The 72,089-nt window shown below is 35.7% G+C and overlaps 2 protein-coding genes, 2 non-coding genes and 2 pseudogenes across 4 annotated transcripts; 4 read left to right on the top strand and 2 right to left on the bottom strand.

The window, feature by feature from the left end:
* Positions 1–18,965: 18,965 nt before the first annotated feature.
* On the top strand, positions 18,966–22,577 carry LOC113275122. Its single transcript, XM_026524567.1, has 5 exons — positions 18,966–20,561; positions 20,647–20,720; positions 21,489–21,600; positions 21,941–21,993; positions 22,198–22,577. The coding sequence occupies exons 1-5, from the start codon at positions 19,760–19,762 to the stop codon at positions 22,339–22,341; spliced, it is 1,185 nt and encodes a 394-aa protein (XP_026380352.1). The 5' UTR covers positions 18,966–19,759; the 3' UTR covers positions 22,342–22,577.
* Positions 22,497–29,281, top strand: LOC113275123 (annotated as a pseudogene).
* On the top strand, positions 25,971–31,474 carry LOC113275124 (annotated as a pseudogene).
* Positions 31,475–31,980: 506 nt separating this feature from the next.
* On the bottom strand, positions 31,981–32,054 carry TRNAN-GUU. Its single transcript has one exon. It is a non-coding gene; the product is annotated as a tRNA-Asn (tRNA).
* Positions 32,055–48,804: 16,750 nt separating this feature from the next.
* On the bottom strand, positions 48,805–51,609 carry LOC113272322. The gene is made up of 6 exons (XM_026522173.1): positions 51,412–51,609; positions 51,197–51,329; positions 51,011–51,114; positions 50,746–50,917; positions 50,511–50,645; positions 48,805–50,361 (listed from the first exon to the last, which is right to left on the bottom strand). Exons 1-6 carry the CDS (start codon positions 51,456–51,458, stop codon positions 48,805–48,807), a joined length of 2,148 nt encoding a protein of 715 aa, XP_026377958.1. The 5' UTR covers positions 51,459–51,609.
* A 693-nt stretch (positions 51,610–52,302) lies between these two features.
* On the top strand, positions 52,303–52,374 carry TRNAP-AGG. The gene has a single exon. It is a non-coding gene; the product is annotated as a tRNA-Pro (tRNA).
* Positions 52,375–72,089: the final 19,715 nt, after the last annotated feature.

Genomic DNA, 72,089 nt, shown 5'->3' on the forward strand with positions numbered 1-72,089 from the left:
AGACCCAAAAAAAAAAGGCGATTTTATAATCAAAATTGAAAAAGAGAACAAAAGGGGCTCAAGCCCTCCACAAAAAGAAATAAGGAATATAAAAAATCAAAAATAGGGAGGATATCTGTATCGCTCCTTATTACGGAACCAATCATAATAGGATCATATCACCGTTGAGCAATGAAAATGAAGGCAGTAGCACCCCACTTCTCCAAATATCAGCATAGCCATTTCCTTCTCTTCAAGTACACATATAGCATGAGTTGAAACAACAGATTCCTAACTTTTTTTTTATAACAGCTTACAACAGATTCCTAACTTGAAACAACAGATTTCTACAGATAACAGACTAAAACCTGTAACAATTTTGTCCGTTTTTTTTTTTGTTGTTGTCATGCCCACTCTTCTAACAGAAAGAATAAGAGTCACAGTAAATCAATAGCAGCGCCACCAGGCCTACCATGAGAGTAAAGGGACATAAAGGGTTGGTTTTCGACCTAAGTAGGTAAAGATTCATCATTTCTTTACTACTATCATCATATGATGTACAATATTTATGTTTTTGGGCGGTGTGTGCCACAACGAAACAAGGGAAAAATAAATTATACATGTACAGAAGAAGAAAAAACAACTTTTCCTTTAACTTGGGATTCTTTACCCATGTAAGTCTAATCCATCTCTCTTTCACTCTCCGTTTCTATATTAATTCCATAAATTTGCCTTCTTCGGGAAAAAACTAATGTATTTAGTTTCAAGATCGAATATTATTACTAAATTATATTCTCAAAAACGGGTAGCTGACTTCAAAGATGAAAGGGATGGTCAGTTGTCTACATAGGCATATTTGATTTTCTTTTTTATGAAAACATGAGTAGCATATATGAAGTTTGTTGTATTTATTCCTTATTTATCATTCACTAATCTCAAATTAAGACAACATTTTGACACAAGTATCTACTATTTGGTTACCCGTAGAAATTAAGAATGTCTCTTCAAGCTTGAACTTTACGGTTTCATGTTTTTTCTTTGTCTCTCATGGGTGATGCTCTACACAACATGTAGAGGAAGGCGAGGTTGTTAATCGAATCGCGTCAGTTTCATGTTTCTTTTTTGTCTCTCATGGGTGATACTCTACACAACATGTAGAGGAAGGCCTGTTAATCAAATCGGGTTGGTGTTTGTACATCTAATCTGCACTGCATTTGGAAGCGCTGATAAATTAAATGTATAAATACTTTCCCAATATCAGTTAAAAAAACCCAATAATCTCTTTGTTGTTAGTTGTGTAGGTTGGCGTACTTGATACTAATATAAGTTATGTATTTCGAGAAAATTTGGTTACATGGTCTCTTACATTGGCCATTTATTTTATCGATTGTTTGAGAATTAAGAAGCAATTATTCGTGGACAGGATGATTGAAAATCTCCCGAAGGAGGAAGGAATTATTGCATAGTTCGGTGCTTAATGATTACTTGCAGTCATGCACTAGGAAGACCCTCAAATGCTCGAGTCTGAATATAGTATTACGAGGGTCTTTTATTTAAAGCTTATTTCAGCAAAGTCATCCTTTGTTGGATACTTGCACTTAAGTACTGATTAAAAATCAGGGACTCACTTGAACTCTTCAAACTGGAATATAAAGCTTCATCTAAGGTGTCCGAAATCCCGGATATTAAAAAAAAACTTCACAAAGTCCCCATGATGTTCCCAGTGAGCCCTTCAATGATCCGAATAATACTCATCTGATTCATCTAATTTAATTCCTTCGTTCATATCATGCCTTTGGAATCTTCACTTATCTTGCAATTGTACATCTTCAAAATATGGTTAGACCGAGTTATGGTTGGAAGGAATAGCACGTCCTAACTGATTTCTTTTCAGAGAAAAGAAGTTTCATATGAGTGTCCCAGTTAAGAAGGTAAGATTACAGAGTAAAAAGAAGGTAGGTTTTGAGCATCTGCATGCCTTAACAGTTTCTTGATCAGATGCAGCCACTATTGTTAACCCAACATCGGGTAAAAAAATCTTGAAAATTCTGAAATTTTGGGGAAAAAACTGACCCAATTCTTTTTCAAAGGTTGAGAATTTAAACAAAGGTGGTTTTATATTTTCGGACGAACCTGGATATCCTATTTATCGTCGGCAGAATTAATGATATAAAAGGCATAATAATACGTAATTGACGTAAGACATACCACGCAAATGTTTTTTCCTTCCAACTGAATCCGACACAAATGTTTAGTTGCCACATCAACGTGTATGTTTGTTCTTATTAATGTCACATGTTGATGAATATTATGCATCCAGTTGTACTTACGATGTGTCAAGTCTTCACTCAAGAGTTGTACAATGTTTGAAAGAAAAATGGGATGAGGGGATCTTGGTCTTCGTGATATGCCGAGTGTCAAGAGCTGTCAAGAAAACAAATTATCAAGAACCAACTGTCAATAATTAGGTCATAGAACGAGTAAATGTAATGTTAATGAACACACGTGAGACATAGTTGTTGTGTAGGAATCCAACATCGTTCTCAGTTACTTAGGATATATTTGGGCATTGTAAGCTTGTACTTTTACTAGGTCCCTTGCATGTTTTAATTTGTTAGATAAAAAATGCCCATCACGATCCACGTAAGTTACATTGTACTTTGACTCTCACCTAATGGGATGGTGATGTTCACATTTAATCAATGGTCGTCATTCAGTTATCCTAGAATCGACGAATAAAAAAGACAAGAAGAGTTTTTTTTCCTTTTCTGGTATGTGTGCGTGGGGTGCGGTTGCAGGGAATGTTAAACTTCATCAAACTGCAAATAAATAAATAATAATAATACAAGAAGAAGTTGTCCCTAAGCATATTTAGAGAAAAGAAAAAGCCAACACCTAATATAAGAAAAAATCAAAAGAAGGGCAGGAGCCTAAAATCCCATAACAATAACAACTCCCATACACGAAGAGTAATCAATAGCTTATGATACCTAGGCAACAAAAACTGGACGATATCGATGGGATAATATACCTGGATAACATAGGCATGTTAATGATATTTTAAAGTGTTTTCATGTGACATACTAAATTAAAAACGATCGTATGGATTACATTAACATCAGTTGTACCTAGAAAATAAGTAAAAACGGTTGATGATGGTATGTTGTATAAATATTTAAATGGAGCCATCTTAATCGCAAAGCAGTTTGTAGTGTTATATAACATCGTTCAACCCATGATAACCAACTGCAACAACCAAAATGAGATGACCCAACGAAAATAAAAAGACCATATATACAGGAAGCAACTGACATGATATATTACAGTAAGAATATGGTTAGCTTATATTTGGTTGATTTTATCTATCTTCTATAACAAAACATAAACATAACTAAATATTTGGACCATATTCTTCCAGAAAAATCACTGTTTATATACGAAACTCTTTTTCTTTACATGGTTCAGGTTGCGAAAGCAGTGTTACACATGCTAGCAAAGATAAGGACAATGAGACATCTAATTAGACGGGTAGAATCGATACATTAAACCACCACAAAGAAGCAAAGCACCCAAAACCACCCGTCGCAGACTAAAAAGAAAAAGTGGACTCCGTTGATGAAGAGAGCGCGGTTAATGATTTTTTGAAAACTAATCTGCATAAATGATGGATTAGTTTAGATATATCAATTTCTTAAAAACTGGATTCTTAGAAGATTTTATTTTCGTTACTAACTTCTACATACTTTAAGGTCCAGTTACACTGTTTTAGATTTTTTTTAGAATGTTTTGGGTTATTATTCTATATGAATTTATGTGGCATATTTATAATAATAATTTTTTTGGATTATTGATGCTCTTCCCTGGAATCCTGATGTGCAGTATTTATAATAATAATGCTTATGAAAGATCAAGTAATTTTTTTTTTTTTGGTTTTTCGGCTGGTGCTTATTAGATACTGAACCAATCAGTTTATTGACAATTTAGCTTAGGGCAATATTTTATTGTTTACCATAGTTTCCGGAGTTCGTTGGCAGATTTGACCATATTGTGGTAAAGTTTTTTGCTTAACAACTATGTCACATAGGTTCGGGTGTTATCCCAATAGCTTAAAGCACCAGTCTTCCCAGTTCAGTCAAGCTCCAACTGCTCGCTGCAACAAGCACTTACAACATTTTAATACAAGTTGGGGTAGTCAAGTGAATATCTCCAGGTGTTAGTGAACTGGGGATATGACAAGGTATCATCTCTGAGAAAATGTTTATCAAGTTATATGGTCAGTAATTCTGACAACAGATCGTACTTACTGAGTTGGAAAAATAATATTTATAATAATCGGGTATAGTTTATCAAGATGCTTGGATATTTAATTTAGCAATGCAATTGACGATAGGTGGTTACATTAACTTAACTCAAGCATGAACATGTGAAGAATCAATGATAAAATAGATAATAGATAGTTGCAGTTCCAGTATCCATCACAATACATGTCTTTTCTTTTTAAATTTCCACACTCCCGAGGCACAATAACAAGACTAGGTGGGAACATAGAAAACATAATTACATCTTTTTTTAAATGTTATAGCGTCGCAACCCGCTGTAGACCCCCTACACACAGTATACTACTAAGACTAAGTGAGAACATAGATAAAAAGAAACAATTACAGATCATCACATATTCCTCATTTAGTTACCTCTTCTATCGTCTAACAGCAACAACGAGCTAGAGTTAGTTAGGTTCCCCTTGAGTTTTTTTTTTTTGTATGTGGAATGGAAACTTAAATTTTTCGTTTAAACTAATTAGTTCCCAATGGTTGAGTCCTTTTAAAAATTTTGTGTATAAAAGCAGATGTCACATTTATAATCTTAGTTTAGTTTTGAGTATTTTCGAATTTGGTCATTTTTAACTTTTTCGGGTATGATTTGTTCTTTTTTGATTTCTTTAATGGAAGCTCAAGAATCATTTTGGCTCCTACGTTTTTGTCCCTGTTGGAAAGTAAGCATGATATAACTATAACAGTTCATCCTCTTTTGGCTAAATAAATTATCTGGACAACCCAGTGGGATTACTGAAGTGTCTGGAAATGCAGCTGAGAAAGACAACTGGAGTTTATGGCGAATTGTTTCACCAATATAGAAAACAAAAACGAGTAAATGCATTTTAGATCTTTTTTCTACCAAATTCGCAGGTAGTCCCGAGCCTTCATCATATTATTCAGTGTTTTAAGACCTGGACCGGACTGGCCGGTTCGCCCAGTAAACCGGTGAACCAGTAGGAAAAACGGTTTGGGTCACTATTGACCCACCAGTCTGTTCAAAAACCCAGTTAACCAGATGAACCGTCCGGTCCGACCAGCAAACCAACTAACCCAGCTGGGTTTTCCCGGTTCACCCAGTTTCTTCTTCATCAAAATTTTGAGTTTTTTTTTTCCTTTCTGTTAACAGAAGGGATCCCTCTTTGTCAATGAATCACCCGAAAATTGGTTTATAGAAAGAAAATAAGTATAACGAGAACTTGGATCTATTTATCTCATTAAATCAATAATGGAAAATGGAAAAAATATGTAATTGGGATGAGTCCTGGCGGTGGAGAAGCATATTAAAGAAAATTAAAGAAAGAATAAATAAAACTCCATTGATTCGATTTCATGCTCGCCAGAAGATGTTGGTACCGTTTGTTGAAGCTCGCCAGAAGATGTCGGTACCGTCTGTTGAGAGAAGATTATTGTTATTGAAAAAAAAGAAAAACATGTAAAGGGATGTAAATAGTTTGTTAGGGCTCAATGGCATAAAACGTAAATAGGAAATTATGTTAGGGGCAACTATGAGGAACTAACGTGAATCGAAACACTTGGCTGTCGCATCTCAGATTAATGACATCTATGTCTCACGATTCTTATCCTTTTTTGGTACATATATTATATATTATCTTCCAATTAGGTCTTTCCATGAAAGTACCGTGTAATTTATTTGACCCAGTGACCCTGGTTGAACCACTGGTTAAACCAGTTGACCCTGACCCAGTTAATTTATTGGGTCAACGTCCGGTCTGGGTTTTAAAACATTGATATTATTATGTTGTATTGGTATCAGAAAATGAGGTTGTTCTTTTGTCCGGATATATTAAGAAAAAACATACAAAAGAACCAAATCTTGACCTTCATTAATAGATGCTACAATAATTAATAAGAAAAAAAAATCCTTAGAAAGGAATATTTTTCAACAAGAGAAAATTTAGATCCAAAAGCAGAAAGAACATGAAATTGTTGTTGAAAATTCAAAAACATGTCCAAAAGAATCAGAGATATGGATTAACGTTGATGGAAAAATTGTAATCCATGCTACAAATTTACAACGAAAATTTAAGGGAAATAAGACTTTCATTTAACAAGTCACGAGTGCAAGTTTTTCGGGATGTTTATGATTAGTTATTTGGTAATCCTACATGTCATGTGATGTTCATTTTTCATCGTAGCACCGAAATGTAACACTATTACTAACAATAGTAATGCAGATGGTAGTGAGACTGCTGATGGTAGTAGTGAATGTGGTTCTAATACCCATGTACCTGCACACAGCCGACCGACAACTACCCTTGATTTCATCATCTTCTTATATACATGGAAGGTTGAATGAACAAGAGTATAAGCACCAATTCTCTGCAATTATTGTCATTAAAGATAAAAATTCTCACGACTTAAATGAACCTATGATATACAGTTATCTCTTGAATAATAGATTTAAGATAAGGAGCTAATTCACAGCCAACACAACTAGATCAATCTATGGCTTTTTTGAACCCCAGGAAAAACAAAGCCAATTATTGTATCAAATATTGACATTTATTGTAATCACAAATTTGCATGATAAAGTCTAGGTAAACAAAATAGAAAATGGATTGACATTATTCAACGGTGTGATGAGAAAGGCATATATTTTTATAGTGTAATTGCAGTACATGAGGAGTAACTGTATTTCAAGAATTAAGTTCTTAAATATGTCTGATTTATTCCGTTCATATCAACTACAATCATTGGATTTTACTTAGATCCATGGCTTTGTATAACAACTTTTGAAAATCATAGTATATTTATATACATGCAACATATGTTGTATATTTATAGGAGGGGTGGTACTCGAGTTGAAGTAACATGGACTATAAAATGTTGAAGAATTTCGTAGGAGGTATCATATTTTGTACCTTCTTGAACTCCAAAGTGTGTTAGATATATGCTTTCTTTAGTTCATTCGTTTGAGTAGTTAGACATTTTTTTAGAGCATTATAGATTTTCAGTGTTTTACCATGCAAAAATATGATATCTATCACTAAGGATTTCACTGAGCAAAGTAGCATTATTTGTACCATAATAAGGTCTGGAACCAAGGATCTTAGTAAGCACACCTCTGTCGCATCACCACTTAGTTATATATAGGTGATGTTCATTGACATGTCTTACCCTGAAAAAGATAAGGTGACTCGTCTAGATATATGCACTACCAACCTTGAAATACAAGCACACCTGATAGTATTTCAAACCCTACGAACAATGCGAAACAAGAATGACTACAATTCGTACAAGAGTGCACATTTCTAGCTATTGAATAATGTACCTTTAACAATATAATGATTCATTTCAAGAAAATATAAATTTCAATAACCTAGATAATATAACGATAATATTCAATTTTGATAACCCAAAAATTGTGATACCTTTGTAATACTCAATTTAAGATTTTACAACAGTAGTTTTTAAATTTAATGGATAAATCTAATCTACAGGTCCTACTAATTCCAGAATACCTAAAAATTTACAAAAATTTGTGAAACAATCTACACAGTTTCCTGAAACTAGACAATTTTCGAAGTCACTTACAATATAAATTCAATTTTAACTTAGTTGTGACAAAGAACAACAAATTAGATTCAGCAGTTTAAGTTCTCTTAGGAAATCGATTTCCTCAATGGGGAAACTACTACTGTTTGAATCATATGGAAATATTGATTTCCTTAACCATGCTTCTATAAAACCTATAAATAGGACAATAACAAACAACGTTTGAGATCATTCTTTTGCATTATAATTATAACATATTTTATAAATGTTTACTTATTACATCTCTGTATGCGATATTATGTGCAGATATATAAGAGAGTAGAAAACATGGCATGTAATTAAGCATACAAATCACAAGTTGTTATCAACAGAATAACAGGGTCTGCTACTATATAAACTCGAAAATAACAAAGTTTTCGTATTACAACTGCTTAAGTTTAAGAACAATAAAAGATATGGACTATTGAACAGTAGAAAGAGAAAAATATCTCTCCTTGACTAGATATAATTAAAACTTTAGATCAAAATATATAGTTCAATATATGAAGAAAAAATCATTATCAAACAATCAGTGTTAGGTACGACACTATAAAAGAAAGCATACACACGACGCCCTTTTCCCTTGATATAAAACTAATGGATTACGATGACAAATATGAGTTCACACGGTATATAAATGGAGAACAATATTGGTAAGAGACCATGTTTTCGTAGTATTATCCAATTGAGTTTTTGAAATCTAGAAAAGATCAGATTAAAGATCATTACAATTGGATCATATATATGTGCAATGAAAAGAGAAGACAAAACATGAGCCGACAAAGTTTGGACAATATCAAAAGTTAGAAAAAGACTGAATAGCTTCACGTTTAGCCAATTTTTAGAATTGGATGACATGACGAAATCAACAATGCAGAAAACAAATTCTACAACCCATCTATTTTCGCGTGAGAGTAATATGCTTGAAGCTTATTACTGGGAAAACTTTCAGAGAAGATTCAGAGTCTAATGGAGGGTTGGATGCAAAAGAAATACAAAAATTCTTTGTAGCATTAAAAACAATAGGTAGTTTTTGTTTTGCAGATATTGTTTTGAAGAAGAAAATAATGAAATAAATAGACGGTTAACTGTTTCATTTCCAGGAGAACAAGTAATTGAATAAATATACAAAGAGCGTGATAATAAGATTCTTTTCCAGAATCATGGATATGAAAAGCAAATTGAAATTTTTGGGAAATACTATACAAAGATGAACGAAATGTTTAAAAAACGTATGATGTTAAGGTTCAAAGAACATCTGCATCAAAAATACAATGTTAACATGGATAACTGAAGAAAGAATGTGGGAAGACGAGTGCAATTTGACAACATAGGTTTGGTTTCGGATTAAATGACTAGCATAATTACATGTGAAGATCATAAGGGTCCAAATAATTACATTGACTACGTTGTAGTCTTTTAAAATATTTGGATACATTAACTAAGTTGTAGTCTGTTTTAATGTATATACACTTAAAACTGTAATGAGAGGTTGAGCCGGGGCCGTAAGGCCCCGGCGATACCTAGTTAGAATACAAATTAACAAAAAACAGAATCATTGTAGAACTCCGTCATGATTATTAACACGACAAAATAATGCGTGCGAAGCTGTAATACCTATACACCTCGTAATCGTATGCACCACCTACACCCCTTGTATGTCCAAACCACACTCATATATCTGTTGTGCCATTTCCTATGCCTGTCAGACACCCATTCGAGTACGACTCATAGAACCATCCACTTCTCAATAAGCTGCTGAAACATTGCCAGGGGAAAAGGTATAATATATACTGACCACCACAACTGACAACAAAATAAATTGATCTTCGGTGACATTAAAAATTGTGCAGAACCACCTTGAAACCAAACTTAAATTGCGCACCAGCAGATCGTGATTGTGAATCAATGACAATGTTAAGTCGGGAAAACTACGGTTAAGTCGGGTCTACGGTTTTGCTTTACTATGGTATTTAAAAAGTATTTTAAATATTTTGTTATTTTGTTATTTTTGTTGTTGAAGAAACTTGCTTACCATTGAAGTATCTCAAGTTCATCTCATAAGGAAGATACCATTGAAGTATCTCAAGTTCATCTTATAAGGAAGATCTTTAAAGGATATGTGAAAAAAATATAAATTCACAGATCAATAGATCATTTTTTTTTTTTTGGTAACTCTACATTACCAAGATCATCAAGATTACTCCTAACTAAAACTAAAAAGTAGTAGACTTATCCGAGGAGTGTTGCTAAGAGGGTACATTTGAATAATACTTACAATAAATGCAGCAATAGCAGGATCATCGAAGGCTTGTTCCTTTTTTCCTCCGAAAATAACTTTGGGATAAATCCAACCCATACATGCGCCAAACAGGAAGGTCGATGCTGGCTCTTCTATAAAGAAGCTCAAGAGTATGCAAAGAAGTATGGAAACCACTGATAGATGTTAGATGTTAATTAGTTCATTTTTCACTTAAATTTAACAAATATCAATTTAACTCGCTTATATTTCAGTATGCAAGTATATATTCATTAGCACGCCAACAAAATCATAGTCATATTTGTTTATAAGCGCACTATGCTTTCGATTAATCATAATCATGGAGTTTACAAAAGGGAAATTAATGCTAGATTTTGTAGCGCTATATAATTTGTCATACGTGTTTAGATTGAGAGTCAATACTATTTTGAAAATCTTAATAAATTTGATTATTAACCATGTTTTACATGAATCGCCATTTCTTCAACTAAGTAAGGAAAAAGTTATCCCCACTTCACCCTGATGCACTATTATGAATTTAGCACAAAGTCTCTCTTTTCTATTCCCGCATACCATGTAAGCACGGTGTAATAATTTGGTTAAAATTTCAACCAATCAGGATCAAGGGTTTTGTCGACTCACCACAAAAAAGAGGGTGAACGCTATCGCTTAATTTGGAGCATAAGATCAAATCAATTTAATTAGAAATTGATGGCCACGAAATGTAAGGGGCTAACTTGTATTTCGGCCAATCAGGAGCGAGGGTTTTGTTCACTGGCCAATGGGAGGGAAGGTAAGCGCAACTCTCGATGTGGTGTAAGAGATGTGGTTGGGTGTTTAGGTTGTTGATTATTATATAATTTTTTTTGTACTAAATCTACTTATAAGCAATTATAAGTAATTGAATCAATTGTTGATTATCAATATGCCATAATGTCAACCAGTGCTTCTGTTCCTGAGAATTAACAGTGCATTGAGTCTGAATCAATTGCTTATAAGTAGATTTAGTAGAAAACTTACCTGTGGGTGTCAGGGACCACCTTAATTGATCCTTACCGTTAATTGGCAATCTGATTTGCAGAATGCGAGAAATCTGAAAATCACTAAAAAGTTCTGCCAAAGCAGATTCTTCCCATTCATATGTGTAAGGATTAATTAACTGAGAAACTTCATTGTAATCCTGTAAATGATGTTATGTAGGCTTGTCGAAAGTTTGCTTATTTTGATAAATCCAATTATCTCTCCAGATGCTAATGTCCTCACCGTTTTCCACTTCCCATACATGATATTTTTGGACTATATCCAACCCTTTTTTATACCTTTCCATATCCAGCTACTTTGTTTTCTAAAAGTGTTATGTAAAGGTGAATGCTTAGGAAAATATTTGGATTTCAAAACCCTAAAATAAAGGTCATTTGGTTTAGTTACTAACTTCGTGGCCATTTTAGTAAGAAGTGCTAAATTAAACTTCCTAAGATTCTTAAAACCAAGAGCGCCATACCTTTTTGGCAAACATAGACTTCGCCACGCTTTAGGATTCAACCCCTTCTTCTTAGGATGATGTCCCCACCAATATTTTCTCTGTAGAGTTTCTAGCTGTTTGATTATGGAAACAAGCAACGGGAAACAGGTCATTTGATACAGCGCAACAGAATTTAAAACAACTTGAATTTGAATGGCCCTCCCTGGTTGAGGAATTAACTTCTCTTTCCACCCATCTAGTTTTCGTTGCAGCTGTTCAACTAATGATTGGAAACTTAAAGCTTTAGACTTGTTATTAAGAAATAAAGGAACCCTAAATATTTATCCGAAAGTTTCATAGGCTTCATCTGCAGCAAATTAGCAATTTCAGATTGCTTATGTCGAGTTATTTTCCTACTAAAAGCTATACCACTTTTAATAGGATTGATAACTTGACCTGAAGCACGAGTAAAACGAAGCATAATTTCTTGAGCATAATTCAATTCAGAGGTTTTAGCCTTAAGAAACAAATGACATCATCAACAAAAAATAAATGAGATATAGCTGGACCATTTCTTGCCGGCTTAACGCCATGGATTTTTTTCTGAGATTCAACATTAAGAAGAAGACGAGAAAGAGAATCCATACATATTATAAACAGATAGGGAGATAGACTATCTCCCCGATGAAGACCTCTTGAGGGAACAAATTTTTTACAAGGAGCACCATTTAAAAGCAAAGAAATAGAAGATGATGAAATACAGTAGTAAATCATATTACACCATTGCTCAGCAAAACCTAATTGTTTAAGGATATCATAGAAAAATTACCATTCAATTCGGTCAAAAGCCTTAGACATATCGATCTTTATAGCAATATCTCTAACTCTATCTTTTTTCTTTTTCACAGTGTCGAGTAATTCATGTGCTATTACGATGTTATCTTGGATACATCTCCCCGACACGAAAGCTGACTGAAATGGAGAAATTATCTTAGATATGATTGGCTTCATCCTAGTGACTAACAACTTGGAAATGATCTTATAAGTAGCATTACACAAGCTAATTGGTCTAAAATCACTAGGCGAGGTAGGGCATTCTACTTTTGGGATTAATGTCTGATATGTGAAATTCAATCTAGGATTGAAAGATTGAGTTCTAAAGAAGTCTTGAACTAAGTTGACGATATCAGTTTCCACTATATCCCAACTAAACTTGTAGAATCCTATTTGAAACCCATCCGGCCCCGGGGCTCTCCAAGAAGGCATTTGAGCAATAATACTTTTGATTTCATCAACATTAGGCATTTTCAAGAGACTGATATTATCTTCATCGGTAATACAAGGAGATATTAATTTTAGCAATTCAGTATCCTTACCTGGATTAGACGAAGATGTAATATGAACAAAATGATTATCCAAATCTCCTCAATCTCCTCTCTTTTCGTACACCACATGCCTAATTTATAAAGATGCTATATGATTTCTTCTACGGCGAAAGTTAGCTCCGGAATGGAAATATTTTGTATTTCGATCACCATAAGCAAAATATTGATCCCTAGAGATTTGTCTAGCATGTTGATCAAGTATATCATACCATTTAGACAGTTCAATCTTAGCATGATTATATTGAGGTGTCAATTCAGCCTGAGAATTATGACTGGTCAAATATTGAAGCTGAGATTTCAAACTTTTGATTTTATTTTGAATACTACCAAAAGTATTGCGACTCCAAGTAGATAAAGCATGTTGAGTAGCCTCAAGTTTTTGCTGCAAACTATCTGTTTCAGAACTCTGAATTGGAGTATGCCAAGCATTAGCAATAACATTCCTGCTTTCAGCATGCCCAAGCCAGTACTCAAACACTCTAAAAGGTTTATCATATTTTCGTGCAGCAGGACTAGTTTCAATCAAAACAGGCGCATGATCTGAACCAACATGCAATAAATCGAATAGTTTAGCTTCAGAATAATGCTGGTGCCAAGAAATATTACCTATAGCTCTATCTAGTCTAACACGAACTAATGAATTTCCTTTCCTATGATTTGACCAAGTATACGGGTCTCCTGACCAGACAACATATGTGAAACCCATATGTTTAATTCATTGGGCTACATATAGAGCTGGCAAACAAGCCAAAACCCGCGGATTTACCCGGCCCGACCCGTGAAAAACCCGCACCCGGCTCGGCTGGTGTCCAAACAAGCCGGGTTAGGGTTGGAGAAATGCCGGCTTGTGAGTAAACAGGTTAACCCGTCCCGGCCCGTAAATCCGCGGGTTCAACTTGTTAACCTGTTTAGAGAGTTTCACAAACATGTATCAGCGTCATCTAGTGACACCCGTCATCTAATGTCACCATCTAATGACACGAAACCAGAAAGAGAAAAAGAATGACACGGTTTTATTGTTTTCTCCTCCACTTTATCTCTCTTTTTTTGAGTTATTTTACCAACTTCTTTTTCTTCTTTTCTCCATCGAAGTCTTTCAGAGAAAGAAGAAATTTCAATGGCGGAGAGAGATAGCAAAAGGAGGGGAATTCGAGAAAAAAACGGAGTAAAGGATTAACGGGTGGGCTGTATTTGGTTATAACAATGATTGAATCAGGGTTTATGTTTCTCCAAAATAGAATTAGGGTTTTTTTTGTGATTGAATTAATCACATGAATTCGAAGAATTAAGCTTGTGTGAATTTGTTTCTATGAGTAGATTTCATGTTAATTTGATTTCAGGTAGAGGAAGTTGATTAAAAAGATTAAGATTGAAAAGGGTCTTGCGGTAAATAAGTTTGAAACAGGTGAAGGGGAAATTTCCTGTTACTGTGAGAAGGTTTAAGAGAAATCGTGTTCTTGCTTGTTTTTCTAAGTTTTTATTGAATTATTTCCCGATTAGATTATACTGAATCTAGGTATTGATTAACGTTTAAGAGAAATCGATTAGTTTAGATCTTCAGTGATTCTGTAGAGTTGATTTATGTGTGTTTTTGGTTGATTTGAATCTTCGTTTAGAATCTTCGTGTTAAAATTGATTGGAATTTGATTAATTTCTATGTGTTTTTGGTTGTTTTAGAATTGAGTATTGGAGATAAGACTAAGAAATTTTGTTTCACGTAACATAAAGTTCTTTTTTCATTTATCTGACTCTAAATCATATCTACTATCACTAGTTGAATTTGGATTATTGAGTGTTGGTGATGCAGTGTTCTTGGTGTCACTGGTCGAATTGAAGGTGTTGCACAGTTGCAAGTTATGGAATTGAAGTGTTGGTGATTGACTGATTGTCATGGGCTGATTTGCATGAGTCTGAGTTTAAGAAAAGAACGCAACTGTGTATAGAGTTCTTGCTGCGGTTGAAGCAATAATGGGTTGAGCTGAAATGGAGTGATTAGAATCATTAGATGTATTTTAGGTGTTACAGTTGCAGGGAAGGATTTGAAAGGGATTTGTGTTTGATCCTTGTAATAATTGTGTTTGATCCTCTTAATTTGTCATAAATTAACTTAATTAAATTTTAATTTGATTTTTAATTAAACAAGTCGGGTTACCCGTAAGCCCGCAAGCTTTACCCGCTACGGGCGCGGGTTGAAGAAATGACGACCCGTGAAGAATACCAACCCGCAAGCTTTGGCCCGTGTTAACCCGTAACCCGCGGGTTGGTAACAAGCCAGCCCGACCCGCCCGTTTGCCAGCTCTAGCTACATAAGCACGTTTATGAGAGGTACTACAAGACCCTCCTATTTTTTCGTCACTTGAAAGAGTGGTAAGCCACGGTAACTTATAGTTATTTTCAATTTCCTGAATGGCTTGCCCATTGATCTAATTTTTCAGAGTTATGTAAAGCTCCATACATGCAAGATAATATCCATTTACCGAAAGCAACATCTGTTAAAAGCACAGAAGAAACAAGATTTTTTCATTCTTGAATAACCTCGATATGAAAACCATCTTTATACAAAACACACATACCTCCAGATAGGCCTATGGAACTTTGTATTCAAAAATTAGGATAACCGAATTCCTTTTGAATAATTTTCACTTTAGGATATGCATGTTTAGTTTCAGACAAAAATATGATATCGGGAAAATGAGCATTTATTTCACTTTTCAAATGATTCCTAGTCAGAGGTTTGCCAATTCCCAGGACGTTCCAGGCTTGAATCTTCATAATGTAAAAAGATATAACCTAATCCCCTCAAGAGCACACAAAAAGGATACATACCAATTGTAAAGAGAAGTAGGAAAGCAATACTTAACTCAAAACAATGATGCAAAAAAGACAAGTAGACCCACACAACTAATTTACCAGTAAATATCAGACTAACCATGTAACACTCCGAGTTCCGGACCAGGGTCAAACCCGTTTGGAGATCCGAACTCAAAGCGTTACGGGTCGGAAAGAGACTTATGCATGTATTTCTCTATTTAAACATTGATATCTTAAATTGAAACCTTATGAAACAATAATTCACTATTTAAATATCTTAAGTTATATTCTCAACAAACATTGATATCAAATTACATGTCAAGCAATTACAAATAAACAATTCAATCACTAAACTACTCATTCCTAGTTTTCGCTGCGCCACTCTGATAAATCTGCAAGGATGTCAATTGGGGTGAGATGACAACTCAATAGAATGCATTCCCAACTCTCCAAAGATGCACAAATATAATCATTTTATCAAGCAAATACATATACTAAGAAACACATCACGACTTCCGCGAATCAATGTTATATTCGACAATCACATTGCCAATAATGTTTCTAATAAATTATCTTGTTTAGATTCCAATCATGAATTCACAACGCCAATAATATTTCAAACAAATAATCTAATTTACGATTCATCACATCATTGATAATAACACAATTCATCCATTTAAATTTCACACCTGTGTTCATAACACCAATTATGTTTCCAACAAGTCATTTAATCTAGATTTCAACACATGATTCACAAATTAATATTGTAATCACAACAAGTAACCATGAGTTCACGGTACGAAAACCTTGATTCGTACACCACCTATCGTTTATCGGCACGGACAACCTCCATCAATGGTCAGGAACAAAAGTTCATATGGGGATCATACCCATCTGCTTTCGGGGGTCATTACCCGTTTCATTCACCGTACGAAAACCTTGGTTCGTACACCACCTATCGTTTATCGGCACGGACAGCCGCCATCGATGGTCGGGAAACACAAGTTCCCATGGGGATCATTACCCATTTAACTCTCGGGGATTATTATCCGCCGTTAGCTTGAAACAATATTTCATCTAACGGTAAAACATGAACTCATTTCAATATTTGAAATCATTTTTACAAACAATACAAGCAACCATGGTTTAATAACATGAATTTCAATCAAGCATTTATGCAAACAAGTTAATTGCAAGCATTTTACATCATACACGTCAAGGTGAATAATTCATCCGATCTTTATAAAATTTCATTAGAACCTACATAAATCAATAAAAAACCACTTATCCAAATTTCACATAAAACTAACGGTGCAAACAAAACTTATTGAATTTACAACGACATTTTAAAAACTTGGTAGATTACATGTCATTACCAAATAATTCATGATAACCTGAAATTGAGCAAACCCAAAGCACAATGAAAGATATCACAAATATCTACGACTTTTGTCAAGACTATAAATCATTATAAAATCGTTAAGATTTCCTAAACACACCAAAACCACAACAAAGAGAAACTGGCCAGAAATTCAGAAATCCTTATCGAAACTAAAAGAAATATTCAACGGTGAATTTACGGTGGATTATTCTCAAATTTTAACCAGTAAAACCCAATCATATTATATATCATTAGAACCAACCTGATCATCAATCAGATGCATAAAATTACGCAGATAAATTTCAGAAGCCTAACTATACAAAATCATACAAGGAAACACACAAGGACAAACACCAAAAGATAAAGGGATTAAACATTCTACCTTTTATTAGCTATAATCTCCTCTAAGTTCTCCATAGCCTTATTCTCTAAAACCTAGCTCCATCGTCTTCTCTTTCTTTCTAGTTCTTTTGGTTTTCTAATCTATTTTTTTTTTATATTTAACTACCCTTTCAATTTTCTCAAATTTATTAACTTATAAAATTATAATTAGGTGATTATTTTTACGCCCTAACTAGTAGCTTTCTAATTAAATAAACCCAAATAGACTAAAGCAAAGGAAAGAAAAATAACAGTAACAAAAAGGTTACCTGACTCGTATACAACCCGACCCGAATAGGTAAATAAAAATACTTGGTATTACATTCTACCACCCTTAAAAAAAATTTCGTCACGAATTTAGAATATGCTTATCATCTCAAAATTCTAAAAACATTTCAATCTATCACATAATTCATAGTCGCATGAATTACACCAAAACTAGAATACAACTAATACGATGAAGCAAGCAATACACCAATCAAGTCAAACAAGCACGCTTAGCATCACATAAACATATCAAATAATTTATTTATGGTCCAATTCAAGATCTAAAGCCTAGAGATCTGATACCAACTTGTAACACCCCGAGTTCCGGAGCAGGGTCAAACCCGTATGGAGATCCGAACTCAAAGCGTTACGGGTCGGAAAGAGACTTATGCATATATTTCTCTATTTAAACATTGATATCTTAAATTGAAACCTTATGAAATAATAATTCACTATTTAAATATCTTAAGTTATATTCTCAACAAACATTGATATCAAATTACATGTCAAGCAATTACAAATAAATAATTAAATCACTAAGCTACTCATTCCTAACTTTCGCTACGCCACTCTGATAAATCTGCAAGGATGTCAATTGGGGTGAGATGACAGCTCAATAGAATGCATTCCCAACTCTCCAAAGATGCGCAAACATAATCATTTTATCAAGCAAATACATATACCAAGAAACACATCACGACTTCGGCGAATCAATGTTATATTCGACAATCACATTACCAATAATGTTTCTAATAAAATCTTGTTTAGATTCCAATCATGAATTCACAACGCCAATAATATCTCAAACAAATAATCTAATTTACGATTCATTACATCATTGATAATAGCACAATTCATCCATTTGAATTTCACATAGCCTTCTTCTCTAAAACCTAGCTCCATCTTCTTCTTTTTCTTTCTAGTTCTTTTGGTTTTCTAATCTAATTTATTTATTTTTATATATATTAACTACCCTTTCAATTTCCTCAAATTTATTAACTTATAAAATTATAATTAGGTGATTATTTTTACACCCTAACTAGTAGCTTTCTAATTAAATAAACCAAAATAGACTAAGACAAAGAAAAGAAAAATAATCATAACAAAAGAGTTACCTAACTCGTATACAACCCAACCTGAATAGGTAAATAAAAATATCCGGTATTACAAACCACACATTGAGATACAATCGAGCAACAAACAAGCAGAGAACAAACTGAAAGCCAAAAACAGAAACGAAGGAAACGAAACAATTGAAACTAACTCGGAGAAATTAAGACACCAAGAAGATTGAAATTAACGCAGAGAAATTAAGGGATACTTATCTGTGTGATTTATGGGCGAGAGATTGTTGACTCTTTGTATTGAAATTGAACAGCAGAAAGTGATAGAATTGAATTTGATTTTGGTGAAATTGGGCTCTAGGGTTTTTCGTTGTTTATCCACTTTTATCGATGGATAAGCAGAATCGGAATTAATGACACATATCAATTCAAAACACGGCACTGATCTCTTATAATTAACTGAAATTGTGCGAATTATTTTATATATCATGGAGTATATTATTATCAACTGTTGTACAAGTAGTAGTAATGGATGTTAAAGAAGAATATGGGTCATTTTAATTTGAAATGGGTCGGGATTGGATGAATTTTGGTTTCATATATGGGCGTCTTTCATGATGATGATGATGATATGCAGAAGAAATTGAACTTCTTCAACTTGAAAGAAGAAGAAGCCGTGATTCAGATATCCTCCTCCTTTCTTCTACTACTTATGTCTGGAAAGTTGTTAAGGAGCACTTGTGTCTGGATATGGGGCGGGTTATGTTCAGATAATGATGGGCCTCCACCCGATAATCAAATTTCAACCCGACGGGTCTCGATTAAAAGTGAAGAAAGAGGATGGAACTAGGGTTTTAGATTTAGATTTGATTCATCCATTTCTTCTCCCGTTCCTTGAATGGCTCTGCAACTAAGATCAAGATTTCGACCCATCCAAAACCCAAATCTAATCAAGTTATTCTCATCGGAGTCTAATAATAATGGTGACAAGGTTCCATCATCATCATCTTCCTCTCTTTTCAGTGATGTTAAAGAAAGTCTACAACAACCATCATCATCACCGCCTCGAAGAAATACTTTAAATGATTCTCCTCCTCCTCCTCCTTCTTCTGCTCCTAAATTAGACGAAATTAGAAAAAATCTCTCTGAATTTCGTCGTAGATCTTCTGTTCCTCCTCAACCAACGGCTTCATTTCAAGATCTTTACAAGAGAAACGTCCCTGAGAAAACTGATGAAAATAAACAGGGGAACGTTTCGATTAATTCAATTCGTGAAAGCTTAAGAAATATTCGGAAAATCAGTGAGAAACCAAATGCTCGACCTAATAATTCCTTTAAATCATTCGTGAACCAAGAGACTAATCAATCTAATGCAGCGTTAGGAGGAGGATCGGAATTACCCAGTGATATTTTTGGTGGTAAGGAAATCAAGGAAAAATCAGAAGCTGAGATGGAAGCAATGAAAACTGAGTTTTTGAATCCATACTCTCATGAAGAATTAGGTCGAAAACTTCGACAGCTTAGACCAGATGAGACTACTAAAAAGGAGTTCACAGTACATGGATTGAATGAGAGGCTTAAGAAATTGAGAGTAATGGAAGAACAAGTTGTTGATAAGGTTGGAGGGTTGCCACTTAAGAGTCTTAAAGAGAGTTTATTGAAATTGAAGCTTGATTCTGATGAAAAATCTAGGATGCAGAGTAAGTCTCTGTATATATGAGATTGTTTATGTTTTTCAATTCACTCATTGTTTTGGTTATTAACATTTTTCTTTCCTTTTAATAGTGGATAATATTTCTATATTCGGTGGATACTGGAATCAATATACTGGACCTGCAAAGGAGCTTTTAGTTGAAAAGGCAAGTAACTGCATTTCATTTATACTATATTGTATGTTCAGCAGATAAGATTTTGTGCATACATGGCTCTGTGGAATTGCAAAGAATCCATTGGCCACTCTAGTAGAAATGTGTTAGATGTTTTGTAGAGTTCATACATAACTCGAAATATATTGAGTGGGAATTGCTTTCAGAAATCTAGAATTGTATTTGTAGGTGTGTTCTAAATTTTTTGGGTAGGTTGGGTCTTTCACGGAATGAAATAATTGTATACTGTTCAATACCGAATTCTATGTAGGTTTGGCTTTCACAGAATGAAAGAATTGGGTACAATTCAGTACTTAGCTCATGAAGTTTTTCTTCAAACAATTTGTGATGCTGGAGATATGTTAACTTTGTAATAGAGATTCGAAGAATGAATCTGACAGCAAATGGTCTTGATTAACTTACTGATAAGAGTTCTGTTGACATGATAAACACACTAGTGTCTGACACAGCCATAAAGCATCAAAAAAAATACCAGTTAACAATCTTCAGACGAGAGGTAAGTTGTTGCCTGAGTAGGACTCAAAGTCTAGTAAATAAATCCACTAATTACTCCTACTTGACATTGTTAATATATCGTGTTTCAACAGTGTCTTCAGAATGTGATTGTAATACTCAAATGGTGGTTACAGTTACTTCAGAAGTTATGTGCATGCTTGAGCTCGTAATATTGAATTACTTCGGTTTATTCTCCATTTTAGATTAGATTACCTGAATCCACAATCTTTTGGCATATGAATGCAGTATTTCCATCCAGATAACATGTCTTCAGAAGAGAAGATGAAGTTGGAGCTCAAGAAAGTTCGGGACGAGTTTAAAATATCAGAGTCGGACTGTGGATCTTCCCATGTTCAAGGTCTTTATCTCTGTGGCTCTTGTGACTCATATAGTTTTATATAAAGTAGTGATTCTGAAGTCCTAGAAACTGTAACACATTCCTGAAATATTGGTCCAAGATGACAAATGATAGGTAGAGTAAGTTTAGCTACATGTTTTTCTTGGTGTTCATGATAAGTAAAAAGTTAAACTTAGATTTATGCTGTTCTGTGAACCAAGTTTCTGGAAATGCATTTGCTGGACTTCCTTGAAGTACTTGTTTGTACCTTACTAAAAGTCTGCAAAAACAGTTATTCATGAAGCTTTATCAATGTACTTATTAATTTATAAATTATGGATTGTTTCTCTATCTGTTGCAGTTGCTCAACTGACAACAAAAATCAAGCATCTATCATCTGTTTTACATAAAAAGGTAACTTCCTGTTTACGGCTATATTTACGTTGTCCCATTGATGTGTCATTCCTTCATTATTCTATTCCTCTTGGCAATATAGATGATCTCGCCAGTCGTCAACTTCATTTCATAGTCTATTTTTCACTGTACTGCTGGCTTTCAGTTCAAAAACCTGATGTAGCAGAAATGTAATACAAGGTATTTACGTTGTCTAATATGTAGGATAAGCATTCTAGAAAGGGGCTGGTAGCAATGGTGCAAAGGAGGAAGAAGATTCTTAGATATCTCCGAAGAACAGACTGGGATTCTTATTGCCAAGTTCTCTCACAACTTGGGCTGAGGGACAATCCAGACTACAAACACTAAGCCTCAAAATCTCTCTACTTCACATTATTATGCGCTGACAATTTTCTTGATTTTGTAGTTTTGTTACATTCTTTGGTTATTTTTATACTCACTGTTGTCTAAACAGTGATATATTATGTAACTGGGTTTAGAAATGAGATTTTTCTGGTTTTTGTATTTCAAGCAAACAGAGCTGGTAACAAGCACCATTATTTAGTGTTAAAGCTCAGTCTTTAGTAGACTCTTTAGACGAACAATTCGGGGTTCATAACAATGTTAAATGTTTACCGACTTATTAGCACTTCATCTATAACAGAATACTACATTGACAGTTCTTAGAATCCCCTTCTTAAGTTAATATGAAAAACAATCCCAATACTAGAGTTAGCTTACTGAAAAAGAAGAGAGGGTTATCGAAGCAAACAACTGACTTGCTGCCATGACTTACTGAAAAAGCAGTAAATGTTGTATCTCGTCTAACTTTTCTGTTTTGTTTGATGTGTTCAAAAGAGAAAAAATCATGGTCGATATATCTGCTTTTCCTTCCTGGTGCCATCACATTTGGTCTTGGAACTTGGCAAATTTTTCGAAGACAAGACAGGGTAATAATGCATATTTTGTGATTTATCTTTCATTTGCTACCATACTTGTTTGGGAAAATGTGAGCTTGGAAAGTTCATTTTCCTGTAAAATCATCAAAGCTTAAGTGGTCAATTCTAAATTATGTGTTTAAGTACTGGGGGTTGTTTGAATTTCACGGAGTTACTCTATAAGTATAATTTATGAAGGAAATACTTCTAGAATCACCTGATTTTACTTTTTAATTTTTTATGTACGTTCCTAGACGTGTTTTGGTTGATTGGTTGAAGTGATGACATGAAAGTTGTTTGGGCTTACTGAATAGCTGAATTTGATCTGGTTTTCTTATTTTGTTTGTAATTTCCCGTAATACTCAAATGTTTCTTTTTGTAGGTTGAGATGCTCGACTATAGGAGGAATAGGTTGGGACTGGATCCTGTTGTGTGGAACAACATTTCCTCTTTTTCTTCAAGGGAAGATTCAGGGTCTCTGGAATTTAGGAGAGTGATGTGCGAAGGTATTTTTGATGAGAGTAAGTCAATTTATGTTGGACCTCGTTCCAGGAGTATTTCAGAAGTGACAGAAAATGGCTACTACGTCATTACACCTCTAGTGCCAAACTCAAGTGACCCTAAGAGGTAACTCTGCTGCGGGTAGTCAAAGATGTTCTGGTTTATGGATTATTAGCGTGTCTCTCCTTGAATGTTTGACTATGTTTAGATTACTAGTTTTTGGCTCAGGAACATCTATATCATATGTGCTTTATTTTACATGAAACTAGGAATACTAATAATTAGGTTCATCATGTCTTTAATGTGAACTAACCTGAACCAAAGGAACAAGATCTACCGAATGAACTTAGTCAATCAATCCTCTGTATATTACAAAAAAAAAAGTGATTAAAAAACACGAAGAAAGATTGGATAAAGGCTTCGGAAAATGCCTTTTTTTTGTCATTGGGCACTGTTAGTATGTAGCATGTACAAGAATTCTGGGATCACCTTAGTACTGTCACAGAAATCTGGTGTTATTCCTACATGCATCTGATATCTAAAGGATAGCATTCATCTTTCATCATTATTATGTTCATCTTCTAGTAAAGTAATATCACATACATATATCCTTAGTACTTCTGGGTCTCACAATTGAGTTATCATAAAACAAAAACATAAGATAGGTCGATCATATGGTGGAGGGAATTGTGCATTTTATGTAGAACTTTTCAAATTTCATGCTCTATACAAGACTGGTTGTCAGTTAACCAAACTTTGGGTTTTAGCATGTCGGTGGTAACAAATTCTGACTGAAAGGTTACTTGACTCACATAACCAAATCTTAAAATTGCTTCTTCATGATGCTTCTTCATATATTGCCTCACTGCTCGGCATCTTTTACAACTGAGTTGTCAATTTATTGAGAAATCTATTGTCAGTGTGCAGTCACCAGTTCTGGTTAACAGAGGATGGGATCCACGCAGCTGGAGAGAGAAGCATCAAAAGGATTCTCAAAATGTTGAAACAGTTTCGAATATAAAAATTGTCGATGATGGAGAAACTGAAGGAAGCTCTCGATGGAAGTTTTGGTCTAAGAAGCCTATAGCTAAAACCTTTGAGGTAGATACTATATCTTCTCTAATTAGGCACATATGGCTATATTAGTTGCAAGATTCTAACCTTTCGATGAAATAATCAGGATCCAGTAATATCTTCTACTCTTTCTGTGAAAGTTATTGGTGTGATTCGCGGAAGTGAGAAACCTAGTATTTTTGTCCCTGCAAATGATCCTAGTTCCGGTCAGTGGTTCTACGTTGACGTACCTGCACGTGCAGCGGATTGCCTGAGGATACTCTTTATCTTGAAGATATCAATGACAATGTTGATCATGGTAATCCATACCCTCTCCCGAAGGATGGCAATACTTTGATCCGCAGTTCAACCATGCACAGGACCATCTCAATTATACACTGACGTGGTATTGCTGATAACTAAAATTTAGCATCTTCAAATGCTATTTACTTTTAGAATACTGATGTTGTCCAATTATACGTTAAGTAAAGTGATTGCCCCAATTAGTCGCATCTAGGAAATCTTATTAGTTAGAAACTGGAAGCTGACACTTAGATCATCTATGTGAACTGTGAAGAATAATTTGGAGGTCTCGAAAAGCTATCTCCATCATTTTGTGCCTGGAAGGGGGTGATGTAGGCCTGTAACCTCAATTTACTCAGATATTAGAAATGCATCAATTTTGGAACCTCACTTGAGAAATGTCATGGTTACTTTTCTTGCATCTAACTAAAGGTTAAAAAAATTATTGAAATATTTGAAACCGAATCAACCTAAAAAGCAAGTGATAAATGTTCAACTAGCATTTTGTAATTTAAAGTTAAGCGTTGTCTAGTGCATTTCTGTTTAGCTGAAATGTTATTTGTTCACAGGTATTCTTTATCAGCTGCTGTAACGTTCATGGCAGTGAAGAGGCTAAAGCCTAAAAAGATTCGGAGATGAAAACCTCCTCAATGTAATTGTAGAGTGAATATTTTGTCTTCAAATTTATTTTTAGTTGCCGGTGACGGAATACTGTGACTCAGAATAAGAGAACGGTTAAAATCAAATCATACACATCTTGAACATATCTTACTGTTTTGGGCAAAAAAGCAGGTAACCGGCTTCTCTACCGAAGCTTTATAGGCCTACTATGCATTACTATAGTCAGTCTATCCATTTACAGTGCTTTGTTTTTGAATCGTGTCATTGCTCATATGTCGTCGTATTTAAATAAGCTAGTGTCTTGGGACGCACTGTCAGGAGTGAATTCTCCTTGTCATTAATAAAGTTTCCCGTTCGTGCAGATTTAAATACACCCGATTATAGAATTAAGTACCGATTATGGGTTTCGTAGCCGATTGTAGAGATAAAACTACAATCGAAAAATCGGAGATAAGGAGTAGTTTAGATATACGTTTGGGTAATTTTTTTTGTCTTTTTGGATCGCCCTCTAATTCTTTAAGGGTAGCCCCTGATGACTGAATCCAGGATTTCAAACTCCACCCCCAGTACAAAATTTCCTTCCTTCCCTCTCTCTTTCCTTTCCATTTTTTTCTCTTCTTCCCGAAAGCTCCGCCGTACAGAGAAAACTCCCGAGCCTGAATCTAGGTAACTCTCGTCATTTTTCCCATGCTTGCATCATGAACTATTGTTAAATTTCAGCTGTTTTTTTCTCTCATGTAGTGTTCTCTTCATCTTTTTGATGATATATCAAACCCTAGATTTTATTTGAACCCAAAAATTAGGATCAGTAAATAGATGTACCTTTTGGGTTTCTACATATAGGGTAAAGAAGTTTTCATGATCGATTTCATGTTTCTGAACCAAAAAATTAGGATCAGTAAACATACATGTACCTTCTAGATACAGGGGTACCAAACTAGTCAAAACTGTATCTAGCTTAAGTCTGGAATTGCATGCTTAAATTATTATGAGTGCTCAACAACTATGTGAATGATTTTGCCACTTTAGTAGATTATAGTATGATCACTTGCTGATTAGAATTCTATCTAACCACTTACTAAATGCTTTAGACTAGAATCCTTAAGTAACGAAATGGGTGAGCTTATTTCTAGTAAAATTGTGTCTGTTAAGGTCTTTTGTTTTGATAATTGTCTCTTTTGTATTATCCAATGAGACTGACCATATTAAACTTTTCGGTACTCATTTATTCCATGGGATTTTAGTTAGCTTATATATCGTTGCAACTTGCAAGCTTCTGAGAAAGTAATACTATCGCTATGTAGTTGTGTGATATCGTCATCTAATGTTTAGGAAATAATCTATGACTGCTGCAAATTAAGTAGTTGTAATTTGTGAATGGTTACAGTTAATGAATCATTTGTGTTATATTTACTGGAAATTGTAGTACTGTTGGTGATTTGTGTGTAATTATTAGACTGGAGGTAGATGGAGTTCTAGGTACTTGGAACTACCTAGAATTCCAACTCCACTGGTGCCAAACGGACCGTAAGAAGGAAATCCAAAACTCATTTCCTTTTTCTTTTTTTCTTCTCTTCTCACCGCCTCTCCACTGAATCTCTGCAACAAACCTAGATTTAGCAGCTGATAGCATCAGGAGTTAGTCATCTTCTGCAACGTCAATTTCTTAAACTTGGCGTGAAAGGTCGAGGGTGTAATGAATTAAGCTATACCTTAAATTACACTGGTACCAATCTTTCCCTTCTCTCTGTGTAGAAAATTATTTAGCGGTTCTGTTTGTTTTGGGTTTTGTTGATAGAGTTTGATGATATAGAGTGATGAATTTGTATGAGTTTCTACGAAATTAGAATTTATTAGGGTTTTGAAGTCAGAAATTGCAAATTAGGGTTTCTGTTGCTGTTTCAAAATTTGGGTTTTCTTCTCAATCATAGGCTAAACTTGTTGAGTTTACTGGTTATTATTGATTGAATCGAATCAGTTAGATGATGATTGAATTAGGGTTATAAAATTATGGTTTCTATTGTTGTTGTTGTTGTTTGATGAAATTTACTGGTTATTATTGATTGAATTGAATCATTTAGATGATGATTGAAGTTGGGTTTTCTCTATATTGGTTAAATTTTGATGTAATAAAAATACTTGTCGCAATTGGAGTCAAGAAACATTAGGATGGCAAAGCATTATGAAGCCATGAAGGCTAGTGAAGTAGCTCTTCATGTTGAGAAAGTAATTTTGGGTTTAGAGTAGTCGGGTCCAATGCCAATAAATTGGCTAATGATGATTTGCATGTTTAGTATTACCCATGCATTTCTTCCTTCGACCTACTTTACTTCCAATTTCATCACTCCACTGTCACCATGAGCTTACTGCCATTTCGAGTTTGAGCCCATTTTCTACATTATATTCTCTTTTCACCCATGTAACTTCTACCAAATTTTACTTCGGAAGATTTCCTCGGTGTACCTAAGGGACAAAGGAACTCGAATTCTATAATTAATCTATACAAGTGGACGTCAAATTTTGTTTGTACTTCTATCTTATGTTTGAGCCCATTTTTATTACCATTTTTACAAAATAAACAGGAAAGATGTTTGGGAAATGTACACAATGGAGTAACTACTTTTACAACTGCAGCTCCATTTGATTTTTATTTATGTCGAATCCACCGTCTTACTTTTGGTGATTGTTTGCAGGACATTGCTGCCGGAGCAGTAAAGAAGAGGCGTCCTGCTACTAAGAAGCCTTACTCTAGGTAAATGATTGGTGCTACTTTGGTTTGATCCTGTTAATAAGATTGTTATGAACTTATGAGGATTGCCTGAATGTTAAAGTAGGGTCAATGGGTCATATATTTTGGTCCCAGTACTACTTGGTACACCGTACATTTGCAATAATTTCCTGATTCACACCCTTCACTGAAGCTTGCAGGATTTCCCCCCAACACCATCAACAAAAATCACCCAAAACCCTAATCAGAAAACCATCACCACATCCAAATGTGGATATCTCGTTCATCACGACTCACTAAAACCCTAAACCTCCGATTCTATTCTCAATTCTCAGCAGCAGCAGCAGTTTTACATCAAGAACCAGAAATTGTTGTGACCCCAAAACCTCAATTATATACATACTTAGATGATTTACCAAAACCCAACCCTAAATATTCAGAAACTATCATAGCAATCCCCAGAACTGATTCTGGTAAAAATATAGCTGCTAAAGAAAGAAGAGATGGTAGAGTACCTAGTATTGTGTTTGAACAAGAGAAAGGTGAAGAAGGTGGTAATAAAAGATTGATTTCGATAAGAAATAATCAGATTAAGTAGCTTGTGAATCATTTGGGGAGATCAATGTTTGAGTCTAGATTGTTTGATCTTGAAGTCAAATCTGATTTTGAATCTGATGAGATTATTGAGAAAGTGAGGGTTTTGCCTCGTCAGGTATGGTTTTGTTTGGGTTGATCACAAACCCTTTTACTAGATTTTGTTAATTTGTTTTTGTGATTAAGTTCTGGATTTAGGGTTTGAAATCATGTCAGGGGAGAGGCATTTCCCCTATATTGTAGTTCAGTTCAGTTTTAACCTAATTTCTAGCATGGAAATGTAATGTTCACCTTTTTTTCTTGCATACTTAGCAAGAGTATCAGCTATTTCATTAGCTTATCTCTTTGCAAAGTTACAAGACCAAGAATTTAAATAACTTAGTTCATCTAAACAATTTCTAACTTGTATGTACGTTGCAATTTTATCATGTGTTCCTAAAGCTGTTTATTTCCCAACTTGATTTTCTTTTATTTATATCATATGATCTGATTTTTTATGTATTGTAATCATTTGTTAGCTTCATCTCGATGCGGGAACTGATGCAGTACTTAATGTCACCTTCTTAAGGGCCCCTTCAAATGCTCTGTTGAAGATTGATGTTCCTCTGGTGTTTATAGGAGAAGATGTTTCTCCTGGATTGAGAAAAGGTATGTCCTAAACATACTGGCATTTGTCGTTATTTATTCGTGTGTGCAGAAAAACTTGTCATTTGTGATGTTCTAGTGTGCAAATCACATTTTGATATCTTGTTATTTCATGCCAAGCCTGTTCATCTTTCGTTTTAAGTTTGCAGATTATCTATGAATGACTTCATTGCCACTATGATTCTGTGAGAAAATATTCATACCAATCATCAGATTCTGATCGGAGTCTCTTTTTCTTAAATTGGTCCTTGATGTTGTCGATCTATTTTGTTAGTGTCCCCAATTTCTGTTGAGATGCTACTTTTAGATAATTAACCGTTAGATTGAAAACCAGAGTTGGATGGCCCAAAAGAGTGAAATAGAATAATTTGTACAATCTGGCGTAATGGTTTTGCTTTTCTTGCAACTGTTTCGCCACTTCTTACTAAACAATTACATATATTAAAGTTAACATACTGGTGTATTACATAAGGTGGGAGAGTTTTTATGAAGCAAACGGATAGTTCAACGGAACAGGACCTAGGCACCTAGCAGATGTGTTTCAGCTAGGTCTCCTAACCTGAATGAGCATTAGGGTGAGATGATGTTGGCCGCATTTGGAATTTGATAGATTAGGTCAAGAAAGTTAGTAGTACTGTAAAATGAAATATCTAAACCCAGTGGTGCAAGTTGGCCGCATTTTAATTCCGTTATGCGTTTGAAGGTTGCAGCTTGTCTGTGAATGACTTTAGTGAAATCATATGCCACTTCGATTTCATTTGTGAGAAAATATCTATATCGTCATAAGCTTTTGAATTCGTAACCAGAGTTCTCTTTTTCTTGGATTAGTCCTTGTTGCAAATGCATTTTGTTAATTGAACACTGTGGCTGTGCCTCTCCCTAAATACTACTTTCAGATTATTAACATTTAGATTGAAAACCAGAGTTGGATGGCGCGAAAGAGCTGAGAAGTAGTATTTTGTACTTTTCTTGTAACTGTAATGCCACTTCTTACTACCAGTACATATTAAAGTTAACCTATTACATAAGGTGGGAGAGTTTTTGTCAAGCAAAAGCATAGTTGAATTGAACGGGACCTAGGCATCTACCAGATGTGTTCCAGCTAGGTCTCTAAGTTGAATAAATGGTAGGGTAAGTTGATCTTGATCGCATTTGGAAATTGGTAGAATAGGTCAAGAAAGTTGGTATTGCAAAATGAAATATTTAGGTCCATGCACAACCCGTAACATATCATGTCTGTTGGATAAACTTTTGATGTCTTTCAGGGGATTTATCTTCTAATTGTTGACATCGTGTTTGTACCATGACCGCAACCATGTCCTTGGAAAGCCAACATCATTTTCTACCCCATAAAGTCTTTATTTGCCATTCTTTTGAATTGTAATGTTCACCTTTTTTCTGTTGTGATTTTGATACGTCTGTTTACGCCAAAAACTGTGTTTGTATTAGGTCATAGAGGCATATTAAAGGTCAAAAGAATGCAGATTTTGTACCCTTCAACTCAACTACTGCATTCTGCATATTATGTTCTTAGTAGAAGTTTTCTTTGTTTAATGCTTGAGAACAATTTTTTTCCCTCGGGAAGTGTTTATCTTTATTGCCTACCTTACTTGAAATGTCAGTTACAAAGTGTTAACCTGACCTTGGCAGGGGCTTATTTGAATACCATGAGAAGGCACGTTAAGTACCTGTGTCCCGCAGACATTGTCCCGCCTTATATTGAAGTTGATCTGAGTGAGTTGGATGTGGGCAAGAAGATAATAGCCAAAGACCTCAAGGTTCATCCAGCTCTGAAGCTCCTTGTACAAGAAGATGAACCTATCTGTAAGATTAAAGGCGCTAGAATGGAACAAAAGAAGGGAAACAAATGAGTACTTTTCGTTCAGAAATAAGGAGGATGAATTTGACAATGGCGATCATGGAGTTAGCAATCACATTCACATGATTGCTAGCATGTCAGATATACAGCTGAACAATCCTATTTTGCAAAGTGAATTTTGTGTACCCTTTTTTGAAATTAATAACCAGAGTTGGAGAGTTAGAGAAATAGATTAGGAGTAATATTTTGTTTTATCTAGCATGTGTTCTGCTTTTATTGTTACTGTAATGCCGCTTCTTGCCATTAATTGCATGTCATTCTGGGAATTTATCTTCCCGAGGCTCAAATCTGGCACCGATTTGGCACTGGATTGTCATAATAAATTGGGAATCCTTGTAGAAAATCTGGCACCGATTTGGCTCCAAATGTGCAGAAGCTTCACCAATACTAATACCGAGTTTCTCGTCATCTATGTTGTTAAGATTGCAAAATCTTGTTTTATTATCTATCCAAAACAAACATCCGTTACAATGAGTTACTATTTCATGCTTGTCAAGTGCTCGCAAATACAATTGAGGAGCTTGTGATTCTCATCATGACACCTGAACAACTCAATTTATTTATTTATCCTTGCATCCAGGATTTATCTAAGGATCCAACAGTAAAATTTCCCCTGACCTCCCACATAGATTCTACTAAGTTGTAAAAACAAAAGATGGCAAGAACATGAGGAAGGAAAAGGAATATAGAAGGGAAAAAGTTGTAAAAACAAAAGATGGCAAAAGGAAAAGGAAAAGGAAAAAAATCGCTAGAAACAGGGATTGAACCTGTGACCTTGTGGTTAACAGCCACACGCTCTAACCAGCTGAGCTATTCCAGCTTTGCTGTACATTTTTGGAATCCGTAATCTATTGCTTCAACATCTATTTCTATTGAGTTCTGATGCTGCTCAGCCAATGGTGACTAAAACGCCCTAGAATCCGGATTATAGCAGCACCATTCAATTATCAGTGTACCATTTCCGACAATGTAAATTTTGCCAAATGGCTCGTGTTATGATCAAACAAGGAGCTAGGATCGTGGGCATCGGAAGCAAACTTCGTGCCAAACATGGTTTTTTTTTGTGTGTTTTGCTTAATAATGGGCTTTGGAGCTAGCAGCGGTGGGACAACTCCCCCGTCTCATCATTCACTACAGTAACTTGGATGCTTTTATGAGTTACAATGCTTCTGAAAAATGAGCAACATTGTATCTTTATATATACTGTAGATTTCATCTCCAGAGCATTTGCAGTCAAGAACTAGCTGCTAATTTTGTTTTGTTCACTGATTACTAAGAGTTATGCTGGATGTATATTAATCATAACAGTAAAAACTAGTCTAAACTGGATAGGAACCTCTCTGATCCAAGAAGCACTTTGTATTCCAGTTTTCGGAAAGAAAAGACTGTTCAGTTAAAAAGAAGTATTGTTTTCATTGAAATTCTAGTAAAAAAAAGAACCAAATGCTGCACACAACAAGGTTTTACCTCTCAACAAAATTCTTCTAGACACATCCGCGTTCAATCCCTAGCTAGTTTTTCAGTAGAAAGCTTTTGGTACCTTGTGGCTTGCCGCCTATTTGGTTTCTTTCGCACACTAACATTGATGAATGAGTTTTGTCTTGGCCAACTACATGTTGTTGAAAGATATGGAAGTTATGGCCGTATATTTGATATTATTCTTGCTTCCATAGGCATGTATATTCCGTATTAATTAGTTTGTATTTTTCCTTATCTTGTTTCCTTTTATTGTGCTAACAACTTTGTATAAGAACTGTTGTAACCTCTCTTTCAAATACATTAAATATAATCGAAGATATTTCTCTTCTACCAGAATATACATGCCATGACTAACTTTTTCACGGCATCAGAGCCAGAAAAGTTCTAAAATCCATCTCCGCTGCATCAAGACAATTCATTTTCAGTTCTCCTATTAAGGTATCATCTGTTTCTCTTCTCCTTTCAGTTACAGACTCGTTTATGCTTTTATCTCATATCAGTAACCCTAGAATCGTTAAGTAAGCTATGTCGAGAGAAGAATCTTCACCTATCACTGCTAAGCTAGATGGAACCAATTATAATCATTGGTCCTTCCTTATGAGAAGTTTTCTCAAAGGAAAGAGTATGTGGAAATAAATTGATGGAAGAGAAACATGCCCAAAACCAGTCAGCTTTGGTGGTAGTGGTAAAGACAAAGATAAAGATAAAGTTGATGGAAAAGATGCTTATGAAGAATGGGAGATCAACAATCACAAAATTCTTACGTGGATAGGCAACAATGGTCACATCTATAAGTATGTAACTTACTAGTTTTGAAGTAGCCAAAGAAGCTTGGTATTTTCTTGCAAAGAGATATACACAAGTCAACTTTTCTCAAAGGTACAATCTTGAACAGGATATCAGGTTGTTGAAACAGCAACCAGAACAATCAATTCCAGATTTTCATTATGAGATGTCACTCATATGGAACCAGTTAGCTCTCATGGAACCTAAGTGGACTACAGATGCACCAATATGGGAGATGTTTAGAGAAGAATCCAAATTAGTTCAACTGTTGATGGCACTAAGGGAAGAATTTGAATCAGTTAGAGCATCCATTCTCCATCGATCTCCACTTCCAACCGTAGAAGTTACTCTCTCTGAACTCATTGCTGAAGAGATTCGTAAAATAATCAAACCTGATATACCATCAGTGTTTGCAGTACCTTCAAACTTTAATACTCATTTTAGCTCACAAAAAAATTTCTCTACCTATCATGATTTATCACAGGTATAGTGCCACAATTGCAAGAAACCTGGACATCTTGCAAGGAACTGCACAATGTCATCAAATACATCAGCGTCAAACTTCTCTCAAGGCTCAACAACTCAAAGTGCTCTATCTCCACTACAAGGCACACCTCAATGCAGATATTGTAAAGCTTTTGGACACACAGTTGGAAGCTGCACCTCACCATCCTCTAGAAACATGAGAGAAAAGAGAAGATTCAATGGTGCATCAACACACTACACTGCAACTCCAGTAATGACAGTACTAGGTTCAGAACAGGCTCATGCACAACTTAACTCTGGATCAAATGCTTTAGCAACACAAAACAGTTTGGTTGATATCCAGGAAATGCTTAAACATACTTTATCAATTGGTAACAATCCAACAACAACTACTGCATTTTCAGTTCCCACAAGTATCTTTTCAACTGAATGGTTTCTTGACTCAGGAGCCTCAAATCATATGACATATAATTCAACTCTTTTTGAGAAAATACATCCCATTGTGACACCAAATATCCATACAACAGATGGATCAAAACTGTCTGCTAGTCATATTGTTCAGATCAAAGTTTCAAACAAGATATATGTTCATGATGTACTGCTTGTTCCTCATATCAAGATGAATCTGATATCTATTGGTCAGCTTTGTAATCAAGGATTTAATATTCATTTCACTCCATCTGATTGTTTTATACAGGATCCCAAGACAGGGAAGCTTTTTGGGATAGGCGGTAGAGTTGGTCGACTGTATCACCTAGAGTCTCTCATTATTCCTCATCAACTCAAGAATCCAGTTGTTTTTGCTGCATCTACTTTATATTCCACCACCTCTCCATTTATTTCTTGGCATTCTAAGTTAGGTCATGTTTCCTTTTCCCGCCTCTCTCACATGATTAATAAAGGTCTGTTAGGGAATGTTCCTCTAAACAAAGAACCATATTACATTGCTTGTAAGCTTGGTAAACAGTCTGCTCTTCCTTTTAATAAAAGTACTTCATCTTCTATTGCACCTTTTGATCTCATCCACTCTGATGTTTGGGGAAAAACTCCCATTGCTACTAAGGGAGGGTCATTATATTATGTTATATTTATTGATGACTTTACTCGTTACACTTGGATCTATCTGTTCAGTTCAAGATCAAGTTTTCTTAGAATATATACTGAATTTTCTAAAATGATCAAAAATCAGTTTGGAAAAGTCATTAGAGTCTTTAGAGCAGATCAAGGAGGTGAATATATCTCTAATCCTTTCAAATACCTTCTCAAATCTGAAGGCACTCTTCTTCAGCTGTCATGCACAGAAACACCAGAGAAAAATGGTGTAGCTGAACGAAAACATCGTCATATCATTGAGACTGCTAGAACTCAACTTCTTTCCTATTCCGTTCCATCAAATTTCTGAGGGTGAATCTGTTCTCGCTGCAGTTTATACTATCAACCGAGTTTCAACCATTTTTATAGGAGGCATATCACCATGTGAAAAATTGTATGGTAAGAAACCAAATTACTCTGAACTGCATATTTTCGGGTCAACATGTTTTGTCCTTCTTTCAGAAAGAGAACGTAGTAAGCTCAGCAAAAAGACCTCTATGTATGTGTTTTTAGGTTATGGTATAGAACAGAAAGGGTATAGATGCTATGACCCTGAGAATCGCAGGTTACGTATCTCTCGTCATGTTACCTTTTGGTATAAAATACAATTTTGGTCTCTTCCTAGTGCTAAATCATCTTCCTTATAAAGTTTCACATACGTAGATTCTTTTGATGATAATTTTGCATCAAATTCCTCCTCATCAGTTGATTCTACCACTATTACTCCTCTTATCCCTCTTACTGAAGTTGCTGAAACTGATACAAATCACTCTATGGACAATTCCGGCATTGCAAGCCCAAATGGGAATCCTGAGACAGAGGTTAGAACATTGCCTGTTCTTAATCGACAACCACCAGCTAGGTTTTCTGATTACCATTATTCTTTAACAACTCTTTTGTCTATTCATGAACCAAAGAATTACAAGGAAGCTTCACTAATTCCAGATTGGTAAGACTCAATGGGAGATGAATTAACTGCACATAAGAATACTGGTACATGGGATATGGTAGACTTACCTCCAGGAAAACCTGTTGTGGGAAGTAAATAGGTTTACAAGGTTAAAACAAAGTCAGATGGTACACTAGATCGATGTAAGTCTCGTATTGTAACTCAAGGATATACTCAGGAATATGGGATAGATAACGAAGAAACCTTTGCTCTTGTTGATCGTATGACAACAATTCACACTCTTTTAGCTGTTGCTTCAGCACGAAAATGGGATCTACATCATATGGATGTTAAGAATGAATTTCTTCATGGATAACTTCAGGAAGAAGTATACATGCGTCCACCCCCAGGTTTGAATCACTTGCCCAATCAAGTTTGTAAACTTCGTAAAGCCCTATATGGTCTTAAACAAGCACCACGCGCTTGGTTTGAAAAATTCTCCACAGCTATGATACAGTATTGTTTCACTCAAAGCCCATATTATTCATCAATGTTCTTCCGAAAAACAAAGAAGGGACTGGTACTTCTTATCTTGTATGTCGATGACATGGTAATAACAGGTAGTGACACATAAGGTATTCTTGCTCTGAAATCTCACTTAAATTCTTGCTTTGAAATGAAAGATCTTAGTCCATTAAGATACTTTCTTGGTATAGAAGTTGATAGATCATCTGATGGATATTTCATATCTCAAGTCAAATACGCATATGATATTATTCTTCGTGCTGGGTTAACTGATAGCAAAATTGCAGAAACACCTCTTGAACTGAATGCAAAACTCAACCTAACTGATGGTACGGTTCTTTCTAACCCAACTCTGTATCGTCAGCTTGTTGGTAGTCTCAATTATCTGACTATTACGATACCAGAAATTAGTTATGCAGTATATATTGTCGGCCAGTTCATATCTGCTCCACGTACTTCTCATTTTATTGCAGTTCTTAGAATTATACGATATATAATAGGCACTTTATACCAGGTGTTACATTTTTCTTCTACGTCAGATCTTCTTCTTCGTGCATATACAGACTCAGATTGGGGAGAGGATGTTACAGATAAACGTTCTACCACCAGATAATGTTTGTTTTTAGGCAACTCTCTAATTTCATGGCGCAGTAAGAAACAATCAGTAGTCTCTCGCTCTAGTGCTGAGGCTGAGTATCGAGCTATGGCACACACTACTTCTGAGATAGTTTGGTTAAGATGGTTACTTAGTCACTCAACTGAGTCGACTCCTCTATTCTGTGATAACAAAGCTGTTATCCACATTGCCCATAACGATGTCTTTCACGAACGTGCAAAACATATAGAAATAGATTGTCATTTTGTACGTCATCACTTCAAAGAAAAGACCATTGTCCTGCCTTATGTTCGATTTGAGTTCCAACTTGCAAATCTCTTTATGAAATCTTTACCTTCTCCCAGGCTGCATTTTCTGATAAGCAACCTCAAGATGTGTTCTGCACCATCTTGAGGTTGAGGGAAGGTGTTAAAAGATATGGAAGATATGGAAGTTATAACCGTATATTTGATATTATTCTTTCTTCCATAGGCATGTATATTCTGTATTAATTAGTTTGTATTTTCCCTTATCTTGTTTCCTTTTATTGTGCTAACAACTTTGTATAAGAACTGTTGTAACCTCTCTTTCAAATACATTGAATATAATCGAAGATATTTCTCTTCTACCAGAATATGCATGCCATGACTAACTTTGTCACAGGTCTCCACCCAATGAAAGGATAGATTAGGGTCATCTGGAAAGCAAGATGCCTTAAACTTTTTGACCCAAACCAACCTAAGCTTCCACAAGTAGCTTCCCTTGTAGCATACTATTTGTCTAGTCCAAATCAAGGACCAGTTCAGGAAACCACACAGTCGCTGTATTATTGACAGCCCTCTAAGCCGTTTTACTTTGTCTAAATGGCTAGAGTAAAATTACTAGCAAAGAAAATAAATATCAATAGACATTCATGTCCAAGGTGTTGAATGCTCATTAAAATAAAGAAAGAAAAACCTTCTTCAATGGATAGCTGATTGCAGTAATAATTAACGATTCTTAATCATCCATCATCAACGTTGAGCTTTTAGTTATTTACTTGGGACTATATTCTGTTCCTCAAGAACACTGCGGTTAGCATTCCAATAACTTAAGAAAGCTCCATCATTCTCGTACACGAATTCCCACTGTTTAAAATTCATATCATAAGAGTAAATGTATTGCTTGTTGTAGCCGCGTTTGCCAAACTTGATAAAGACTTTGAACGTAGGATTTGTAAGGATTACGAAAGTCTCGGGTAATATAATATTTTCCACCAATCTCCCTGTCCCTGACAAATCAATAATTCCTTTCTCCACCCATTTGTTATCCTCATCACAAATACCGTCACCACCATTTCTCTTCATAAACCATAGCTTCCACCGATAATTAAAAGGTTCCAACCGATGAACAAACCACAGTATTCCTTCCATTTCCAGTAGATTACCATCCAACACCTTACTTGGAAATTTTATTAACGATAAAGTCTTAGTCCGTACATCAAAACTAAGTATATGCCTTTGTAATACTTCAAGATTCATACATATCCAATACATAACATGATTCAAGGAAACAGAAACAGGTCTTTGACGCTGATATCCTTCAACAATGTAAGGCATGGAAACAATTCCCACACGGAAAGGCATAGAGACGTGCTTCCACTTTGAAGATCATCATTGAAAATAAAGCAATATGATGAAATAGTCTTGTTTGTATGTATTTTTGGATCTACCAACTTATATCTTGATGTGGTCGAGTCATCATATGCTAAACAAATATGACCGTTCCGGTAACGCTCTTGTAAAAATATTGAAGATTTAGTGATAGGGTTATAAAGGTAGTACCAGTGCTCCCCATCTTCATTCCGTTGAGCAATGCTTAAAAAAATAAATTCACCATATGGTTCAATCTGAACAAAGATATCGTTTATATCAAGATATTCTGGTGGTCGAAACGGAATAATCCATTCTTCCTTCTTAACAGATATCAAAGCAAACCAGACTATATGTAAGTTTTGTTCCATCCTCGGTATGAGTTTTACACTATACGAAATTACCCGCGCCTTGATGATGATTATATTTATAACTTCTTTGAATATTAATGAAGAAAGTATCTTTGAATAAGTTGTAACATTGTTTCCAGACACACCTGAATCGAGCCAAACTCTTATCGGGAACTCTTGTGAGTATGTTATTAATTAAGCAGTCACAAGGAAGTTCAGGTAGTGAAAAACACCATCATCATTCGACATCGTCTTCGTGTCTGTTTCTGTTCAGTTGTTAATGTTATTACTTTTCCAAACCTAAAACCGAATCCTATTAAATAAAATATCGGATAATTAGGGTTCCTCCAGCTCAACAGTCCCCCACTAACTTTTTTTTTTGCTAAGAAACAAACTTTTCATTGACAAAGAAGAAAGTTACAAGCATACACAATATGTTCCCTCTCAAGGTAGTTCAAAAAGGAGGACATGAAACCCAAGTTGCTTTAACATATAACTTCCTAGACCGGCGTGCAAGCCAGTCTGCAAACTTATTTATAGCACGCTTAATATATATAAGCTTAAAAACAGAACTGCTAGATATAAGGAAGCAACAATCTTGAAGAATATCACTGCATATCCATCCGTCCGAGTGACTGACTCCATTCACAAAATCTACCACTTGCAGACAGTCACTAATAAGAAGAACTTTGGAGAATTCCAGCTCCACTGCCCAGGATACAGCCAAAAACAGCGCCTTTGCTTTAGCACTAACTGCATCAAGAGCAAGCCCAAAGTTCGATTTACAAGAAATTATTCTTCCTGCAACATCACATAAAATCAAACCAGTTCCCATGTTAAAGTTTTTATAAGAGCCATCAATGAATAGAATATGATCAACCTCAGAAGTGGCAGTTTTAGTATCCACACGAAAAACAGTCACATGGGGAGGATGAATATAAGTATTCAACATTCTTTTAATGTTGAGGATAACTCTGTCGATATTTATCACAATCTTCTGAAAGTCTACTTCACATCGCAGCTTCCATATACACCACATAATAATTGCACCTACACTAGGCCATCCAACAGGGAAAGGTGACTGACCTAGCCTTATATCAAACAATTTTAGAAAGTAATCATCAGGCCACAGAAAGTCAAAAGATATCAAATGTTGAAGAGATAAAGCAAACCAGATATGAGACGCCACGGGACAATGAAAAAAGAGATGAAGGACAGTTTCAGAATCATCGTTGCAGAGAGGACATGATTGATCAATGGTGCTGTTATAAGCATTCATAGTAGGATTAACTGGCAACATACTAGCAAAAACCTTCCAAATAAAGAACTTAACTTTTGGAAAACAGTTCAACGACCAAACTTTAGACCAAAAATAAGACTCTTCAGCTGTAGCAAACTCATTTGTATACACTTTATAAGCAGACTTAATAGTAAAATTACCATCTTTAGTGTGTGCCCACATAACCTTATCCTCATGAGAAGTATTCAGGAGAATCGAACGAATTTTGGTAACATCTTCAGGACAAAACAAGGAATTCAGAATATCTAGGTTCCATGTATTATTATAAGGGTCTATAAGCTCACTAACAAAAGTGTAATCATTATAATTAGGATCAATAGATAAAGGAGGAGCAGAAGAACAAGGTAACCATATAGGAGTCCAGATTCTAGTAGAGATGTCATTGTTGATTTTATAAATAATATTGGATTTTAGAAAGCTTAGACTATTTACAATGCCTTTCTAAATCCAGGAGGAGGTGTCAGCAACCTTATCTATTTCTAATAAGTTTTGATTAGGAAAATATTTATCTTTTAGAATTTTTGAAATCAAGTGACCAGGGAACTGAGTAATTCTCCATGCAATTTTTGATATAAAGATCCTATTCAGAGCATAAGCATTCCTTATACCCAGACCACCACATTTTTTAGATTTACCAATGTCAGTCCAAGATCGAAAATAAACAGCCTTACGGGGATTTTTATTAGCCCACCAAAAAGTTCTCTGAATGGAGTCAAACTTTGAAGTAAGCTTCTTAGGAAGGGGGAAACATGATATATGATACACAACAAGGCTTGACAAAACATGTCGAGTGACAACAGTTCTACCAGCACCATTGAGATTAGTTTTCTTCATATTACCAAGTCTAGCATAAATATTATCAATAAAAAATTTAAAGGATTTAGTCTTGTCTCTATTAACAAACAGGGGGGTTCCTAAGTATTTTTCTGTGCTTGACAGAAACTTTATGCCTAAGGATCTAGATAGAATTTTGATGTGTTTGTGATGCATATTCGCACTTGTAAAAAAACCCGACTTTTCCAGATTGATAGCATGACCCGAAGCTTTGGCAAACTTATTTAAAATATGCAACAGATTTTTTGCATACAGTGAAGATGCTTTAGAGAAAAGCATACAGTCGTCTGCAAAGAAAAGATGCGAGATAGAAGGGCTATTGGCTCTAAGTTTAAAACCTTGAATAAGTTTATCTGATTCTGATTTTAATAACATCTGAGACAGGACTTCCACATAAAGGATGAAAATATAGGGAGAAATACAATCTCCTTGTCTGATTCCTCTACAAGGAGTGAAAACTTCTCCCGGAGAACCATTTATAAGAATCGAATATGAGACTGTACTGATGCATTGAAGCATCAGTTGACACCAATCATTTGAAAAACCAAGTTTTTGAAAAACAACAATGATAAATGGCCATTCTAATCTATCGAAAGCTTTCGACAGATCAAGCTTAATAGTCATATAACCCTTTTTAGTTCTTTTTCTCATTCTTTTATAAGAGTGCAGAATCTCATGACTTATTATGATGTTATCCTGAATTTGCCTATTAGACACAAAAGCCGACTGAAAAGGGAAAATAAGCGAATCTAGCAGAGGTTTGAGCCTATTGGTTAAGATCTTAGAGATAATTTTGTAAACTGAGTTTGATAAACTTATAGGCCTAAAGTCATTAGGCGAGGAAGGATTGGAAACTTTAGGAATTAAGGCTATAAAAGTGTAGTTCAACTGTTTCAGCAAGAACTTAGTTTTGAATTTTTTTTGAATGTGCTCAATTACCTGAACAGAAACTATATCCCAATTGTCGCGGAAAAAACCTGTGGGGAAAGCATCTGGGACAGGAGAGTTTCATGGCTCCATAATTTTGATGGTAGACAAGATTTCCTCCGGTGTAGGGATAACCACAAGAGACTGGTTTACTTCATTAGTAATGATTGGTTGAACATCTTTTAAAACTTCTTGAATATCAACAGAGCAAGGTTGAGAAGAGTAATAAACCTTTTTAAAGTGAGCTTCAAACAGTGCAACAATTTTTTCTCTAGACTCCAACCAATTACCTTGTTCATCCTTAACTGTATGGATGGTATTATACATATTTCTGAGTTGACAGAATTATGAAAGAATTGAGTGTTCTTGTCATAATGGACAAAGTAATTAATCCGAGATTTTTGCTTATAGAAAGAGTTTTCAATCTCATACCAGAAGTCAAGCTGCTTTGAGTAATTTAAGATAAAATTACCAATATCTGGAGTAAATGGTAAATATTGGAGCTTTTCTATTTCAACATTGAGCTTATATATAGTATTTTTAATGTGACCGAAAGAGTTGACATTCCATCTGCTAAGATCCAATTTGACATTGCGGAGTTTTCCAACTACAACAAAACTAGGAGAACCCTTAACTCTCTTAGACCAAGAGGAGGACAGGACATCTTTAAAATCAGGACTCAGATGCCAGCACTTGAAGAATTTATAGGGGATGTAATGATTTTTTTTCAAAATGAAAACAATCAGCAAGGATATGACTGTGGTCTGAATAAACTCTACCCAAATTAGTGACTCTAGTCTGAGGCAGAAGGGACACCCATTTGTCATTCATAAACCCTCTATCAAGCTTTTCAAAGATCAACTCAGCATGATTTTTGAACCTTCTATTACACCAGGTAAACGGATTTCCAAAAGAAAAAATTTCATTAAAGTTAAGATCTATCATCTTTTCTCTAATGAAATCAGGCACTAGAGAGTTAGCCGCAATACCACCTTGTTTTTCAGAATCATGCATAATAAAATTGAAATCTCCTAAAAGCATCCATGGTCGGTGAATATCATCACTAATACCCTCTAAAACATTCCATTGCGCTTTCATACCAACAATATTCAGAGAACCATAAACAAAAGAAATCAGACAACTTTTTATTCTTGGAGTAATATCACAAACTATATGGATCATGTTAAGAGACGAATGAATAACCTCAATATTAGACTTCTCAAAAAAACCCAGTGCAAGTCCACCTGATTTGCCAGTTGGGGGAATGAAAAACCACGAGTCGAAAGGAAGATGATGACTATATTTTTTCACAGTGTCATTATCTACCATAGTTTCAATAAGACAAATTACATCAAAAACGAAATTTCCTAAATAAACTAGAGATATGCAGCCATTTCTTATCTGAACAACATTTATTCATGTTCCAACTTAAAAATTTCATGTTTAACTAGGAGGGCTTAAAAGAAAAACATAGTGAAAACATCAAGCAAAGACAATGAAGCAACTAGAGAGTAAAATAAAAGAGTTTGGATTGCAGCAAACAAAAGGATAAATGCGAAAGATAACAAGTAATGAATGTGTACTTACAAGGTTATGAGCTGAGGAGGAATCAGCATCCATAGCAAGGGGGTCCATCATCATGAGATCGATATCTTTGTTAAATTCTTCTTCAGCAACAACTGGTTCCGGTGGAAGCATAGATAACGGCATGGGCTCAAGAATAACATCCTCCTTAAGATCACTGATATGATTATTAGGGTTTCCAAAGTCGCATTCTAAGTTTGTACTCATAAATATTTCAGATGAGTATTTCATTTCAGAAGCAGCGTTAAAAGCAAGACCAGAAGAAGTAAGAACAACTTGTGAAAATGAGGTACAAGATGCAGACCAGAAAACATTTGTCTCCGGAGAACCATTACTAGATGACACTCCTAAACTTCCCACATTGAAAGAGGTATATATGGGAGGATTAAAATGAGGCAACACTACACCATTTTTTCCAATTCGAAACGGTTTTTGAGCGTTACGAATCGGGGTTGTAACGGTTCTTGGCCGTTACGAAAAGGGGTGCTACAATTTTTGCGCAACGGCCCAGCAGCCGTTACAAATTCTTTTCGTAACGGCCCTTGTAACAGCTTGTAGCCGTTACTACGTGGCATTGTCGTAACACGCCCAAGCCGTTACAAATTTATTTAGTAACAGGATGTTGTAACAAGTTCAAGCCGTTACGAATATTTTTGTAACTGTAAAAAAATTACTGCCGGTCAACCTTGACCTGGTCAAAATCAGTCAGCAATGGCTAATTTTGACCAGATCAAGGTTGACCGGCAGCTCATTCTCGGACGGAATTCGCCGGAATTCCAAATAACCACTTGCATACACCTTTCATTTGTCCTTCACAATAAACAATATTTTCTTCAATCAAATTCATCTTCATTGAATCAATTCTTATCACATTCAAATTGATTCATACACAAAAGAACTTGAATTCTTCTAAGTACCAAATTTTTTTCTTCTAATTACTCAAATTTTCTTCCAAGTATCAAAAACTAAGGGAATACACAGGAATCCTAAGTTCAGTTCATAAAAATTCCTATGTTCAAAAATTCATCTAACTAAAGTTTGTTCTATCATCGAATAAAATTTCAACCTAAGTTCAGTTCTTACAAACCAAATTTGCAGCTGCTTTCAACCTAAGGACTTCCTTGTTCTCCAACCTTTCTGCTCCAAACTTGCTGCAGCAGAGCATCATCCAATTAACCTGCCAACCAACACCTCGGCTGAGAACAAAAGGTGGAAAAAGAGTTGCGCACGGGACCTAGAGACTGCGATGTAGGCTCAAGTGGACTGCAATTTATCAAAAAAAAAAAATTTGTATAAGAATACGAGCTCTATATTCTGTAAAACTTAGATGAGCATCTAGATTCTGATGGCCATGATAACCATATATGAAGAGAAAAACTAACCTCTACGAGATCGATAGATATGTTCCCTCAGATGAGTTTTCATTACTACTAAATATACTCCCTTATCTTTTGATACCTCCCATGCTGCTCATTCTACCACTGCTTTTCCATAGCAACACCAATTCTGCAATAATATCACAGATAGTACTTGTTAGAGATTGCGTAACGATTCACCTTCCAAATCAACTGGTCCAAAGACAATTTTTCATAACATAAAGCTACCTTGTGCACCTGGGTGAAAGGAACGATGTTAAAGTTTCATTTCAACACTCATAAATGAAAAACAATCAGAAAAAGCAAAACATATCATTACTTACATGCTCTTTTAACAACGACCGAAAGCCTGTAGTTGACTGAGACATAAACGCATTGCAGAAGTGTTCTATTTTCCATTGGATGTGGCCACAAACTGTGAAGTGCACATTTAGAAGTTGAAAAAAGATACCCAGATGTCAGTGACTGAGTTTTATTTGCAGGACATATTAAATATGAGTGAGAATGAAAGAAGTAAATAAAGTTGGCGCCGAAACCACTGAATCATTGGAACTAAAAAATTTAGAGAAATCAAATCATTACAAATTAAATATTTCATAGCAACACACTCATCTACTAACCTTCGATCAAAGAACACTTAAAAGTAGGAAATAAAGTAAGCTATCATCTGTGAGAAGACACACACAGAAGCACTAGAAGTTAAATATTTTCAATTATAAATCACAACTATAAACAATTTACCATTTTCAAGATAAGTATTAAAACACTTACCTCTCTGTTCGCTCTATCCTCTGCCAATGCTTCAGCCTCCTTCGAAGCATTTAAACCACTAATGTAAAATTATTTTTGAGCTGCAAGTTCAGATTGATGTTTCTCTATGATTTCTTGCAGATACAACCACAGAAAAACATAAAACAATGAAACAAACAAGATAAAACAACATTATTACCTGAGCTCTATTGCCTGCTTATGAAAGAGTAATGTAAGTTCCCACCTTAGTTCGCAAAACAAACCTTAAGCTCCGTTGCCTGCCTATCGAATCCAAAGATACCTTAATCGTGTAGAAGCTAAGTTAGAAAACAGAACAACTTCACTGGAACAATGAGTTAGTGACTTTAATCGAAAAAGAGGTAATGCTAATGGATTCCGTTTCAAAGGAAGTTCTAGGCCTTTTTCCTTTCCTATCATGGACAAGACCATCCGGTCCAAAAATGAGGTTATCAAAGGGGGATACATTGAAGCTATTGTTTCCAATACTATGAGTAATGGGTGCAGAAGGTGTGACCTTATTTACAGGTTCTTTGATAGTTAAAGAAGACACTGCAGGCAATATAGAAGACATAGCAGGGACAGAAATAGATGAACCTCTATTGCCAAGAGCACCAACTGGCTTCAAACTAACCGAGAAAGTTGTAGGTCTGGATGAACCATTTGAAACAACTCCAGCAGGGCGAGCATTGGAGGGACCTGATGCACCAGAGTTTTCTCCCTTCTTCGACGGCATTCTTGTGACAGCAACATGGGTAGCACGTGGAGAGGGAGAAGGCAGAGCACGGACATAAATGTTGGATCGTATTTCTTTACACAGAATGTCATCATGATAAAGAACAAAACATTCCTTGCACATAAGATAAGAAAGCTTAGGATAAAATGCTGTCATGATATAGGTACGCTTAGATGTATTGATGACCACCTTTTTGGTAAGAGTGGTATTAAGAGGTACCATAACCTTTGCATTGAAATAATTCCCAGCAGCTGATTCAGCAGAAAAAAAGGTGCCAATTTCATCCAAAACTTCTCTCGCCTTTCCTCTGTTGACCAAATCTGAAGGAATGGAAACCTGCACAGGCATTAGAGTTTTGTCCCAGACAAGGTCAAAAACAGACTCTAATTCACCAAGAGACTGGACATCAAACAGTTGACCAAACAAGAGTGTAGGTCTAGCATCAAAAGCAATATCCCTATCCCGTATTTTCTTGAACATGACCACAAAAAGGTTTTGAATACCCATCCCCTGAACATATGGCTTAGCAAGCTTAAAATCAGAAGATGGAACAGTCCAGATTTTGTTGAGGTTGTGCTTAACTGAGGTTTTGTGGTAGTAGTTGTTTTTGTTGCAAATGAGAGCAGAAAACCTAAACGAAAATTCTTCTACATCCTCATCTAAGTCCAGGACTCTAACTTGAGCAGCAGGGATAGCCATGAAAAAGACTACTAAAGAAATGAGATACAATGTATGTTTTGCAGAACTGGTAATGGGTGTGAGAAGAAAATGAGAGAAACCTTAGAATAAATAGGAAGAAAATCATATGAGCAAGCTGAGATTATCTAGGGAATGAAAATTTCCAGACATGCAGTAAAGAGAAAATTGCATGCTTGTAGTAATGTTATAGACAAGTCAATCAATATGGAATTAACCATTGAGAGCTGAAAACTGAAAAGCTAGGTAGACTTAATGATCAAAACTTATATTCTCAACAGAGAATAATAACTCTGCTAAGAATATATGCCAAGTGTAGAAAAAATTCTGATCAGGCCGCCCATTACTGAGAGAGTTCTTGGTTTAAGTTAATTAATCACTTAATTTTTAACTAAATAAATTTAATAATGGGGCATTAAGAATCAAAACACTGCTTTTTAGGGAAAAACCAGTAGTAAATTATCTTCAACAAGAAACCCAGACTGATTAAAGATGAAGATTCCTATATACCTCTCAACCAAATCATCATGATGAAAGTTGATTTATCTCATAGATTTATTCCCGGGAAGATAAAAAGAAGAAAATATTCAAGAATTAAAATCTCATAATCTAATCCCTACTCAAAGTAGGATCTCAATATCTCAAAAATACTTAGAATGACTTCTCATCAAATCTCAGAGTGAAGTATCGATGAATAACAATAGCAAAGCAAACTTTATTGAAACCTAGAGCCATAGACCAGGAAGGAGTGTTATTGAGAGTTACCCAACATATAAAGAGCACAACTTCAAAACCATTTTTGTAGATTTATCGAATCTCATGATGATGTTCCTCAATTTGCTATGGATGCACCTCCATCAGCTCATAACCTAGAATAAAGAGAAAAAATCAGAAAACAAGACAAATTAAGATAGAATAGTAGAACTAGTAAGAAACTAAATTAGTATTCAATATAATCAACCATGATTTTAATCTAAGTAATAAATCAGAAGGAGAACATGAAAGAATCGAATTAGGTTAAAATCAGTTTTAGGGAAAAAACAATTTCAACAAATTTCCTAAAAGATTTCAACTGAAATAGACAAAAATTATATGAAAACAGAACATAATTTGGTAAGGAACATGATTAAATTGATGGATTTAAGTTTAGCTTTTTCTATTGATCATGAATTCAAAGAAAAAATCCAGGTTGACTAAGTCAACGTCGCTGGTCCCGCACTAACTAAATAATTAGGAAAGTAACCTAAATATCGGATAATTAGGAAAGTATATGTGGCTAGGCACCAAGTGTTGACCCTCTTGACAGTCGGCAACGCAAAAGTTGCCCGGTCATAGACTCATAAGCCACCACAATGCTGTTGCTCAAAGAGTGTGTTGATGGGAGGAGAAGAGATGCTTCTCTAAACCAAATGCTATGCTTGTAGAAAGTTTTTCCTTCATACAACTTCAGGCGGGTAAAAATGAATTAACAGAAGATTAATTAATTAAATTAAGGATGAACGAAAAATTGAAACCATCAATTCAAACTAATACTACTTCCTGAATGTTGTTCTCTCTTAATAGCTAAGAATCTGGGTTCTAAATCATCGTACTCCGGTAGCTTTGGATGGATATGGCTGCAAGACGAGGAAGAACTGTTGTTTGAAGTGCTAGCACGTTGTTGAGACTGAAATGAGACTGGCCTTATAAACTGATCCATTGGTGTTGCTTTGTCCTTCTGAGGTGGTGGCAGTATCTTGGCCTTCAAATACGGTGGACGTACATTTTTGTTCTTCCATGGACTCGTTTCCCTGGTGCATGATTCACGAGACGAAGCATAGTTTTCTTGACCAACGGGTGCGAGTTTCTCTCTCGCTTGCTCATGTCGTATTTCAGGAACTGCGGCTCTATGCATGAGTTGGATGCGGTTACAGTCTCTATTTACTCTCAGTTTCTTACAGTGAGAAAAGGATCCTGTTTTTCCCTTTGGACACGCCAATAATTTTGTGCTCCCACTAGTTGGACTTTCCCAATCATCTAAAACATCACCGGTGACGAAATAACATGGATGATCTAATGAACATTCAGCTGCAGTGGCACAATCAAACCCACAACTACTCTTAGCTTTTTTCTGACACTTCCATTTATGAGATTGAAATTTCTCTTCCATTTCCTCTGGAGATCTCAGTTCTCGACACCACTGTTGGGAAGAAAAATACTTAATTTCGTTACCGTAAATTGAAAACCCCCCACGGTCACCAACTGACATGCTCTTTTGGTTCTTTCTTCGGTTATGCTGTGAATCATAATAGTAAAAGGCATATTCAGTATCCTTGATGCTTGAACAGACCGCCGTTTGGTTCTCCATCATATATAAATATCGCCTGTTCAATTTTCTCCTCGATGATTTCCTCCTCTTGGTAGAACTCTTTGAACTTGTTTTACCATCAGATGAAACTGGTTTCTTTATTTGACCGTCATGAAGACCAAGAAATAAATCAGGTAAACTAGCTCTATTGCTATCTCCAACAATTTTATCATGAGTAAATTCTTTTCCAGGAGGTACATACGCTGACTTAAACATAAAGAGCCTTAGCTCCTTAAAATTGCCATCCACTTGTATGCTAGGTTCAAATTCCTCAACGTCGTCCAGATAAACAATATTTTTATCTGAAATCTGAAATGAACTCTCAGATGTGGTAACTCCTGTTAGTGCTTCAATCCTGTGTGGTACAGAAGAATTAGAGACTTCACTCGGAGTGCTGCATATTCCTGAATTTCTCTGGCTAGTAATTCTATCCTGAAAAATGACTTTGAGTTCACCCATTGTGTCCAATTTCTCTGGAATGTCTACTTTGCTTGCAATAACCAGTTCCCTGGAATCTGATGGCAATGCTTCGAAATTAGTTCTGTCTACTTTCGTTGTGATAACTAGTTCCCTTGAATCCGATAATACAGCTTCAAATTTAGTGCCTTCTCGAGTCTCTACTTGCTTCACATCTTGTAGTCCACCAATGCAGGGAGATCCTATGTCAGGGTCGGAGTCTTGTAAATCCCAATGAGATTCGCCCATCGCGGAATAAAACTCGTCAACCTGCAGTTGCAACAATATGGCTTGAGCTAAATCAAGTAAGCAAATGAATGGAATGTCACACAAGTCAGAAAGATATATATATATATATATATATATATATATATATATATATATATATATATATATATGATTATAGTATCAAACCGCACATCATTTGATTGCTGCCAACACTTGATATCAGTTTGTAAAGAATCCATTTCGAGGCAATTTTCTCGAGCTATTTCTTTCATCAATCTGAATTTGATGTCAACCGATGTCGATTCAACTGAGAGATTTTTAATTAACTGTTTCAAAGAATAACGTGGGAGTTTTAATCACAAATCAAGGAAAGAAAATTACTAATATATGAAACCGAATTACATATACAAGTTCTTAAAGGCAAACCTGACGGTTCACTAGATTTCCCGGGAGCAATTCCACTGCAGCAGTTGCAAACCTATTCCCATACCGGTCACCAAACAACTTACGTAGCTTAGGCAGCTCAGGCATATCACCACATCTTGCAGAAGCATACAACAAACTTGATGCTGCTTCATTAATGTCATTCGGACAGTCCCTACGTATCCGTAAATGAAAAGTAGATATTCAAATGCTTAAATAAACGATTTTGGTACGATGAAGACAATGATAATATTTTCAACAGCCTTACCTGTTTCGCCGAATATACGATAAGTTCATTATAATGAATTCACAAAAATGGTCAAGTAGTTCATAAGCAGCCACTATATTCTGGTCTTTGGAGAGCTGCCCAACCTAAAAACCAAGCATAGAATTAGTTTAATTAATGAAGCTGGAATTATATATGTAGTCATAGTAATTCAATTCAGATGAATACCCGGGCGAATGCGCTTCGATCTAGACCACTCTTTAGAAGCTGAATAATGTCTTCACGTAAATGTGTTATAATAGAATATCTCTTGTTCTTTGATAACTTTATTCGACATTGAACTCGTTTGATGAGTTTCTTGCTGAAATTACATAAAGAAAAAATTATCAAGATTATGAATGGGCGTCTGAAAGAAAACCGAATTCAAGGAAAACATAATTTACCATTTAGAAGCTTTTCTCCATCCAAAGATTATGCAAAATAAGTTCATCTTATTCAGTTGTTGTTACAGTAAACATATACAAAGAAGCTTCTTTTTGTTAGCTGATATGATCCATCGTATATATCCATTTGAGACCTGAAGTTTTAATATGGTTTTGGGATCAAACTTTAAGTTGGTTTTGATGATGAAGAAGAAGAGATTGAAGAGTGATGAAGTGGTAGTAGTGGGTGGTGGTGACTTGTGAATTTGAAGGATATGGAAAAACGGTTCTCCTTGGAAAACTGCTCCACTACTCTACTGCTAGAAGGCACTTTGACTTTTCAGTTAAAGCTAAAAAAAGAAGTCATTTCGCCCAAATCTGCAGCTAACAAGGATACGATGTGCCATATATACCTCTCCATTATTTGCTGCTCTAAAAATTAAAACATCTTCCAACCGGAAAATTCATGCATACAAATCTGAAATATATTACGCTATAAAAAAGAAGTAAAGAAGCCCATAATATAATGGCATTTGGCTCGGTCGGCTAGCTTTTAATATACGTGAGAGTGCTTCCTCTAATATCCATATGCTCGACTAAGAAGATCGATTGATCATGCATCCTTAATTGCTCAAATCAGGGAACAATGTTAAATTGTTTCAACATTTGAGTAGAACCCATTTTCCTTGGTTTACTCGTCCAGGTCGTCCCCCATGAGCGCAAGCTTATAAGTTTTGGTAAATGAAAATCACCTTACTGAAACCAATGAATGAAAATTCGTTTTAGTTCATCGATGTTTCTACATTTTCGTAGTATTTGGAGTAAGTTTCAGTTCCATATTTCCCTTTTCCTGCATAGGTCCCCTCCCAGGTTTCAGTTAAAATGAAAATGTCTACTTTTTGGGCAAGACCAGGGCATTTGGTCTAGTGGTATGATTCTCGCTTAGGGTGCGAGAGGTCCCGAGTTCAATTCTCGGAATGCCCCATCTTTTATTTTTTTTAGCCTAATGTACTCATGGAACACAAGCATCATCTATTTGTTTTCCAAATTTCTGCCAATCGTCCGCCCTTATAGCTCAGTGGTAGAGCGTCAGTCTTGTAAACTAGGCATGGCATCAACTGCAACTGGTTGAATTTTGATTTTATAGGGCGACCTGCTTTGATAAGACAATAATTTTCATTGGGAGTTCTTTCTTCTTGGTATATAAAATCTAAAGTATTAACAAACGCATAACACAAAACCACTTATAGACACGTTTTTTTTTTTAAAAAGGTCTAATCTTTTTCTGTTATTGTTTGTTGCAGACACCCATTTTCAAAACAAAAATATTTCACTTTAAAACATAAGAATCCCAATATCAATTTTATTTGTCGACGGACATTGAGTGAATGGTTGATTGCAATAGCAAGTTATCTCATGTAGTTGTTAATAAATATTTTTCTCAACAACATTGCTGTTGGCATTCCAATAACTTATGAAAGCTCCATTATTCTCGCAGAATAATTCCCACTGTTTTAAATTCATATCATAAGAGCAAACATATTGCTTGGTGTAGCCAGATTTGACAGACTTGATAAACACTTTGAATGTAGGATATGTAAGGATTAAAACCGGCTCATTATATAATGCACCTTTCAACAATCTCTCTGCGCCCGACAAATCAATAATGCCTTTCTCAACTCATTCGCCATAATTTCTCTTCAGATACCATAGCTTCCACTTATATTCAATACACTTCAATCGATGAACAAACCATAGTAATCCTCCCATTTCCAGTAGGTGATCATCCAATAAATCTATTTCCTCACTTGGAAATTTTATTATAGAGAAAATCTCAGTGCGCATATCATAACTAACTATCTTTCCTTGTTTTGATCGATCCCAACACATCAAATGCATAGCAGGGTTTTAGAGAACATAACTAGTTCTTTCATACTGACATCCTTGAGCAACGAAAACCATTGCCACACGGAAAGGCTTGTAAACATGTTTCCACTCTATAATATCATCTGAAAAAGCGGGGTTCTAACAACACCACCCAATATTTCGCTTAGCAATCTGTATGGACTAACTCCGAAATACTTTGCTAGAGAATCAACTAGACAGTCAGACTCAATCTAGATAAAAGTATCTCAAGGAGTGAATATCTCTCTCTTGATTTGATTTTTACTCAAGCTAAAAACAATAGCAAGTCTTTATCAAATACAATGAATACTTGGACGGTACCCAAGACCAATGTCCCAGGATCAATCAATATCAATCAACAACCAAAGGTTGGATTTCCAATTGATGATCACGAACGCACAACCTGTATTATTTCAATTATATAAAACATAATGCGGAAAGAAAGAACACAGACACCAGAAATTTTGTTAACGAGGAAACCGCAAATGCAGAAAAACCCCGGGACCAAGTCCAGATTGAATACACATTGTATTAAGCCACTACAGACACTAGCCTATTGCAAACTAACTTCGGACTGGACTATAGTTGAACCCCAATCAGTCTCCCACCGATCCAAGGTACAGTTGTACTCCTACGCCTCTGATCCCAGTAGGATACTGCACACTTGATTCCCTTAGCTGATCTCACCCACAACCAAGAGTTGTTGTAACCCAAAATCACAGACTTGATAATAAACAGATCTGTCTCACACAGAAAAGTCTATAAAAGGATAAATCTGTCTCCCACAGATAAACCCTAGGTTTTGTTCCGTCTTTTGATATGAAATCAAGGTGAACAGGAACCAATTGATAATACGGTCTTATATTCCCGAAGAACAACCTAGATTAATCAATCACCTCTCTACAATCCTTCCTTACTACACAAGCGGATTGTCGAAGAATCAAAAACAGTGAGACGAAGATGTTTGTGACTTCTTTATCTTTCCTATCGGAGAACTCTCACGATATCAAGCCAATCAATCGATTGTACTCATACAATAGAAGATGCAAGATCAGATCACACAACTACGATAAAGTAGTATCGGTTCGGCTTCACAATCCCAATGAAATCTTTAAGTCGTTAACCTGATTTTAGAGATGAAAATCAAAGGTTAATGGAGATCGACTCTAGCGGGCGCACTAGTAGCACACAGACGTGTGGGGATTAGTTTTGCACAATGCTAGATGTCTCCTTCATATAGCCTTCAAATCAGGGTTTTGCCTTAGTTACAAAGCAATCCTTATTCACCGTTAGATGAAAACCCGATTTAGATTCAAGTTAATATTTATCAATCGTTAGATCGAAAATTTAGCTTGTCACACACACTTGGGTAGACGTTTACTGGGTTCGTGAAAACCATGCCCAAACGTGTACGTGAATGTTGGTTCAACATAGTAACCCAAAAGGTTAACCATATGAATATTAACCTTGTTCTTCTTCACCATAACTAGTTCAATTGACTCGAATGAACTAGTTAAAGAGTTGTTCAATTGCTATGAGATCTTATGTAACTACACAAGACACAATTGAAACAAATATGATTCGATTCGATTGAATCGGCTCATGAACATTATAGCCACGGTTTGCATAAAGCATTCTTTAATAATTTGATGTTTCATGTTCAGAGAACATCTTTAGATCATAACCTCTTAAGTTCACAAACAAGTTCGCGGACTTAAGTTAATCGGTTGAGTTTTCCAAACTCAGCAGAAATTCTCGGAAAGAGAACTTCCGCCAGTTCGCGGACTTAGCACACAAACGAGTTTTGGAAAATCCAGCAGAAATTCTCGGTCGAGAACTTTCGACAGTTCACGGACTGAGTCTGCGGACTGGGTTCGCGGACTTGGCAAGCCAATTCCACAATCCTCCCGATTTCTCTTGATCAACAAAGTTCGAAAACTTCGGTTCAAGGAATACATGGTTATGTAATATAAACTCTCATTTCAATCATTGATACATTCTCAGAGGACGCTATGTAGCCGTTATTCACAGACCGATTCACGTCAGAGCAATTCTCAAAGTGATTGATACTTTTCAGGACTTTCGTCACTAGGTGAAGATAAACTTGATCAAAGCGAAATGCTTTACCAACACACGATTTCGAGATAAAAGATAAGCAATGAAATGCTCAGCTCGAAATGTCAAATGTGTATGATCTAGTCTATATAGCATACGACTTTTGTCTCATAAGAAGTAGGAGATAGAAGAGATAGACTTTTGAGTGATAGATAAGTTCAAGTCTCCACATACCTTTTTGTTGATGAAGTTTGACGGTTCCTTGTATAGATCTTCGTCGTTGTATGATGAATCACCATGAAGTCCTTGAGCTCAACTACACTTTTCTATCCTAGTCCGAGACTTATCTATGTAGGCTAGAAATCAAGACTTATAGTTTTGATCACTAACATTGACAAGCATGCTTGAGATAGCAATGCATGCGAGGTTGACCGAGCTATGCTCTAACAATCTCCCCCTTTGTCAATTTTAGTGAAAAAACTATTAATACATATGGAATACAAAAAAGATAAACTTTAGTGGCTCCTATTACATAGTCTAATCTTCAACGTTCCTTGAAATCTTCGTCCTTCCAAGTACTCCAATGATCCCAAAGGTTGTAAGTTTAGCACCATCGTTGTTGAAGATCCGTAGCTATAACAATGAGAGAAATCGAGATTCTCGATCATTATTATACAGTGTCATAGTATTATTTAATTAACATCAAAGTCCAATTGTATCACGACTTTAAAAATAATACTACGGTGATATGTATCACTCCCCCTTAGTCAATACTCCATTTCGATCATGGAAACCACTCCCCCTTACACAATGATCCGAAAACCATATGCATTTGTAGTGTGAACTACAATATTTCTCCCCCTTTTTGTCAATAAAATTGGCAAAGGTACAAGAATGAGATCATAATGAAATTTCCACAAGAGACATTTCATTACCAAAAGAAAAATACATACCAACTTAATTTAGATGCAATCTAATAGCCGAAGCTAACAACATTCATCAAGGAGTTTTAAGATACAAGACAACCCCTATAAATTCCACAGCCGCACTCCCCGCAAGATATTACCATTAAGCACAAGTTCAAAAGAACTCTCCCCCGTTTGATGTCATTCCCGAGAGAACAACAAGAGCGACCTTAATTTCAAAAGTAAAGAAGGATTTTTTATTAGACACCAAAAACCATAGGAATGATTTTCTATATCCAAATCTCAACCAAATTAACCACAAGTAAACCCATGATTAATTCAATTGGAATACGCAACTAAATCAAACCACAAAAGTGATCAATTTAATTGAAAGTGCTCAACATAAGTAAACTCACGGAGCTACGACTAAGTCAATCACACGGAAATGACTAACTTAACCGTTCAAATACTCAACATAAGGAAAACCTTATGGAATATATGACTACATTAACCAACAACATGATATTGTAGCCTTTCATATACTCAACACAAGAACTTGTGGAATATATGAAAACTCAACTAGATTAATTACTAGAGAACCTATAATTAATCTAATTGGAATACAAACAACCAAACTAATCACCGAAGTAATCAATTTAATTATTTTGGGCTCAACATAAGAGAACTTATGGAACCCCGACTAAGTTCATCATAGAATATGACAATCTTAACCGTACATGTACTCAACATAAGAAGGAAGACTTAAGGAGTACTAACTAAATAACCAAACTAGTTGATTAATTTAGATCCTAATGCTCGACATATAGCATCTTATGGAACAACCAACAAAGTCAAGGTAAATTGACTTAGTTGTAAGGTGCTCAACATAAGACACACAATGGAGCCTTCACGGTAAAACATAATAAAATGGATCAATGAAGATCAATACCGTGGATAACATACAAGGATCTATTCTATTTTCCATCATAATGACATAATAGACTTTATCCTTGTTGAACAAAATATTTATCCTATTTTCCATCAAATACATGATTGCATAGGCATATCTTTTGTATATGTCAAAAGTCCATTCGTCCTTTCATCAATACGAATACCGATTCATGAACGACTTTACTTTTGACTGCAACATGGAACCTTCAAGTTCACGGACGTAAACAATACATATCCCATAAAAATATTTCAATATCACAAACCATTAAAATACTGCAATAAACATCATCCTCCAAATATTTTTAGCATTTAATACCAATAAACCTAAAAATAACATAAGAAGATGAAAACAAAAATAGCTATGTGTAGTCACAATCATCGCTATTCAAAGCACTAGTTATTCTTCCAACTAATCCAAAAAGAAGACATACTAGGTATCTATACTTCTTATCAATAATTTCACTTACCTTGAATATTCTTCTCGTATTCCCTATATTCTTCAATCTCATCTTCGATTAGGTCAATCCTTGATTCAAGATTATCCATTTTCTCCTCAAGTTTCTTGGAAGACACCTCAAGTTCATTTTTCAGAGCACGAACTTGTTCCAAAACGAGATTCATGGTTAGAGAGAGCTTATCAAACTGAGAGACAGAAGGGTTCTCATCAGAAGAAGAGACATGTTTGTCATAGCACATCTCATTGTCAGAAGAATCGAAACGAAATCTTCTTTGAGGGAAATAGAACTGTCCATACATCACTTTCTTTACTTGAAAGACTAGAGGAGGACATGATAGAGAGGATGAAATGAGAGTGCTGAAGAGGTAAAGCCTTTTAAAAGGAATACAGGTGTAGAATTCCCAGAAACGCCCTTTTTACCAAATCCTAACAGAAGTTGGTTATCAAAAAAGCTAAAGCCGTTCACGAACAAGACCTGAAGAAGCACAAAAAAAAATATGTTACAGTCCCCTTGTATATTATGATTCTTGTATAAGAGGAAGATAACACAAGAATCATTTTTCAACAAGATTACTGAGCATAAGGCCTCCAATCCAAGATTGGACTGGGATAATCTTTGCAAAGAGAGAAACCACCCATTTCACTAGGTTTCTGCTTATCCATTGTGATCAGAGTTTTAGAAAACTAGACTGCAGATCTTTGCAAATTCTGCACCGTTTTTGAAAACACATTTTGATGAAAGGTAGACTTCCTTTTTGTTTTCAGCATATTACGGTTAGCCAGGAAGGACTGTTTTTGATTTGACGTGCTAAGATGATCTTGAGGTGAACTCAACTGAACGGAGTGATTTGGTAGACTCTTTTCCGATAAACTCCTGGAGTTCAACACAAAATCAGGAGAGGTTTGCTGATCCAACACAGGCGAACATGTCACGAAGGAATCATGAGAGTGATTTTTAGCAAAAAAGACTGAGAGAGCAATCATAGATTTCCTCAGGACAATAATCAAAAGTATTCATCCATGCTTTAGTTATCTCTCTTATCTCCGTTTCAGGATTTTTCGAAGAGGCTTGAACACACATAAGACCAGTTTCATTAGTACGGCTCTTCTTGGTATTCTTATCCTTTATATTGACTAACGAAGTTTCCTTTTGAGACTTTCTTTTACTACGTCTGAGGATCTTCTTAAGTTTTTGTATAAACAAAGACAATGTAGAAATAAAGCAATTTTCACTTTTCTCTTTCGTCAATTTTGGATGACAAGATTTATGATCAGGAGAGGTGACACGGTTGCCAAGCAAATGATGATCGTCTCTTGCCATATATTCGCGATCGAAAATTCTAATTTTTCCGGCCAGTGTGTTTCGTGAAAGAGTATTAAGGTTATTTCCTTCAACGATGGCATGTCTTTTAGATTCGTATCTGGATGACAGCGATCGAAGGATTTTCATCACAATTTCCTTTTCAGGAATTGTCCTACCCAATGCACATGATGCATTAACAATTTCAGACAGTTTGTGATAAAAATCGTTGAATGAATCTTCTTCTGCCATAGAAAGGTCTTCCCATTCGGAATTAAGGTTTTGAAGCCTAGCTTCCTTTTCACTGGGGTTATCTTCAAATACGCTTTCTAAAGTATCCCAAGCTTCTTTAGACGTAGTGCATGAGATCACATGATGTCTAAGGTTTGGGGAAACATCATGTAGGATGGCGTCCAACCCGTCGGAGTTTTTCCTTGCAGCAACTAACTCGGCAGTATTGTACATACATAAATCTTTGGGTACAACAACATCTCTTTCCATAACAACAGGAGCCTCATAGCCATTCACAACACATATCCATGATTGAAAGTCACGCGACTGAAGAAAAGTGCGCAAAGCAACTTTCCACCATAGATAGTTTGAGCCATCGAGGACTGGTGGTACGTTAATAGAGATAGCACTTCTGTCCATAGAGTCAGATCGCTACAAACACGGACTTGTTAGGTCTTAACGTGTTTGCCTGCTCTGATACTAATTGAAAAAGCGGGGGTCTAACAACACCACCCAATATTTCGCTTAGCAATCTGTATGGACTAACTCCGAAATACTTTGCTAGGGAATCAACTAGAGAGTCAGACTCAATCTAGATAAAAGAATCTCAAGGAGTTAATATCTCTCTCTTGATTTGATTTTTACTCAAGCTAAAAACAATAGCGAGTCTTTATCAAATACAAGGAATACTTGGACGGTACCAAAGACCAATGTCCAAGGATCAATCAATATCAATCAACAACCAAAGGTTGGATTTCTAATTGATGTTCACGAATGCACAACCTGTATTATTTCAATTATATAAAATATAATGCGGAAAAGAAATAACACAGACACCAGAAATTTTGTTAACGAGGAAACTGCAAATGCAGAAAAACCCCAGGACCTAGTCCAGATTGAATACACACTGTATTAAGCCGCTACAGACACTAGCCTACTGCAAACTAACTTCGGACTAGACTATAGTTGAACCCCAATCATTCTCCCACCGATCCAAGGTACAGTTGTAATCCTACGCCTCTGATCCCAGCAGGATACTGCACACTTGATTCCCTTAGCTGATCTCACCCACAACCAAGAGTTGTTGTAACCCAAAATCACAGACTTGATAATAAACATATCTGTCTCACACAAAAAAGTCTATAAACGGATAAATCTGTCTCCCACAGATAAACCCTAGGTTTTGTTCCGTCTTTTGATATGAAATCAAGGTGAACAGGAACTAATTGATAATTCGGTCTTATATTCCCGAAGAACAACCTAGATTAATCAATCACCTCTATACAATCCTTCCTTACTACACAAACAGATTGTCGAAGAATCACAAACAGTGAGACGAAGATGTTTGTGACTTCTTTATCTTGCCTATCGGAGAACTCTCACGATCTCAAGCCAATCAATCGATTGTACTCGTACGATAGAAGATGCAAGATCAGATCACACAACTACGATAAAGTAGTATCGGTTCGGCTTCACAATCTGAATGAAGTCTTTAAGTCGTTAACCTGATTTTAGAGAAGAAAATCAAAGGTTAATGGAGATCGACTCTAGCGGGCGCACCAGTAGCACACAAACGTGTGGGGATTAGTTTTGCACAATGCTAGATGTCTCCTTCATATAACCTTCAAATCAGGGTTTTGCCTTAGTTACAAAGAAATCCTTATTCCCCGTTAGATGAAAACTCGATTTAGATTCAAGCTAATATTTCTCAATCGTTAGATCGAAAACTTAGCTTGTCACACACACTTGGGTAGACGTTTACTGGGTTCGTGAAAACCATGCCCAAACGTGTACGTGTATGTTGGTTCAACATAGTAACCCAAAAGGTTAACCATATGAGCATTTCATATTAACCTTGTTCTTCTTCACCATAACTAGTTCAATTGACTCGAATGAACTAGTTAAAGAGTTGTTCAATTGCTATGAGATCTTATGTAACTACACAAGACACAATTGAAACAAATATGATTCGATTCGATTGAATCGGCTCATGAACATTATAGCCACGATTTGCATAAATCATTCTTTAGTAATTTAATGTTTCATGTTCAGAGCACATCTTTAGATCATAACCTCTTAAGTTCACAAACAAGTTCGCGGACTTAAGTTAATCGGTTGAGTTTTCCAAACTCAGCAGAAATTCTCGGAAAGAGAACTTCCGCCAGTTTGCGGACTGGGTTCGCGGACTTAGCACACAAACGAGTTTTGGAAAATCCAGCAGAAATTCTCGGTCGAGAACTTCCAACAGTTCGGACTGAGTCTGCGGACTGGGTTCACGTACTTGGCAAGCCAATTCCACAATCCTCTCGATTTCTCTCGATCAACAAAGTTCGAAAACTTCGATTCAAGGAATACATGGTTATGTAATCTAAACTCTCATTTCAATAATTGAACATTCTCAGAGGACGCTACGTAGCCGTTATTCACAGATCGATTCACGTTAGAGCAATTCTCAAAGTGATTGAAACTTTTCATGACTTTCGTTACTAGGTGAAGATAAACTTGATCAAAGCGAAACGCTTTACCAACACACGATTTCGAGATAAAAGATAAGAAATGAATGCTCAACTCGAAATGTCAAATGTGTATGATCTAGTCTATATAGCATACGACTTTTGTCTCATAAGAAGTAGGAGATAGAAGAGATAGACTTTTGAGTGATAGATAAGTTCAAGTCTCCACATACTTTTTTGTTGATGAAGTTCCACGTTTCCTTGTATAGATCTTCGTCGTTGTATGATGAATCTCCATGAAGTCCTTGAGCTCAACTACACTTTTCTATCCTAGTCCGAGACTTAGCTATGTAGGCTAGAAATCAAGACTTATAGTTTTGATCACTAACATTGACAAACATGCTTGAGATAGCAACGCATGCGAGGTTGACCGAGCTATGCTCTAACATCATCTTCTAAAACAAAGCAATAAGCTAAATCAGTGTTGTGGGCATATATACATGGCTTATATTTTGAAGTGGTCGAGTCATATTCTAAACAAATACGACTGCCGCCGAGGAAATGCACAAGTAGAAGTATTGAAGCTTTAGTAATAGGGTTATAAAGGGTGTACTACCATGCATCATACTGTTTTATAATTAGTAAAATTAATTCACCATGTGATTCAATCCGAATAATGCTATTGTTTATATCAAGATGTTGTGGTGGTTGAAACGGAATAATCCATTCTTTCTCTTTACACATATCGAAAAAAACAAAGCTATATGTATGCTTAGTTCCATTTTGATCAGTATGTTTTTTACACCATACGAGGTTGCCTACTTCTTGTTGTTTACTTCGAAGATTAATGAAGAAAGTATCATTGAATAAATCATTCCATTTTTTGCATACGCACCTGAATCGACCCAAACTCTTACCTAGAACCCTTGTGAGTATGTTATTAATTATGCAGTCACAAGGAAGTTGAGGAAGCGAAAGAGCAACATCATTCAACTCATCCATCGTCATCTTCATGTTTGCTTCTTTTCAAGTAAACGTGATTATGGGAGAGTCCCAGAGTTGCTTTCTCAAACCCTATTTATTTAATAAGTATTGGATTTGGGTAATAAATGGGTAATCAGGTCCACCAGCCCAGTGGACTACATGGCTAGACCCGGTGACAATCAAAGGCATTGTTTGCTCTTTACTATAGAACAAACAATGATATATATGCGGTTACTTCGTAAATTATTATTGGAGACTAGGATATAATCCTTTCCGGTGTGATAACTTCGATATGTATCGGGCGTATGTGTCAAGAAATCAGCAGAAATGTTAACCAGGATATAACTTTCATTAGAAAATACACTGGTTTATAAAAGCAAAATAAGAACCCGTCACCTTGCCACTGTCATTTTAGTATATTCACACATTCTAACCATGGTTCTGCCTCAAAACCTCTTTAGTTGTTTCAAAGCTACTTTTCATAAATGTAAAAATGCAAGGTTGAACTTTTTCATTTCCCCTCCAAAACTTCATTCAAGGTCCTTTTAAAAGGTTATAGAGGACGTTTAGGAAAGGAGTACATAACGAAACTAGAAACATCATTCAAATAAAAGTTCCTTGAAACTTTTTAGCAAACATAAAATGGATCACGATCTCAATAACAATTCTGAATTTCATTCCAATGAAATCAAAGCATTTCATTTTCAATTTCTATGAATCCACCTAAGAAGATAGCATAATCTAGAACACAAAATCACTACATAAGAAATTTATGTACTATTATGAAATTAAGATTTAATACCACCATCAACACTGTGGTTAGTCGAAATTCAAAAGTGGATAATTCAATTCATGCACTAAGTTGGTTAAATACAAGATTCGCAAGAATTCTTAACTATCCATCTCGCTGATTTGAAGCAATCACAAGAACTGGATTTTTAATTAATTCAACAAATAATCTCATGTGGTTCTTAATTATCATGCATCATCGTTAAGCATGTAGTTATTTACTTGAGACTATATTTTGTTCCTCAAGAACACTGCGGTCAGCATTCCAATAACTTAAGAAAGCTCCATCATTCTCGTAGACGAATTCCCACTGCTTTAAATCCATATCATAAGAGTAAATATATTGCTTGGTGTGGTCAGGTTTGACAAACTTGATAAAGACCTTGAATGTAGGATCTGTAAGGATTAAGAAAAGCTCACTAAATAATTACTTTTAACAATCTCTCCACGCCCGATAAATCGATAATGTCTTTCTCCACCCATTTGCCATCGCCAGAGTATTTCTTCAAATACCATAGCTTCCACCGATAATTAAAAACTTTCAGGCGATGAACAAACCATAGTAATCCCCCTATATCCAGTAGATAATTATCTACTAAATCTATTACCTCACTTGGAAAATTTATTAAAGAGAAAATCTCTGTGCGCACATCCAAACTAAGTATCTTTTCTCGCGATACACCGCAACATATCCAGTGCATAGTTGAGTCTGAAATAACATAACTAGTCGTTCTTTCATACTGACGTACTTGGGAAATGGAAACCATTTCCACATGGAAAGGCATGTAAACAGGTTTCCACTCTTTAAGATAATCATCGAAAACAAACCAACAAGATGAATTAACGTTGTGTACATATATCTCTGGCTCTACCAACTTATATTTTGAAGTGGTCAAGTCATATCCTAAACAAATAGGACCACCAAGGTAACGCGCAAGTAGAGGTATTGAAGCTTTGGTAATAGGGTTATAAAGGGAGTATTGTCGCGCACCATTCAGTTTTCTAATGCTTAGTAAAAGAAATTCACCATGTGATTCAATCAGAATTAAGCTATTGTTGGTATCACGATATTGTGGTGGTCGAAATGGAATAATCCATTCTTCCTTCTTACGGATATCAAAGCAAACTAGACTATATGCATATTGTGTTCCATCCTCAGTAAGTTTTTTACACCATATGAAACTACATACGTCTTGTAATTGATTTCTGCGAAGGTTAATTTTTTTATTTTATGTTTTATCGGTGAAGAGTAATTTCATTGAATAAGAGGTACTTAAGAGGAGTATCTCAACCCAATAAAAACAACTGAAAAAAAAAAAAAGGAAACCGATTTGGGAATTGGTTACCCAAGAAAGAAAAAAGTGAAAAAAGATCGAGAAGGTAATAAGGAAGAGCATAAAAGATTTCCCCTTTAAGCCCTTTCAAAGGGTACAATAGAAATACGAATCCCACAAACAAACTACCATATGGGCCTTTAAGCCTAGCATTTTGGTGTTTGATTCTGTGAAGATTAATGAAGAAAGCATCATTGGAGAAATCATTCCATTGTTTGCATACGCACCTGAATCGAGCCAAACTCTTACCGAGAACCCTTGTGAGTACGTTATTTATTATGCAGTCACATGGGAGTTGAGTGTGACGACCCTGAATTCATATTAGTAGTCCGGCCGGCCCTATCAATAGTAATTCAAGATCTTTCCATACAAACATAGGTTCATATATCTCACGCTAGTCAAAACGTCTAACTGAATTGAAAGTAAAATTCAATTAAAAACAATACTGCAAGAAAAACCTCTTTTTCATAAGAAAAGGTACCGAACTAGATTAGAAGTTCAACTGAATTAAGAAATAAATACTGGAAGATTTCGACATAACTATGTTTGAAAAGAATCAAGTCTCAAAATAAACTTTCAGTATGGTGCCAAGCACCAGTGTCTCTCAGTAATAAACCTTATTAAGAATAAGGAAAAGAAAACAAAAATCTAAAAGAAAGTCACTCCAAAGAAGAGATCCTACTTCTTCACACAAACTGCAGCGACCCCACGGGCAACTTTGCGACTAAATCAAATGTTTACTCTACTTCCTGAAATAGAAAATCAACACAAGGTCAGATCCTTGATAATTGCAAGTTCATTCTCATTCCATCATATATGTACAAATAGCATATAAGATACAAAAGTATAAGGGTAGTCTATATGTTTTAACTACAACAAAATTTAGATCAGAGATTTAGCATTCCAACCAAATGACAATGCCGCTTACCTTCGGCAGTTCACAAAAGAACACACACACAATCAAGAATAAAAAATTTACATTTAATCCAGCGCCCACCGGTGCTCACAAGCTATATGCTATTGTGGCCCTGATCTCTTGGATTATCCAACTCATCTACTACCCATCGCGACACTCAAACTATTTGAATAGAAGAGGCCCTGCTCTCTTAGTAAGTAGATTCACAACCAACGCATCATTCAATAAGGATTTGAATCCTAACTATACATCAACACCTTTGCAAGACATTTCAAAAGTCTAGAGTTTACACCTGCACTTCAATGCAACATTCATTCTCATAAGAACAACAAGAAAGCAAAATACATACCATACCACATGACAGTTCAGAAATTATTCCATCAGTTTTACACCGAACACCATAACTGGACCTGTCACATTCCTTATCAACACAAACCTGATCTCAAATAAATTTCTACCGTACATTCATAAATATAACACAGACATTGTATCAAAAATTCATAGAAAATTAACGGTTAGAACCTAATCTACCACTGATTCTATAAGTTCATCTCAAACTGAATTTTCTACAAGTTTACCTGAAAACCTCAGTTGGTAGGGGTACCTCTCTAACTCATATTCAAGTGAAGTTTTTACAGAAACCTCATAGACTAAATGGGTTACTCCCATTAAAAAGTCAGGTCATTATACACTGTAGAACTCCTATTTTCATGGGTTTCTATCGCTGCACAGTGATATGAAATCTGTAGCAATGTAATCTAAACCTGGTTGGTTTCATCACAACTCCATCACCGATCGTGCTAAACATTTAACAGAGGTTTCATAACACAGTAACAAACAACATATATGAAAATCACAGAGATCCAATGGTTCGATTTAAAACTAAGATACAAACAACAGTTATAGTTTTTGGTGTTAGGAAATACCTAGTTCGAAATTACCCTAGTTTCTTAGCTTCTAAATCTAAGATTTCATGAGATTCAACAAGTCAAACCTATGTACTATCAATAATAGATGATAAAGCAAGAATAAACTTACCTTTGGACTTGTGTAACCCTAGAAATCCTTTAGTTCCAGCTGCAACTTCTCTTCACGCCGCAAAGCTCTTTTCTTTGACAAGAAACTCAATTTTCTGTTCTCTAACTCAGGCAACATAAATCTAGGTTTTTATTTTTATTCTCTAACCTAGTTTTTAACTACACCCAGCTATCTTATCAAGGGCAGCCTATTAGCTAACAACAAGACTATTTTAAAGGCAAACAAAAATAGAATTTGAGGTTATGACATTCTTCCCCCTAAAAGAAATGATTTCGTCCTCGAAATCGAATTATGACAGTATCGTACGAAAATAGGTTGCACTAGGATGAATTAAATTTTACTTAGTTTGTTTTGGACAAGAAACATACCCCTTTATTTTTATTTAACGTCTTACGTCGTTGTCGCCTAGTATTAGTGCATTCATGTCTCTTGTGCCCAGCATCCCAGCAGTTATAGCAATAAAATGGAGTAGATGTAACATTCAAGGTCCCATTCTCAGAGTCCTCAACTGGATCAGACCTTTGTCTCTTCCAACCACGATGATTACCTTGGTAATTCTTTTGTTTTGCATCCCTAGCTTCTTTATGCCTCAACCAATTTGCCTCAGTAGCTCTAGCACTATCCACAACTTGTTGAAAAGTAGGAAAACAATGGTTGATTACCTTACTCCGAATATGGTCCCCTAAACTATTCTCAAACTTCCGAGCTGACTTGTCCTCATCGGGTACCATGAAATGTGCGAAACGTTGCAAGGAGATATACTTGTCTAGGTAATCATCCACGAGCATAGGCTTCACTTGTTCCAAATCAACAAACTCCTTAATCTTCTTGTGTCTCACAGTTGCAGGGGAATTCCTTGTATCAAACCTCTCACAAAATGCGGCGTAGGTAAGAGTATTTTCATCCAGTCCTATAGCAGCATTCTTCCACAAATTTTTCGCTTCACCAGACAATTGGAAAACCGCTAATTGTTTTCTTTGTACATGAGTACATCTCATAGATACAAATATTTTCTCGATATCCTCCTTCCACTTGTCCACAACTAGTGGATCGGTTGAACTCTCAAAGCTGGGTGGTTTCAACCTTACGAACTTCTCCAGCAGGTTCAGCCATGACGCTGGGGCTCCATCACCTTGTGGGATATGACCATCAACATTCCCATCTGGTGGCGGAGGAGGAGGCGCATTATGATTCCCATTATGGTTCTACATGAAAGCCATAAGGATAGCAGTCTGGTTTGTCATTGCTTCAGTCATCAACCTCATCATCTCAGCAAAATTAGGAGCTTCTCCATTCCCATTTTCTTGATTATTTCTCGTATTTCTGGTTCCTCTTCTTCCTGACATAACTAGTAACACAAGGGAAGGGGGAAAAAAAGAAAACAAGAAATCAACATCCATTCTACTAAGAGAAAGGAATCAAAATTATTACGTTAAACGTAAGAATTGAACAAAAGCCTAAGTTCCTAGAGTAAGTGTGCCTCACAATGCCACATGTCCATAAGGATCACGGGCTTTGATACCAACTGTAACGACCCTGAATACATATTAGTAGTTCGGCCGGCCCTATAATAGTAATTCAAGATCTTTCCATACAAACATAGGTCCATATAGCTCACGCTAGTCAAAACGTCTAACTGAATTGAAAGTAAAATTCAATTAAAAACAATACTGCAAGAAAAACCTTTTTTTTCGTAAGAAAAGGTACCGAACTAGACTAGAAGTTCAACTGAATTAAGAAACAAATACTGGAAGGTTTCGACATAACTATGTTTGAAAAGCATTAAGGCTCAAAATAAACTCTCAGTATGGTGCCAACCACCAGTTTCTCTCAGTGATAAACCTTATTGAGAATAAGGAAAAGAAAACAAAAATCTAAAAGAAAGCCACTGCAAAGAAGAGATCATACATCTTCCCACAAACTGCAACGACCCCATGAGCAACTTTGCGACTAAATCAAATGTTTACTCTACTTCCTGAAATAGAAAATCAACATAAGGTCAGAACCTTAATAATTGCAAGTTCATTCTCATTCCATCATATATGTACCAATAGCATATAAGATACAAAAGTATAAGAGTAGTCTATATGTTTTAACTACAACAAAATTTAGATCAGAGATTTAGCATTCCAACCAAATGACAATTACCTTCGGCAGTTCACAAAAGAACACACACACATTCAAGAATAAAAGATTTACATTTAATCCAGCGCCCACCGGTGCTCACAAGATATATGCTATTGTGGCCCTGGTCTCTTGGCTTATCCAACTCATCTACTACCCACCGAGACACTCAAACTACTTGAATAGAAGAGGCCCTGCTCTCTTAGTAAGTAGATTCAAAAACAACGTATCATTCAATAAGGATTTGAATCCTAACTATACATCAACACCTTTGCAAGACATTTCAAAAGTCTAGAGTTTACACCTGCACTTCAATGCAACATTCATTCTCACAAGAACAACAAGAAAGCAAAATACATACCATAGCACATGACAGTTCAGAAATTATTCCATCAGTTTTACACCGAACACCATAACTGGACCTGTTACATTCCTTATCAACACAAACCTGATCTAAAATAAATTTCTACCATACATTCATAAATATAACACAGACATTATATCAAAAATTCATAGAAAAGTAACGGTTAGAACCTAATCTACCATTGATTCTATAAGTTCATCTCAAACTGAATTTTCTACAAGTTTACCTGAAAACCTCAGTTGGTTGGGGTACCTCTCTAACTCATATCCAAGTGAAATTTTTACAGAAACCTCATAGACTAAATGGGTTTTTCCCATTAAAATTCGGGTCATTATACACTGTAGAACTCCTATTTTCATGGGTTTCTATCGCTGCACAGTGATCTAAAATCTATAGCAATGTAATCTGAACCTGGTTGGTTTCATTACAACTCCATCTCCGATCGTGCTAAACATTTAACAGAGGTTTCATAACACAGTAACAAACAACATATATGAAAATCACAGAGATCCAATGGTTCGACTTAAAACTAAGATACAAACAACAGCTATAATTTTTGGTGTTAGGAAATACCTAATTCGAAATTACCCTAGTTTCTTAGCTTCTAAACCTAAGATTTCATGAGATTCAACTAGTGAAACCTATGTACTATCAATAATAGATGATAAAGCAAGAATAAACTTGCCTTTGGACTTGTGTAACCCTAGAAATCCTTTAGTTCCATATGCAACTTCTCTTCACGCCGCAAAGTTATTTTCTTTGACAAGAAACTCAATTTTATGTTCTCTAACTCAGGCAACTTAAATCTAGGTTTTTATTTTTATTCTCGAACCTAGTTTTTAACTACACCCAGCTATCTTATCAAGGGCATCCTATTAGCTAACAACAAGACTATTTTAAAGGCAAACCTAACCATCAAACAAAAATAGAATTTGAGGTTATGACATTCTTCCCCCCTAAAAGAAATGATTTCTTCCTCGAAATCGAATTATGACAGTATCGTACGAAAATAGGTTGCACTAGGATGAATTAAATTCTACTTAGTTTGTTTTGGACAAGAAACATACCCCTTTATTTTCATTTAACGTCTTAGGTCGCTGTCGCCTAGGATTAGTGCATTCATGTCTCTTGTTCCCAGCATCCCAGTAGTTATAGCAATAAAATGGAGTAGATGTAACATTCATGGTCCCATTATCAGAGTCCTCAAGTGGATCGGACCTTTGTCTCTTCCAACCACGATGATTACCTTGGTAATTCTTTTGTTTTGCATCCCTAGCTTCTTTATGCCTCAACCAATTTGCCTCAGTAGCTCTAGCACTATCCACAACTTGTTGAAAAGTAGGAAAACAATGGTTGATTACATTACTACGAATATGGTCCCCTAAACTATTCTCAAACTTCCGAGTTGACTTGTCCTCATCGGGTACCATGAAATGTGCGAAATGTTGCAAGGAGATATACTTGTCGAGGTAATCATCCACGAGCATAGGCTTCACTTGTTCCAAATCAACAAACTCCTTAATCTTCTTGTGTCTCACAATTGCAGGGAAATTCCTTGTATCAAACCTCTCACAAAATGCGGCGTAGGTAAGAGTATTTTCATCCAGTCTTCTAGCAGCATTCTTCCACCAATTTCCCGCTTCACCAGACAATTGGAAAACCGCTAATTGTTTTCTTTGTACATGAGTACATCTCATAGCTACAAATATTTTCTCGATATCCTCCTTCCACTTGTCCACAACTAGTGGATTGGTTGAACCCTCAAAGCTGGGTGGTTTCAACCTTACGAACTTCTCCAGCAGGTTCAGCCATGCCGCTTGGGCTCCATCACCTTGTGGGATATGACCATCAACATTCCCATCTGGTGGCGGAGGAGGAGGCGCATTATGATTCTCATTATGGTTCTGCATGAAAGCCATAAGGATAGCAGTCTGGTTTGTCATTGCTTCAGTCATCAACCTCATCATCTTAGAAAAATTAGGAGCTTCTCCATTCCCATTCCCTTGATTATTTCTCGCATTTCTGGTTCCTCTTCTTCCTGACATAACTAGTAACACAAGGGAAGGGGGAAAAAAGAAACAAGAAATCAACATCCATTCTACTAAGAGAAAGGAATCAAAATTATTACGTTAAACGTAAGAATTGAACAAAAGCCTAAGTGCCTAGAGTAAGTGTGCTTCACAACGCCACATGTCCATTAGGATCACGGGCTCTGATACCAACTGTAGCGACCCTGAATTCATATTAGTAGTCCGGCCGGCCCTATCAATAGTAATTCAAGATCTTTCCATACAAACATAGGTACATATAGCTTACGCTAGTCAAAACGTCTAACTGAATTGAAAGTAAAATTCAATTAAAAACAATACTGCAAGAAAAACCTCTTTTTCATAAGAAAAGGTACCAAACTAGACTAGAAGTTCCATTGAATTAAAAAATAAATACTGGAAGGTTTCGACATAACTATGTTTGAAAAGAATTAAGTCTCAAAATAAACTCTCAGTATGGTGTCAAGCACCAGTGTCTCTCAGTGATAAACCTTATTGAGAATAAGGAAAATAAAACAAAAATCTAAAAGAAAGCCACTGCAAAGAAGAGATCCTACTTCTTCCCACAAACTGCAGCGACCCCACGAGCAACTTTGCGACTAAATCAAATGTTTACTCTACTTCCTGAAATACAAAAGAACACACACATTCAAGAATAAAAAAAAGATTTACATTTAATCCAGCGCCCACCGGTGCTCACAAGATATATGCTATTGTGGCCCTGATCTCTTGTCTTATCCAACTCATCTACTACCCACCGCGACACTCAAACTATTTGAATAGAAGAGGCTCTGCTCCCTTAGTAAGTAGATTCACAAACAACGTATCATTCAATAAGGATTTGA

Source organism: Papaver somniferum, chromosome 4 (genome assembly GCF_003573695.1).
Source record: "Papaver somniferum cultivar HN1 chromosome 4, ASM357369v1, whole genome shotgun sequence".
Classification (NCBI taxonomy): domain Eukaryota; kingdom Viridiplantae; phylum Streptophyta; class Magnoliopsida; order Ranunculales; family Papaveraceae; genus Papaver; species Papaver somniferum.

Excerpts from the sequence above, each read along its gene's own strand:
- LOC113275122 (XM_026524567.1), top strand. The coding sequence starts at position 19,760 with ATGGCTCTGCAACTAAGATCAAGATTTCGACCCATCCAAAACCCAAAT. Across the intron at positions 20,562-20,646 it reads TGAAAAATCTAGGATGCAGA|TGGATAATATTTCTATATTC; the intron begins GTAAGTCTCTGT and ends TCCTTTTAATAG. Across the intron at positions 21,601-21,940 it reads TGGATCTTCCCATGTTCAAG|TTGCTCAACTGACAACAAAA; the intron begins GTCTTTATCTCT and ends TATCTGTTGCAG.
- LOC113272322 (XM_026522173.1), bottom strand. The coding sequence starts at position 51,458 with ATGAACTTATTTTGCATAATCTTTGGATGGAGAAAAGCTTCTAAATG. Across the intron at positions 51,330-51,411 it reads TGGAGAAAAGCTTCTAAATG|CAAGAAACTCATCAAACGAG; the intron begins GTAAATTATGTT and ends ATGTAATTTCAG. Across the intron at positions 50,918-51,010 it reads TCGTATATTCGGCGAAACAG|GGACTGTCCGAATGACATTA; the intron begins GTAAGGCTGTTG and ends ACGGATACGTAG.